Raw genomic sequence first — 64,376 nt, forward strand, 5'->3', positions numbered from 1 at the left:
GACGCGTGTTTGACATTTGGAACCCCTCTTTGGCATGACCTTTGCTGAAGTTCACCAAACATAAAACATATCTTTGTCAATCTCACCATTTGCCTTTGAAATTTTAATTTATGCTCCTGCACAATGGAAGCAGAGCCAGCAACAGCCTTTGGTTTATGTGCTTCTAAGATGTTGCAGCAGAACAAAAGCAAAGTTCCGACTTGTTATCAGGTAAGAAGTTCCATTACAAATATGGCTTGATCTGTTGAGTTTAAACAGTAAGTTTGGGTGGACATCTTCCTAATTTTTTTTGGATTGCTGCCGGACATCTACTAAATTTTAAAAGCAAGCATATGGCAGAAATGAAAAGAATGAGTTTTCTATAATATGAAAATGAAATCTGAAGCATCAGCTGCAGGGGATTCAAAAACCCTCATGACTGACACATTCAATCGAAGTCCAACCTCAGATTACTGATTTTCTCTACAGAATACAGACTTAAACCCAGAAACATGAACATGCAATAGAACATTTTCACTTACTATTAAACATACTGAATAGTATATAAAATACTCTGCTGTTAATGTCAGCCGGGCGTTCCACTGCAGGAAAAACAGTATGAAACCTTGAGCCACAGCTCCACTGTGTGGTGAACTGATCAAACCAAACACTGCCTACATCTGCTGTAGAGCATAAGGACAAACACAAGCAACTTGTGGAGGATGAAAAGATCTTAAGTCCCCATTAATCACAAGATAAAATCGCTTTTACCAATTCAGTCGAAAAGCTCTGGTAAAACTAAACTCCATTTGAACTGATTACATGAAAGAATTACATGAACTTTAGATTTCCAACTAACAATGGCATAAAAATAACAACCCATGACGTTTTATTTTCACTATTTACTCAACATATTGCTTTCTTAGGCAACAGCTTATTTTGGTGTCGTTCCAAACAGGCAACAAAAATAAGAAAGCATCATTGTCTTCATTTCCTCATTCAATCTGACTTGCAGTTGGCTGATGCGCCGCCACCTCCTCTGTCTGCACTTACCGGTACTGTAAGTCTACCTTGTGGCACAGACGATGGTGATGGGCACGTTTTCATTCCACTCTGCTATAAACAAGTTCAAGAAGTGGAATTTTACCTCCTCAACACGTGACGTGCACTAGGAAACTATGTGATGCATGCGCTGCACAGCAGGTGATCACCTGGCCGTGGTTATTACCGGTCGTGATTTCCTGTCTCAGAGTCTCTGTGACTAGTTAAAAATTTTTACCCACCTCTCAGCTCAAAGTGGTTGCATATCACATTTTGTGAGGCAGAATCTCACTTCAAAATCTCACCTTTTCTGTCTTTATTTTCTTAATAGGTTTCCATGGTAACACTTGAGTGGCATAACCTTTTTCACATTATTATGTTTTTTACATCCTTTGTTTTCAACTTGTTCTCTTGGAGGTATACCCATCCACATAGGTGTGCATTAATATGCTATATACATTCTGCACTGCTTTTACATTATTCCATGAAAAAGTTGCTGCTGATGATGTTCCAAGAAATGGAAAATCAACAAAGAAATCTAGCCAGTCAACAAAGCCATTTTACATCTTGTTAGTCAATATCATAAGGATAATGGTTCCCAAACTGGGGGGCAGGTCCCCGAGGGGAGGCCCAGAGTAATAACAGGGGGGCATGCGGTAAGTCTAAATAAAACTTGGGAGTTTTTACACTGGATAAATTTGTAAAAGTACTTATAGGAACTTAAGATAAATCAACAAGAGAGACTTCAAGTAATAACAAAAAAGAACAAACTATGATGGAGCATATCTGCACCTGCTTGACCAATAGTCAAGTCGCAAGCGGCATCCAATGGGTCCGAACCTCATGCCAACTTCCCTACCCCCCCTTATCACAAAGCTTCCTGGTGGGTTTGAAGTCAATGGCATGAATCCCAAACTAATTTGTTCAAAAATTATGTACATACAGTGCTAAATGGGTGTAAATGCCAAGATGGCAGACACCCTGTTGCCACGGTAACATGTGTTTAATTGAGTGTTTTGCTCGTTGTCAGTTGTTATACATGTGTGCCGAAATTCGTAGCCCTAGGTCAAAGTTGACATTCAGGACCTTCAGTAAACCCCCCCAAAGGTGGCCCCCCCACCATACATGTTAACATGTGTTAAGGACCTACCAAGTATGAATGCTAACAAATGTGGTGCAGATCACATGAATTTGTACAAAGATATAAGCAAATCATGTTTCATGGCGAGAAGGCTTTTTTCCAAGATGGCGGACACCCCGTTTTCTTGCAGTGTTACACACGTGTGCCAAATTTTGTTGCCAAGTCAAAGTAGACATTTGGGACCCCCAGGACCTACAACCCACACAAGTGGCTCAGGTAGTGCAGCTCATCCAGGATGGCACATCAATGCGAGCTCTGGCAAGGTTTGCTGTGTCTGTCAGCGTAGTGTCCAAAGCATGGAGACGTTACCAGGAGACAGGCCAGTACATCAGGAGACATGGAGGAGGCTGTGGGAGGGTGACAATCCAGCAGGAGGACCACTACCACCTCGTTTGTGCAAGGAGGAACAGGAGGTGCACTGCCAGAGCCCTGTAAAATGAGCTCCAGCAGGCAAAAATTGTGCATGTGTCTGCTCAAACAGTCAGAAAGAGACTCCATGAAGGTGGAATAAGGGCCCGGCGTCCACCCCCCATGAGAGTGTAAAAACTTTTTAGTGACATTTGAGACTTTTTTTTGTTTTGTTTTGTTTTTTTAATGTATTGGCGTTTCCCTTTTTTTTTTTTTTTTTTGTGATATTTAGTTTTTGCGCAATTCTAGGTGTTATGGAAACATACTAATAGACTATATATAAAAGATGGGTGGAGCCTCCATAATGTCACACATTGGCTTCTAAAGAGCTGAACTGAAGCTCATTGGGCAGTTTCTGCCGCGGCCATCTTAGTATCGTCACACATGGCGTCTCGCCCAGAAAATACAAAAATGGGCAAAGAGTTTAAGCTGGGACGGGGGCTGTGAGCGCATGATTGATATCTATTCAACTCTGACCTGCCTGGAGCTAAGAGCTAACCCAGGTAACCCAGTACTAACAGATCTAACCAAATAACGGAGGTGGGTGGGCTAAAGCTAAATCATGCAGTTAACTGGCTAAAAATCGCATTTATGCTGCATTCTGCCTTCTTGCAGCAGGAAATCGGGTACCTGTCAATCAAAAGGACCCAGCCCTAACAATATCAAATTTCTAGATTAAATTCCCCTTAAACAGAAGAGTCATGAAACAATTAACTCACCCCACAGTTGTCATGAGGATAAACCTGACCCATTAAAACCTAAAATATTTTTATGTACTAAGCTGTAAACGTGTTCATTTCTGCTGTGAAGTTGGCCTTTTTAACATGAGATTCAATGGGGATTTGTTTTAAATCCCCCTAGTGGATGAGGGGGTAACTGCAATTTTTGGCACTTCCACCTAGGCTTCACCCGCCGGTGTTGTTAGCATCGCATGGAAACAAAACATGTTTTTAATATGATAATATGAGTTTTTTGGCTTAGTACCAAGCATCAGCATTAGTATTAGACGCAACTGTAACTCAGATTACTTGAACTTTTCACAAGAGGATCTGCAGCTAAAGAGAATACTGAGCAATGGAAAAACGACCTGTTACAATTCAGGTGCAGTTGGTTTTTGGCTGTTTAATGAAGCTGGTTTTAATGGCCTCTGTCTGGACAATCCTCAGAGATTAGGTAAATTACATAAACAGTTTTGTTGTGTTGTTTGCGCTCGTGTTTGCTGCAAAGCAAGGTTGAGTGCCCCATCTATTGTAACAATAGGAAGCCAAAGGCATCCTGCCAAGACAAGCAAAACATGATTTGTCTGGTAACAGAAAAGCAGTTTTGGTTCTAAAATTAAATACAAAATTTAAAGATGAATTAAATTAGAATTTAAAAAAAAAAAAAAAAAAAAGTTTATATATTTATGTATTTGTTGTGCATTGATATGAAATTTTTTGCTGAAATTAAATATGCATTGAGCAAAGTGATTAAAAAGTTCATTTGAACATTTAGGCATTCTTGGTTTTATTTGTGGATTATATAAACTTACAACTTTAAAAGAAGGTTCTTTCCAAAGAAATTACTTGCTGCAAAAGTACACCTGTGCCAGAGTTCAATTACAGGAATCTTTTGTGAACCTCAGCCTCTTGTTCTCAAACACTATTGAAACAAGTTCTGCATGGTTTTGCTGCACACATATCTTATCTTGTAAATTCCCTGATTGAAGTCCGATTTTAGAAGAACATAAAGAGTTTTGGGTTACACCCTCTTTTTAAAGCAAGCTCATTTTGTTTCTGTCTGATAAGCTTTTGTCGGGCTGCACTTTTGTAGTCTTCTCTATTTTCCACCCATACACGTACATCTGCATTTCAATATCACATCTATATATTGTGACGAATGTCAAACTAATTAATGCATGTTAAAAAGCACAAAACAATGATAGGCCACACCTGAACCAGTTTTGTCTGATGGGAGATAATAGAGAGGCAAGAATTTCTGTATGTACTCATGCAGAAACAGATTAAGTACACTGGTTGCAAGAACCATTTTGCAGAATAGTTACCATGACATGATCTTTTATAAAGCTGCATAGCTGTTATGGAGAATATTTAGATGTAAGGGAATGTAAGGGAAAGACAGGTTACATGTTGTGCATTTACTGCAATAGGTAAGCAAAACAAACCAGCAAAATTTTCTCCATGACAACATCATGAATGTAAGGCAGAACAGAGATATTCATATCCTGAAAATCTGTAAAAAGAGCCTTGGCTTTGGAGTTCCGTGTTTAAAAAAAAAAGTTCTCACAAGTAACTGTGAGCTTTGTTGACAGATTCAGAACTGGACTTGTTTTCTTAACTTTGTTTTTGTTCTTAACAAACCTTGTAAATTTGCGACAAGGAATGAACTTTAGGTACTGCAGCAAAGATTGCATTCAAGGTGCATTTCAGTTGCATCATGCCCTGATGTCGTCCCTCTTTGAGTCTGTAGAATGCTGTCAAACAGGTACTGTTGTCTGGCAACCGCTAAAACCCAGACTAGTCCAGACTTGCATCCAGTGCTTTGCACTTAGCGATGTATGGCTCGGAAGCAGCTGCTCAGCCATAGAAATCCAACCACAAATCGGTCTAAGCACTGTTGGAGAACCACTCTGAAGACCACATGAAGTTTGGAGGTCTGTAGCAGTGAAATTCAGCACTTATATATATATATATATATATATATATATATATATATATATATATAAAAATACGTATGTATATATATAGTGGGTGACAAAAAGACATAAATTATGCATAAAACATACAGTATTTCAAATGAGGGAAATGACTATTTACTTCAAAGTTGATTTGGTTAAGACAGAAGAAAATGATCTAAATTATTTAAACAATGAATAATGACACTAATAATGATAACAATGATTACAAGAATAACAATAAATATAATTGTAACATGAACCAGAGAATGTAACTTAAAAAAGATTGTGGGTAGATTTTTCTTTTAATTGTACTCTTTAATTGCTTTTTTCACAAGTTCCGCTGTGAATAATATAACTAATTCTCATATAAATAATCAAGTTGACTTTTAACAGTAGATTAACAGAGACCAACTTTAAAAAACTGAGGTCACTTTAATAATCAAAATATTATTCGGTCAAATATATTTATTAAATATGAACTTGACTGTGAGTTTAAACTGAATCTCAAAGCCACATGTATACTCCAGTGTTTACACATTTTGTGTTGATTTTTTTTTTTTTTAATCACACATCTGGTCTTAACTAAATCTGCATTTGGATGATTTTTCTACATGTCTTTTACACATTTTCCTGATATTGCATTTTTCTCAGACAATGATTTCTTGGTATGTAACATAAAAGAGTTTTTCTTTTTTCTTTCCTGCTCATGTAGCAAATGTCATAATTACTTCTCAGAAACATTGTGCTGGGGGAACATGTCTAGCAAGTGAGTGGGAGGATGACAGGACAGGTAGAGCAGGGAAGCGGACCAGGAAAGTGCAGGGAAGGTTGTATGAGTTTGAGAAACAGGAATGGTGCAGAGCAAGGTGGTATGGCGTAAGCAGCAGGCCTGAAGTACATGCAGTAGGAATTAAAAATTAAAACAATGCAAAGCTAAGTGAGAGAGGCATCAATGACAAGCTGTGTTACTCAAGATTTCTCAGAATGAGGAAAAGAAAGTTAAGCTTTGTTGTTGCATTCATAAGATGATGAGAGTCCTTGTGTGATACAATATGTTGTTCAATCGTTACAAGTTATAATTCACGGAGCCCAGCAAGTGCCAGTGCGTTGAAAAGAAATGTTAGAATCCTTGTATACAGAAAACTAAGATAAACTCCCTGTTTTGCAATCAGTGTATGCACATTTGCAATATCCATAAAGGGTGATTCCACAGATTTTTTTTTTTTGGGGGGGGGGGGTCCACTTTACACCAGGTCATGAAGAGCAACAGGCCTACTTAGACTTAAGTAGACTTAAGACTGAAATATTATTCACAGGTAATTAAAACAAAGTTTAAGATCTGTAAAACCTTTATCCTCATTGTGAAAATTGAAATTCTGGAAATCTTACATGGTGTTAAAGAAACTTTAACCAACTTCAAAGGCATTTGGCCTTTCTCACTGCCTTCAATCTGGAAAAGAAAGAAAAGCGTGATGTCTCTTCAGACTAAACCAAATTTTTTTTGACAAACATAATAATTGATGTGCACATGATTGCAAAACAAAGAGCACAGTTTAGTAATTCATGTGACTGGATTTTTTTTTTTACCCCCTGGCATTTGCAGATTAACATTTTATCTAAAGACAAAAATAGATTTTTTTTAAAAAAAAAGAGAAAAACACATTTTCCAATTTGTTATTAGAATCCAAAAACAAAATTTCAATGCAAAATCACAATGCCAGTTTCACTAATTAGATGCAGTATGATTGAACTGAATTTTGAAATAATCATAATGAAAAAGAAAAAAAAAACTACACTTGAAAGCAAACTATTACAATTCAATCACATCAGCTGCAGTAAAAGCTCAATTTCAGAACAATTCTGTCGACCGCAGTAATTATATTTATTTAACTTAACATCTCAGAGTTTATGTAACAATGAAAGGAAAAGTGTTTAACTCTGAGGACTGCTGTTTCTTTTTTTTTTTCTTTTTTTTTTTTGTCTTGTCCAGCATTTAGGCAAGCAGAATGATGGTCTGGATGCTGTGTTCTGCTGAGCAACTTTTCTCTGCCAAGGGAAGCTTTATAGATATAATGATCCCCTTGACTTTCTGAATTTTTATTTTATTTCTATATTTTGTATTGTTGTTTGAATTGTAGAGTTTGTACTGCTGGACCAGAGAGGACAGACAAAAGACAGAAAGAGAAAAGAGAAGAAACACCTCATAAGAAAAGGGAAAGAGATAAAGGGAGAGAAAAGGGAGAGAAAAAAACAACAACTAAAAAATAACCCAAAAACAAAAAGAAAGAAAACAACCTACAGATGTATACATACACACATACAGGCACACACATACACACGCATACATACACATACATATACACACACGTATACACACATAATATATATATATACACATATATATACATATGTACACATATACATATACACATACATACATATACACACACACCTCTATGCACACACATACACACACATACATACGTACAAACATATACGCACTTGCCAGTATTAACACATATACATACACATACAAGCCAACTTTAGATCATAGTAACTAAACTATGAATCTAAAAAGTTAAATATAAATGAGAAACAAACAGAACTGAGAAAACTAGCTGCTGTTAGTGAATAAAACTGCGTGACGACTCGGTGACTGTGTCACATGCAGAACATGCAGAGTGGAATGTGTTCCGGAAAAGGTGATCATGCCAGTGTGACCCCTCCCACACAAAGGCAAGAGGCACGCCAGGAGTACCCCCGAGACCAGGGCCATCGGCAGCCATCCCCAGGCGCAGACCCCAACCGCCCCACCCCGGAGCCAGCCATGCACCGACCCAGGAGGAGGCAGAGGGGGGTCCCAGCCAGAGTCCCCCGCACTGTTGTTGACTGCTGTTTCTTTATGAGTGCTGTGAATAACAAGGAAGTGCTGATAAACCACTTCCTTAAGTAAACCAAATATGCCCATAGTCTTTACACCACAAGCTACATATTAATATTGTGACACTTTGTTAAAACTTCTGTATGCATGGTTAAATTCAACTGAAAACACCAATGTTGTTTAGTTAGTTAGTTAGCTTAGTTAGTTGATTTATGTTCATTTCCTAGTTCATTATGTGTCTCTCTTCTTTTTTTTAATAGGTGGATCAGAATGGAGTTATCAAACATTCTTCATGCTTGGTGAATCTTTACAGGCTTGATTATCATAATCGAGCTCCTGAGATATTTACCAGCATAGTAACACCTCTAGAAAAACATTTAGCTTCTCGTTTTGCACAAATACTCATCAGACATTACTCAACTAATTCCTAGATGAACTGGGTGGATATCTTCTGGTTTTCACAGAAAAGAGTGTGGTTTTCATCTAGGAAGAGATGACCCTTTTTGTTTTCCAGTTGTATTCACAGTGACACACAACACATCTTGATTCTGACGCTAGTGCAATCATCTCATGTCATTTTGGAAAGGAATCAGGAAAAACAGCTGTTTTGAAGAAGAGTTGAAATCTTTGTTACAAATTGACTTCATCAGATTGAATTATTTAGCATTAGTTCATCCAAAAGCCAATTCAAGGCACAAGTTTTGTTAATTATTTCATTATCTAATAAATTACGCTCCTATTTACGAAGAAATAAAAGATGAAATAATTTGCAACTTTACTGATAGGATGGTCATGTATTCAGTAAAACATTACTGGTAAATACAAGAATGTGGGGAAAACGGCTATTTCTTTGTTTAATCTCTCAGAAATGACAAAGGATAAAAAAAAAAAAAACTAAATAAAAACATATGGCTTTAAAAGCAACTGCTACAATAGTCTGTTTGTGAATAGCCAAAAAAAAAGTGCTCTTCTTTCATCTCCTTTTGAATGTTTTTCTTACCAGTCACAACTGGCTCCTGATTCACCGCAGTGCTCGGTTTTTGTTGGTGTTGTTCTTTGAGATGCATTTTTTTAAACTGATGCCAACAGAATATTAATAAAGGGATGGTTAAAGCTCTGGTGTGTTTCATCTTTTTCACAAACTTATATTTGCTCCAGTTTTCAAACTTTTTCTGTGAATCTAACATTTTATGGGCTTTTTTTTTTGGTGAGGGGTTGAGAATGGTGGAAGGACAGTTTCACACCTGGACTCTTTCACCGCGGAGTCATGTTGAGGAATGTGGTTTAGTATGATGAAGTAAACTGACTTACAAACCTCAAACTGCCAACTGACGGTGATTGTTCTGCCTGATTTATCTTATCGCAGCATTTATCATAACCTAGTCATTTTGACAGGGCAGAGCTAAAAATTTATAGGTTGTTAGATGTTTATTCATTTTTCACGGCGGGATGGTTATCAGACGTCCAGTTGGGAAATGTGCACCAAATAAAGTACTCTCTGTTCATGTCAAAGGTGAGTAAAAAAAAAGTAAATACATCAAACAACAGATATAAATAACCTAATGTAAAAATTAGAAATGTCACTGTGTTATATTTAGGAATTAACATTACAGTTATTGTGAGAAAAAAATTGCTATTTTACAATGGAACAATCAGCCTGTAACTTTTCATTAACACCTAAATTCTGGTGCTAACACTTCACATTTACAAGGTTAAGGTTGAATTTGTCAAACATTCAACCAACTTCATTGCAGCTGGATTTACACTGAGAGAAAAGGTTTCTTTTGGATCATTTGCTGCTTAACACCAACATAGTGCTGCTTACACAGCTGTAAGACCACTTCCAGTTATATTGTTTGATGGCGGCAACCCGTTTAGTCCGCCGTTCAGGGTCTGGATTTCTGGAAAATTCAATTCAGTCATCGGGAAGCCAATTAAAACATCCAAAGGCAGAACACCATTATTTTTTTGGACACGAAAAGCAAACTGCTGCAGCCGTGACGGCACTTTTGCATCCACAAATGTCCCCCGCATGCAAGTCACATTATCACTAATGAAATCTAAAGTATGGGATTAGAATCCTGCTATAATCTGACACTGAAAAAAAAATATGTTTTCAAACCTTAACAGTCAGTATTTGAAAACTACACATACATATACATGCATATGTATGTACATGTATACTGAAATACATGTATATATATATATATATATATATATATATATATATATATATATATATATATATTTATATTTATATATACATAATATATATTTATAAATGGATATATATTCTCTGCAAGCTAAATTTTGTAGTTGAATTTATTTTTTACAGAAGTGTAACATCCATGATACAAAATTTCAGCCTTACACTTTTATCAATTCAAACCTTTTGTCACAGCTTTGCTGTATTCACGTTGACATTTTCAGAGTTTTATGTATGGCATTGTTGTTCTACCACATCAGTTTGCAAAAAAAAACTTCTGAAAACTTGTATTATGAGATCTGCTGTGTGCATGTCTGCAAAAAAGCTTTTAAAACCTTGAGTTTTAAAACACTAAAATCTTCTGCAAACATATTTTTGTAGGTGAGCTCTGGGCGCAACACAACAAAATGTCTTTTTTTTTTTTTTTTGTAGAGTTTCAAACCTTCAACCTGCTGAACATTTTCAGAATTTTTCCCACACCGCCGTGCGGTTATGGTCATGTGATTTTTGGCAACGTTCTTTCACTGCTTTGAATTAAAACTGAAATATTTGAGGTTTTTCATGCATTATCTTAAGAAGTCATCTATTTTCCTTTTGTGTGTCATCAAATGCGTATTTTGTCTTTATTTTAGTACAATGTATCATTGCTAGTCTTTTGTTATAATATAATCATAAAGAATTCATAGTATTTAGGTATCCCAGCTCCGAGTATGGCCACCAGTTGTCACACCTATGCTCAGTTGTAACAAGACAATCAACAGTGATTCAGCTCAACCTATTTGTTAGCCCTGATGACTGACAAGGCTACAAAGCACATACATTTTACAAAGTACAGTTGCAGCTATCTTTAATGTTTTTACTGATATATTAATTTTTATGCAGCTACACAGACTTATTGCACATTTTATGTTCCGAGTTTACTGTCAGAAACCTGAAGTGTGTCATACTAAGTAAAAAACCATGTGAAGAGACAATCCTCTGTCTGATTAACATTTGTTTTCATATTTGACATGTGGGTGTCAAATTCAGCAGTTGTACCTGGAAAGATCTAAAAAAAAATGTTTTAAGATAACAAAACAAACATGTACAAGAATAAAAATCCCCTTTTAAGACCACGTGTATCAAGGATACAATTGCTCACAAATTCAAATGAATTATGCATGAAACTATTCACACTATTAAGGAAATAGTCTGAATGGAATTATCATAAATGTCAACCGCATTTCCTTTAAAACGCTTTCAATCTGATAGAGGAAGTACATGATGTTCAGCTGAATTTTTTTTTATTTCCATGGAACATGTCTGTGTTTTTTCTCCGAAGTTGCTCCTATGTGTTTATCTTGACTCAAAGACATGAGATGAGACTGTTTTCACCATGGTTTTCAAGAAAACCATGGTGTTGGGGATGTTGTTTGGTTTAGAGGAGAAATCACTTCTGTCTGAGTCAGAAACAAACAGTAGTTGAACTTGTACATGAAAAAATACTCATGTGATATTGATCTGCATTCTTCCTATTCACACAATTATATAATATAAAGTGTATGTAAAGGTATATATATATATATATATATATATATATATATATATATATGTATATTCACAGCTTTTAATAAATAGTACAAGGCCCCTGTACAGATGCATTTTGTTAATCTTGCAAAGCTCCACCTCCTTTACAAATGTCTAGTTTTGAATCATACAGAACATGTACATAACATGTACAGATGTTAATGTGAACTGAAATGGGAAATGTCATAAAGCTACAGATTCTCTAATTCCTGCAGGTTGATTTTGTGATATAACATTCCAAAGTTAAGCTCAATAGGATATGCCTAACCCTTCACTAATTGTCTTTCAACCAATATGCATGTAGGGTTTCTACACTTTTAACACTTTCACAACGGTACAGTGTTATTGTTTTCTTAAGATCAGGGCCACACCTGAAGGACTGTCAATCCGAACACAAAAGACTGCAGACAGATGTCATAATCCTGCAAACACATGGACATGGATCAAAGAATGAATTCTGTGCTGACGGATCATTCAATAGCAATTATTATTTCTTGTTTTCAGGTATTCAGTGTGTATATTTCAAAGCACCACCCTTGAATTAGATGATTCATGTTCACATTTACCAACCAGGGTGCTGGAGAATATTTTAGTGACTGAAGATGACATGTGGTATTTTTGTTCTCAGACGGCTGGTAATACATGGAGTGAAAGAAAAGATTTGTGGATGTTTTGAAAAAAATAGCTTGACATGGTTTAAATTTTATGTAGATCTGCTTGAAATGATGCTGTTCTTTAAACTAAACTTTTAAAATGTATTTTTTAATTCACTAACTAAGCAGACATCTGAAATGACTGATTTTCCTAAAAGTAAGTGAGATATCGACCCAATCTTTAGTAACCAGAGCAGAACTTTTTGTGCGCTTTAGTTATTCAGAGACATGTTCAAACTAAAACAATGGCACATAAAAGAAAGCCTTTTAACTATTACTCTGATTGGTTGTAGCCAAATTGTTTCACCTGTGATAAGATATATTATGATATATAATTTAAAAAAATAACAAAAGCATCCATACTCTTTTTTCCTACAAATTTTTACAATACTTATTTTTATAGTGTGCTGCAATACTCTGATTATGAGCCAGACATAAAATGCCATTTGAAATATATATTTAAATACTATAATATTTTGTTCATCCAACTTACTAGGAGGCAGTGGACACAGCTGTACCATTCCCTTATACAACATTAGAATAGTTTTGTGTGTGTGTGTGTGTGTGTGTGTGTGTGTGTGTGTGTGTGTGTGTGTGTGTGTGTGTGTGTGTGTGTGTGTGTGTGTGTGTGTGTTAAGTAATATTATTGTTTTATTGCTCATATTGTACTATTTCTCTTAGTATATTGTTCATTTCTATTTAATCTAATGTCTTTTAGTTATCAGCACTTTGTTCAGCAACTGCTGTTGTAAAGTGCTTCATAATGTTAATGGCTTGATAATGTTATAATGAAAATAAATCCAAGTCTAAATTTAAAGATGCACTTCTGCTGCACAGTTCTCATTGTAAATGCCATTTGTCAATGAACATGTCACCTGAGGAACAATAGCTAGTGTGTTGTACGGACTTTTTATCACAAGAATCTGATGCACTGGTTTCCTCATTATTCTGCCAATTTCACAGTGGTATTCCAGCACACAGGAACGGAGCAAGTTGAACAGGTCTGACGATAAAAATCTCAGCAAGAAGTCGTTACAATAAACACCACCTCTGTTCGTCTCCCACATTGTGACAGACGCCAGGGACAAGTGCGTGACTGACGTGACAGCAGCTTAATAAGCAGAGGCAGTGATTTCTCCGTTTTCAGTTCAACTCAGTGGAGGGATATACCAACCTCAACGCTCTGTTGGTTTTTCTCTGCGACCATTACAGCAATGATATAACTTTAATTATTCTATCAGTGGAAAAACAGGTGAGAATTATTTCTAGAGTTGAATTGGTCCGCAACTTCATCAACTTCCAATGCATTGTGATGGTGTAACTTACACTAATGTTAACTGCTTAACAACTTTACATGCACGAGTTTCATCTTACTCTTTCTCTGAATTTCTTTTTTTTTTTTAAAAATCATTTTAGTGATGCATTTCTATTGAGAAACACAGTAAAACGGGAATTCAAAGACTGCATTGATGTAACTTTTTAGTCTGGGATTGTCTGAGGATAAGTTCAGACTTTGCTATATGGTGGAAACCAAGATGTGTTTGATAACTGTGAAGTTAATATGATGGGATCTTGTAACTTCACCCAGGTGTAGAAGAATGTTTGGACAGGCTGCTGTGTAAATTCACAGTTCAACTTTAAGAGCTGGGAGAGAAAACTGGACTATAAATAGAAAATATCTACATTCTGGGCATTAGCTGAGAAGTTGTTGCTTGTTTTTTTTTGTTTTTTTTTTACAGGGAAAATGGAACACAGAGAACTTCAAGAAGACAAAAACAAAAACCTGATGGAGGAGATCACAGAGGAGCAATTCCTGAAAAATCTCTACCTTTTTATGAAGAAGCGAGATACACCCATTGAGAGGATCCCCAATCTGGGCTTCAAGCAAAGTACTTCATTCTTTTATTTTGAGTACATCTACTCACGCAGTGGCATGTTATTATTAGATTGCCTTCCTAAAAGTGAAGAGCGCGTACATAACAAATGTCACTGTTGGCTGCTCAAAAGTAAACAGATACAAGGAAGTGATCCAAAGAAATCCTGAGAATTAGAATTATTCACAGCAGACATAAATAGTTTTACAGTGTACCATTAAAAACTATTTTTCCAATTTTCAGCCAGTTTGTAGCTTCATGTTACAGTTTTATGTCAGTGCTAAGCACAGAAACGTGCACAATCTTATAGCTGGACAGATGAAACAAAAAATGAAAAAGGGATACTATTTGTTTGTATTGCTTTTTTGATAAAGACATGCATCTAAAAAATATCTTTTTCCTTTTTTTTTCTCCTCAGTTGATTTATTTGTTATGTACAAGACTGTCAATGACTTGGGTGGCTACCACCAGGTAACCTGATTCTCTTTTTGTTTACAATAAATAATATGACTGTTTTTATTATAAGGTTTTTAAAGGTAGAATTTTGTTAACTACAAGAGCTTTATTTTAAATACATATGTTCCCTTAACTAATAAACTTTTACATGCTACATATTGTTTCTTGTAAAAGCTTATAAATAAATAGGACAGATATTATATACTCTTCATTATTTATACATGAGACATGTTGCAGTATTTGCCAAAGGTTCATGATGAGCACCTGCCTCGACAAAATCAAATATTATATTGTCTTACATTACTTCAGGTGACCTCTCATCAGCTGTGGAAACAAGTTTACAACACGCTAGGAGGAAACCCCCGAAGTACGAGTGCAGCCACCTGCACCCGGAGACACTATGAGAAGTGAGTTAAATGACAGATTGCGTGTGAATTTATCAGGCTATGAATGTGAGTTTTAATTAATTCATCTGTTATTGGCATAGGCTGCTTTTGCCATATGAATGCCACGTGAAGGGCATTTTGATGAGTAGTATACCTCAGCAGCATCTGCCAAAGCCTTACTGCTACAATGGAGATGATGACGGTGGCCAGAGACCATCCAAACGCAGGTTGTTAAGTCTGCAGCTGCACCAGGTTGGTCTTGTTTCAAACTCAAATAAGCTCTGCAAATTATTTACAAAAGCATGTTAATATGTTTTATAAACCATTTAACCCCTGATGAGCCGCTTATGTTTTCCCACAGGGATCTCACAACTTCCATTCAAACCCATGCAAGAATCTGTACCCTTTGCATCTTCACTACCCTCACTACTATCACCCAAATAACCCAGTTCTGCCACCTTACATCCCCATACCACCATCAGGGTCAACACCACATGCCTCCACGGTCGCCAAACCCCAGTTTCCCTTCGAGCCATCGTGTCCAGACTCAACAGACACAGTCAATGAGCCACTTCAGAAACTACGCGACCTGGCAGAGCAGTACAAATCCTCAACTGGACTGGCTGAGCCTCTTAACCTGAGTATGAAAGCATTAACCCGGGAGTCACAAAGTAACCCAGTCTCGTCATTCTCCTCACCTTCATCCACTAAGAATCCAAAGTTTTTGAACAAGCCCTCCACTCTCTACACCCCTCGTCGTGCAGGGGTACTGACAAATGAAGGATGTGAGACACAAGATGGTGAGTCCAGCGAAGAAGCCACTGCCTTTTCATTTCCTGTGAAAACACAAGAGGAACATATCATTGATACCAAAGCCATGACTCCTTCTGCCAGCCCCGTCTATGGCCCTGCTCTAACAATGGAGGTGGATAAAGATGCCTCTGAAACGACACAAAATCTCAGTTCCCCAAAAATAGACGTTGAAATCTGGCCAGCAGGAGACAGAGAGGCAGTTCCAGACAGAAAGTTCAATCTCGGTCACATTCTGCAAAGTCGCCCTCAAGAAAAAGATGGCAACATGGAAATTGAGGTACCACTGTCTGTGTTCTGTAACTGGCTCAAGATGTGCAAGTCCCCTGCCGCGATGCCTGAAGTTAAAGAGCCTACTGGTCACGAGGAGCCCTCGGTACAAAAGAGTCGGTCCGATTTAGATATTCACCCCAGTGACCCAACATTTCATCTGAATCCCCGACAACAGAGCTTAGCTGAAGCTATAAGGCTGAGGAATGAGCCCATGCCAAACACTCAGACCACCATTCTCCAGCACAGTTACAGCCAAAATCATTTCACCAGCAACAGGTCTTTGCCTTCAGGTGAAATTCTGAAAAATGCACCCAAACAGAACTTCTGGATGTTTGATCAGCAGAACACAGATAAGCCAAACAACTTGACATACCCAGGGTTATGGGATGCCCATAAAAACAAGAGCCCTGCTTCCTCCAGTCTGGGGAACTGTGACTCTGGTCCACTCAGACCTCAGCAAGACTTTGCCTCAAAATTTTATGGAGAAAACACATCTCGGGGAGAGGCACAGACAACTGAGACGGTGCCCTCGTATTTGCTGAAGCAGGATTCCAACTCTGCTAACGTGTTGCACCTCACCGCCGCGGAGATCATGAAGCTGAACAGAATCATCTTGAGCTCATCCTGAAGAGCAGATGACACGAAAATACCAACACCATATTAAAGCTCCTGCATTTTATTATTTCTTTTCCCAAAGTTTTGCATCTTGCACTATGAAACATAACAAATCAAATCAATAATTCTGTATAGTGAGAATATAGTTGAACCATGAGTATTAATGCTGAACATAAACACTTTTTTTTTTTTTATTATTCCTCTTACCACATTCTGTAAATATACATGAAAATAAAATATAATTAAAATCATTTGTTTGTAAATTAATCATGTGATTATGATATAGAAATAAATCTGTTTTTTTATGTTCATGTGATTTACTGTAATATGATTTAGAGGTATATGAATAAACATGACTATTTCATTTAACATGTGAATTTACTGGGAAAAATGCAAAAAGTATTGAGACAAAAGCAGCAATTATTGCTATAAAATGAGTTTCCCTCACAAATAATTACTATACAATATGCAGACAGAAATCCAAGACTGCTGAATTTTTTTATTTAGTTAGGATTTATTTTTTTAAATAAAAAAAAAAAAAAAGAAAGAAAAATAAGGTTAAAAGTTTTAGGCATTCCATTTTTTAAAACGAGTACTAATAAAAATAATGATCTTCCTTCAGGAGCTCCAAAAAATGAATATTATCCACAACTTCCCTGTGGCAGCCAATTAATCCAGCATAAAACCATACCATCACCCAAAGACTTATGAACTTTAGTTCACTTCCTATCATGCAATGAAATTAACTTTATTCAACTTTTTTATTTTCAAAAATGGAAGAATGTCTGACCTTTTAGTCAAGTTTTACTGCTGCGTTTTCAGTTTGGCAATAAAATATGGGAAAATATCCAAACATTACTGTAGAAACTGCACGGCTGTACTGTGGCCTCACAGCAAGAAGGCCGCTGGTTCGATCCTTGGCTGGGGCGAGGCTTCAACAGTGGAGTTTGCATGTTCTCCCCGTGTATGCGTGGGTTCTCTCCAGGCCCTGCGAAGGACTGGCGAGCTGTCCAGGGTGTACCCTGCCTTTATCCCAAAGACTGAAACAGTGGGATAGGCTCCAGCTTCCCCGCAACCCTTAATCGGACTAAGCGGTTCATACAATGAATGGATAAATAGTGTAGAAAAATGAAAATAGAACAATAGAAACCCTACATGTGCTTTGGTAAGCATTACTTTCATCATGAACACTATAATACTGTATGTTTTTATTATCATTGGCATAGTTGTGATTAGTTTCAGATTTAATGCCTTTGTGTTGTGGAAATCTGGTGTGACAACATAAAAATAGAACAGACACTCCCCTCGCTTCAAACCTCAGTGACGGAAAGTTGCGTGCAGATTCCTTGTTTACAAAAGAAATATCCTGCAATAATTATCAGAGCTTATTGAACTAAACATAAAAGAAGAAATTAAACTGAATAAGACACTGACGTAAAAGCTAATTCCACTGTTTCCTCGGTTTTTAATCTTGACGTGTTTACTTGCTTGTTATCCTTTTCAATGCACTAAAAAATTTGCTTGCAGCAGCTTGTAACATCTCAAGACTATTCAGTTTTAGAAAAGCATTTGGCAACTATCAAACAGGATGTTGCTTTACTTTACCCTTTCTTGTTCTTGCATATTGCACATATTTCACTTTCAAAGAAAATGTGATCAGGTGCAGAATTTTATGGCCATTCAGGCTTTTACAAGGTCAAGATCTACATATGCAATAAAGAAACTAACAAGTTCAATACAAAACTAAAAAATGAGATTATGTGGGAGTGATTATATAGTAGTATAAGGTTATTAAAACCCTGTCAGATTTTTATTTATTTTTTTATCAGCAGTGAAGTCATACTAGCCTCGAAATTGGATGGGCAGCATATTGATGCCCCAGTTGTCTAAAACTAGTCACAAACTACTTCTTTTCCTGCCAAATGCTGTATGGATGTGTGGCAGACAAGTTTGGATGTCACATATATAATATACAAATATTTCAAGGCGTGTCCATCATCAATGAATCCAGTTGTTGTCTCTGGCTAATGTAATGTTACGGCAATACCAAACAGCACTCCACACCGGGCATGTATTTTTGGTGTAATGTTTATACATTTCAAACTCGTCACATGTCATTTTATAATTACACACCATACATATAGTTTGAGAGTAAAAGTAAAGGGAAAGGTGTAATCCAGCTAAATCCTGCTAAAAAAAATAGCATGAAATGCTACAAAAACATCAACAAAAGGATGTGTGGTAACAACAGACCAGAGTGCAGGGTGTTGTCTTTCCACTAAATGGCATGCCTTGATGAAAAAAAAAGATGGATTTGGGATGTGACTCATTTAGCAATCATGTCAGGCCCCATATATGGTTTCAGTGTGGAAGTTTTAAAATCAAGTAGGCAACAGTAAATCAATTAAACATTACCAAAAGCGTGCATCATGACGCATTTAAGAGCCGCAGGGCATATTGAATACTCTGCATCATAGTGTGTGTTCTGAGAGTTTCTCTCAATCTATATGAAATGTAAACTTTTACTAGACAATTTCATCTGCATTTAAAATTATCATATGTACTAAACAGTAGAAGAGCGCAGAAACTCTGATGTCATTGTAGGTGTTGAACAGCATTTTTCATGTCATATCCATCCCGGCCAGAAGTAGGAACCTCCAATGTGAAGAATAAAGAACAGTGTCTCCCTTCTCTCTGGCAGGGTCATTAATAACTGAAAGAAAGAGGTGAAATGTAGAACAAGGTTAAAAAAAATGAAGTAATTTCCCATAGGAGTAAAAAATAGATAATATATCAGTCAAAACTAATTTCATTTTTCAAAGCTAATGCTTTATGTGAAATCAAGTGCCAGACAGGTGAACCGGCATGGACACACCCTGATTAACAAACTAGTCAAAATGAGACGCATCCAACCCGCCCCCGGCCCTGACAGTTGAAACCATTCACTGAAAAACTTAATTTTTTCTGTCATGGCATCCAGTCGGTATGAGGATGTAAAGCTTTTAATTACAAGAAGCCACACAAAACATTCCTGAACAAACCACTCTTGCAATGATGTGAGGATGTGTTTACTGAGAGTCACTGTCCCCTCCAGTAAATTTCTTTGTTTTTGTTTCTCCCCCTCTCTCCTTTACAACAAGGAAGTTTAGACATTCAACCTATCCATATTCCAACTTTACTCATTGATAAAATCTTAATGTGTCACGATAGGGCAGACTGTAACTTTAAAACTCCATTTCAGCTATTTGATCCCCAATTTCAAAATAAATTCACACCTTGTTTCATCTCAAAATACATTTTACGTCTAATAGATTAACTCATCCCAGATGGCAAAATCTGTTTCTTTTTCTCTGCTATTCAAGGTGTTGACGTCTGAATTGTGACACTTTCTATGCAAATCAGGGACAGAACATCAGCAGTGTCCTTAAAGAGACAGAAAATCTCAGCTAAGTTTAATCACAGCACTGTCCGTCAAGCAGACATGCAGAGCATGCTTATTAATGCAATGCACTTGACCGTCACGTTCCAAGAACTCTGACAGAGGAAATCCCACACGGGTAAAAATGCAATTATTTAATTCAAAACAAAGCGTCGTACAAGCTGTTCTCTTTCACCATCCTCAGTTGATTCCCCACATATATCAACTATCAAACTGCAGTTCAGCCTATTCTGTGTGACATCCTGTGACCAGAGCCCGACCTTTCTCTGTAAACAAACCGTCACACTCCTGAAAAAGATCTGTGGCTTTAGACAAACGGGTGCATTATGTGCAGATTTCAACTTGTAACTTTTATTTGCTAACCAGTGTACAAAGTCAAAGATTAAGTTGATGTTTGATGACATAGCCTACATTGTATAAGATGGCCATTATGTGTTTTAACCCAAGAGGTATTTGTCTTGCTAAGTTGTGATACAATATCATAAGTCATGTCAGTGCTGACCTCAGGATTTGTATGAAAGAGAAGGTTGTGACTTGAGCTATTGTCTATTACTGCCCTATATGGTTGCATGAATAAACAGACTCAACCAGTAACTTAGTCATTTCAGACCAACAGACTAGGAAATATGTACTTTAGTCAATGGAAAAAGGGCTATTTATTTTACATTAATGACTCACAAAACAGAACAAAAGTTTTGTGTTCTTCCACGGTACTTCCATGCAACATGGCTCCCGTCGTGCTCCTCACACTGTTCCCACAACTGTTGCAATGTATTGATGTTGACACAGTATGAAAATTCAGTCTTCCCCTGTTCTTTCACTTTTCCAATTTTTCCAATGGTTATAATAAAAGGAGTTAGCAGAGTCTCACCATAAATAGTAAAATATAGCATTTATCCACATAAACAACAATTCAGTTGCACAATCTAGGCTTCAAAGATGTGAAATGGCAATGTGTTTTGAGAAAATATCATGTGATGGGAGTCCTGCCAGTGTAAAATGTTGTCCATAATATCATAGAATGAATTGAATGAAGAAAAGCCTGAGAAAGATTGGATTCAAACCTACAACCTCTCACTTGAGTCACAAGCTTAATGTCCACTTTTTTACCCAAAATGCCTGCTAATGAGGCAGTTTTTGGGCCGAGTAAAGAAAAGCAATTGTTAATCTAATTACTTTCATACGGAAACATCAGAAGTGTTGCTGTATCACAATAAAAAACTGCAGAACAATGTTGTCCGTGTTTGTCTAGCCTCGGCTTGACAATTGCAATTCATTGTATGCAGAAAACAACTGACTTCCTCCACTTTTTTCATAACACTACAATAGGACTCATTGTTGATACAAAATACTGCTCACCTTCAAACCCTTAAATCACCTCACCCCAACGCACATTTCCGACTTGGTATTTGCCCTCCCCAGCCCCTGAGAGGCACATGTGACGTCACCGGCTTTGTCAACCTACTTGGGGGAACCAAACTTCTGTTTATATTGGCACTTGCAGGTTTTTCCACTTGTAAACTCTGTTAAAAACATGTTTTAACAGGCCTGAACATGATAAACTGACTGGAGGCACAAAGAGCAACTAAGATGCAAAAACAGCAGCAATCAATAACCCAGATCCCAACAAGCTACGGAACCAGAACAAAGTTCAGGTTCGGATGCATTGCCACTATTTTAGACTCCAACATCAGTTTTACACGGGTGGTTTGATGTAACTTCATACACATGTAAAAAATGTGATCATCATTAAATCATTAAATGTGCACCAAGCCCTTTGACAAACCAATAAACGAAAATCTGTTGGGTGCAACTACACTGTCACATTAAATATCGATGTTGATCAAATATTTATTGTCAATACTTTTTTATTGTGAAATCGAATAAATGATCTGTTCATCTGTGTAGATTAAATTATGATAAATTATTGTATTCTGGGATTTGTAAAAGCAAAATACAGACGTCTAAATATACACGATTAAATGATTCATTAAATAAATCTTGTTTAAGCAAAACAAGCTGTAATCATGAACACAAGCAAAAATATTTGGAAGTATATTTATGACGAGAAAACCCAGAAAAAGCACTCGGAAAATGCAGATCTCTGCCAAGCAGCTCATTTTCTGTTATGCTCCGGATCCTTGCCTTTACCCGCACTTCCTGGTCTCACTCAAGTCACCTGCAGCATCACCTGACAAGACTGAAACACACCTGTATTTTATTACGTACACAAATAAAAGCCTGTTGTTCCCATGTGCAGCTACTAAACCAGGGCACTGGAAGGATAAATTAATCTTTGAGTTTTATAAAATGGGTCACAAAATGGACTCTAATCCACTTGGAATTCCTCAGCTTCAGTCTCCAGCACCCTGCTCTGCTTCTCAGCCTCCTGTGCACCATTCTTCAGTGACACAGCTCGTGGGAGGAGGCAATTGAGGAGATGCATCTGGCAACAAAGGCATACTATGTTTGTTTGACAAGACCATACACTATACCATACCAGAGGCCAGCAGCTACAAAAAGCATTGACATGTTAAGGCCAAATTACTGCTCCTTTACCTACATAAATGAGGACATCTGTTTCAAAAATTGTCATACATCACTGCCCTCATACTTCAATGAGTCTTATCTTGCCATAGTTGTTAACTTTGTACATCCAGTGGTTTAAGTTCAGGGTATACATACATATTGACCAGTACAACACTGGTACAATTTTGGATGAAGACACTAAAAATGGCGATTGTGCCTTTTTGTATTGGTAGGGTCCACAGAAATGTGAAATGATTCCATCTGGGGATAGAATAAAGAATAGTTTACTAAATAAAAAAAAAAAAAAAATGCATAGTTGTCTCTCACTTTCAGTTTAGTCATTTCATAACTCTCCTGCTTGAGACCATAGAGCAAAAATTATGTTACAATGAGCAAAATTACAGATGGGTTTTGGGGTAACCTAACCCAAAGCAGCTCTTCAGAGCAACTCCTGTCATCACAGCCCCCCTAGCCATCCTCTAGAGCCCAGTTTCCTGTTATTTTGTTCCCTCCAGTGCATGTCACCTGAACTGCTATAGTAGTATTTTCAAGCCGGTCTTGTGAAAATACTACTTAAGTATCTAAAACCTGTTTTACAATTTTCGGGGAAATTGGATGGATTGTATCAAGTGGTGAACACATCCATTATAGAAAGTAAAATTTTACTTTATAAAAATATTACTGATATCAACTTGTAAGATATTTTGTTGAATTATAGTGAGTATCACCTTAAAAGTTGAATGATAGGAGCTTTGGGTTGTATGTTGAATTTAAACCTTAGATTAGACAATGAAGAAAATGCTGATACCCTAAGGTGTTCTGTTGTATTCAGGTAGATTCCAGTGATTATTATCCTGCTATGTTGCTGCAACTCTGAAGACCAAGAATAGTTTAGTTTTTTTTTTTAGTTTAGAAAGTTTATTTGAACATAATGCAATCTAAAAAACAAAAAGAAAAATAGAAAAAACGTTCAAAAGGAGTGGATAAAAGCACAAGCATATCTATAATGCCACCCCAGTGATGAGCAATACAATATCATTAACAACAATAGTAACCCAATAGCGACACAACAGTAGCAACCCAGTATATTAGTAATACCTGTATAATAATAAGAGGAGATAGATAAAGATATTTTCAGACAGTATTTTTGACACATCAACAGATCCCAGCGCCATCTAAAAATGTGATCTCTTCTAAACATTTTGCAGTCCCAAACCATCACTTTCACGCCTCATGCGTCAATGCAAGAGTGGTGAAGGCTCACAAAGGCAGTCTTTGTCATGGAACCAGTTTGAGCTTAAAGTATGTATAATAATCACTGGAGATGGAATGAGCCACTATTATTCATAAAGCTACTTTTTATGATCATTTCACAAACATTCAGATTTGCACTGATAAATTGAAGTACAAACACGCTGGGGTGCTGAAAAGTGTGTACAATGTAATTGTAATACTAACAAAAACTGATTCTCAATAACAAACTTACAAACATTTTATTTACAATGCAATAGTATCACTGGGTTTCTTTGTTTTTTAAACATTTCTTAACACTGCCCTTTCTACATTACCAATCAATAGTTTGGACACACTTTCCCATTGGATTTAATGGCACAGAGTTTCCAAACTTTGGACTCATACTGTAGTTATTTACGGAAATACTATCAGCTGAAGCTCCAAGTTCTTTCAGAGGCAAGATGGGTCAGTTATTTTGGCTGATAGAAAGTTGTGGAGCATCAGCCTGTTGTCTTTTCTAAACTTTGCTAATAAAAGCTAGCTCACTTGTCTCCCCACATGTGCTAATATTTCTGAAGAAAACTGGATTTTTTCATTTTACTGTTTTAGTCAAATAATGCTAACAATAAACAAGCCGCTCTTCTAAAAAAAAGTTCAGAACAGACAAGAGCAGCTGGATAGCAGGGGATTAACTAGCAACAACCATAAAGCATCACATGTTTACCTCTACAAATCTAATGCCATTACCTGTAAGTCTACAGATATGGAGAAAAATTAGACTTGCATGTGTTGCTGCTTCCCCTACCAAGTAACTCATGTTTTTCTTCTCACCAATATCATACAATGGCTCCTCTATGTATTACAGCATCAACATTTTCAGGGGGGTGGCCTACTTCCGTTTTTTTTTTTTTTTAAGGGGCCCAAAATCCCTGGCAGCGGCCCTGGAAACGTGTATCCTTTTTAGAGCCAAATGCAATTTCTGGTCTAATTTCAGCTAGATGACTACTTTTTCTGAGAGTAATAGTGCTATACTACTATCAGTTCCTGTTTCAGCAGATGTTTAGCTGCTAAATACTCATTTCCACAGAGTCCAGTGGCATTAAACGAATATGTCATTTAGATTTGCAGGTAATTTATGTAACTGTTATAAAATTTTGTGATTCTACTTTGCTCAATCTAATCAAGCTAAATAGAAGTAACAGATTTACACATTTTTTTCCCTTGTCACAAGATTAATAACTTGGCGTCGTTGATGACAACTTTGTTCTGTTTTTGGCACCAAATGTTTAGGTTTTAATCCACATTTTCATTTTATTTAAAGGGGTGCTATTATGGTATTTGGAGTTTTCTGAGCTTTCTACAGTGTTACAGTGTTGAATCCTCATCAGACATGTGAACGGCACTGTTTTTTTATCACCTAAATGCATGTTTGAGTTTGAGTTTGAGTTCCAGCACACTCTGTTCAGTTTCCATGGCGACGAAAAACACGTTTTAGAGAGTTTTTTCTACTTGGAAATCCTTGTGGCGTCCCGGGGGATAAGGTTCGGTGATTGGTTACCTTCTACTGGTTAACAAGGGCATGTACAAATACATCAGGCGGGTGGAAAACGTGGGATAAAGTTATTTCCAACGATGGCTGGTGAGTTTACCAAAGAGAGACATCCTGCTGCATTCGTTGCTGTGGGTTGCTGTTTTCCACTTTGTTTTCAGGGTCTGATTCAGGTTCCAACATGTAGGGCTGTATGCTATGTGTTGACATGGTATTTTGTTTTTTTTATTGAGTTCATATGAGCCTACTCCTTCTGTTTATGAGACGTTACAATGACGGCGAAAGCAGGTGTTCTCGATGTAGCGCAGTGGTGGGAGGCGGGGCTTAATGCGGAAGAGTCTCAATCCACTCGTTTTGCCCGCAGGCTGATCTGACAGCCTACGGAGAGGGTCGGTCTGAAGTAAATAAAGCCATTTGTGACAATAACTTGATCCATCCCAGCCCTTCTGGTCTCAGAAATAAAAATAAATTTGCCTGAAATGCATATAATAGTTCCACTTTAAGGAAATATTTCCTGAAGAGAGTGTTTACTTGTAAACTGAGAAATGCAGTCATTGCGGTCTTAAAATTCCAAATATAGTTTGCAGGAGTGTTGTCACTTCTGCTGGATACTAGACAAGGACAAATATAATTAAGGTTGAAATAATGAATACATAATATTTACCAAATCTGAAATGTAATAAGAGTTAATCCATCTTTTTTTTCCTGTTCACTTATGTTTTCTTTTTAATTAACAAAAAAAAAAAAAAAAAGCATTGCAATCTAAAACTAGGCACTCAATCAACACTGTTTTACCTTGCAGATGGTCAAAATTGGAATAGCACTACTGAGTTAACAGAATATCTTTAGCATTTTGAGCTACGAGAGCAAGCCGTACTGTTGGACTGTCCCAACAAGTGGTTAAGTGTGTCATGTTGAGCATTAGCAGAGGATTTAGTGGTCAGGATCCAGTGCTGAAACCTTACAGTTGTGGCGTGGGTCCTGTCTGCCCGGACCCAGGTGGCCCCCACAGTGACGGCCGGGGGGCCGTGGGTAGCCCTTTGTGTAGATGCACCCTGGGGATATTGTTTCCATATCTGGTACACATGTACCGCCATTCGTCTTCTTTTAACTGTTATAGGGGCTAATAGGGCACAGGTGAGGGTGGGTGTAAGGGGAATATGTTTTATCTATTTGATGTAAATTGTTTTATTATGTGAAGCACTTTGTATTGTTTTTTTAAGCACGAAAAGTGCTGTAGAAATAAAGTTTGATTTGATTTAATACACCATGAGAAAATTAAATAGGTGGATGTATTCAATGCTGAGAAAGACTAATGGTGGAGAGAATGAGCTGCACGTGTGTGTAGAGGGGTTACCTTTCGTTGTAGTAAGAGGAGAGCAGAGAGCGCATCTCATTTGATAAATCTGGAGCGACGGGACCCTTTCTCGGCGATGACGGTGTTACTAAAATAAAAACAGGAAAGAAAGGTATTTTCCAGTTTACTTACGTGATCAAACTCAATCAAATATTCTAAATGTTTGTGTTTATACCTGTAAACATTTTGAGCTAATGAGAAATCAAGAGGAAATCAGATCTATTTCCTTTACAGCATTCTTTTCAGTGTTTTGTTGTCACGTAGTCCGTTTTAATGTTTGGAATGCCTTCTCAAAAGGAACATTTCATAAAACAAACAACATACCTTCACCATGGGCAAACATTTTTTTTCCTGCTATAAATTACAGAGGGATTATGTTTTGATCAGCATGACTGATATTCTTGTCTACAAGTGTTGGCGATAATGCGCCTATTCACTGCGACAGCGTCTGCGTTGTTGTCTTAGGTCATAGTGAAGTATGGTTCTCATGGTTTTTTTTTAATCCTGCTACTCACTTGAACCTGCTTCTCAACTTTCAGGCGAGTTGCAACTGCAGCATGCTGAAGATGAATGCACAACATTTGCAAATTATAATAGAATTCCTGAGATGGATGGAAAGATGGCTTTGAGCGAGAGGTTCATGGCATTTTGATGCACGTATTGATAGGACTGTTTAAAATGTAAATATGGTTTAAATATGATATTTTCACAGTCTCTTTTGTGCAAGGCTTGTTTTTAAAATCTTTATTTACACAATCTGCATAGTACAAAGCAGACTCATCTTACCTGATCCATCTCTGTAGTACAGCTCTTTTTTTTTTTTTTTTTTAAACAATGTATCATACAACGACAGATGATTTGCTGGTTGTGACAAAAGCCACAAATAAATCAAACTTTTCTGTTTGATTTATTGTTACACTCACATTCATGTTGCGTCCAACCTACATAAACTCTCGCTGCCCTTTTTTTTTTCCTTTTTTTATGTGTTCTTTCCTCTCCTTCAGTGCATTGCACATCTCTTTTTCTGCATGCCAAAGATCTAAAATATCAAGGAATCCACCATAAATCAGACCAGTAGGAGTTAGTCCATCCTAGAGATGCCACCTCCAGACCATCTGAAAGGCCATTATTGTAGGAAATAGAAATACAATTAAAAGTACACATATCTGTTGTTACAAAAATACAAATACTTTTGTCATCAGACAAAATGATAATAAAACAGTTGGCTGAAACAAAGCAGTGGTTAGATTATGCAATTATGTGTCACATTTCATATTTTATTCTTGTAACGTCTCTGAATGTTTGTCGCGTCCCTTTTCATTCCTCATTGTGTGTTCCTGCGTCATTTACTCACATTTCTGGTCACTCATTGATGGCTACATTTACACTGCAGGCAAAACTCCCCCCCCCCCCCGAAACAGACCCAGCCACATTCATATCTCAGACCAGATCAAACTAGATTCTTGGATTTTATGACTTGACTGTTTAGTAAGACAGATGTCACAATTGTGCCTTAAGGCAGCAGGGCAGAGCAGTCTCAAATGTTACGTCCATAAACAAAGCACGCTGGTGTGACGACAAGTTCCGCATTGCCCAACAAGGTCACTTAACGACATAGACCGTTTGATGGTGCGTGCACCAAAATGTGAACGACCACAAAAAGTGCCCTGTGACAACATTGTTGTGAAGTGGCGCTATACAAATAAAGTTGAATAAAAATATCAGAAATGTGCATAGACCTGCAGAGTTAATGTAGCCTCAGATATAAGGCAGAGATGAGGATACAAACTAGAAATTGGGATTAGCAGAAAGAAGAGGCATGCTCCAATCCAAAGCAACCCCTGTTAAAACCCTATGACCACTTCCTCTACCATTTTTACTGTTTAGAGACTGTAATGAGTTGTGATAAAACATCTATCGTAGTAAGCCTGCCAGAGTCACCTCTACACTTGGCTTGGGTATGTAAGGCCAAAGGTAAGTGCCTCCTATTTTAGTTGAAAATTTTGACCATTTCACACTTGCCACTAAATCCTTCACAGATATCTCAAATATTTGTTAAAAAAAAAAAAAAAAAAACATGGATTTTTCTCATCAGGCAAATTGAAAGAAAATCTAAAAAATATTTCTTTTACTTTTCTCTTAGTCTGAACATTAAATGGTAAAATATAGAGTGTGAGAATCCACACATGTTTTATCTGTGATCCAGTGCCTTCAGTTGCAGTGATGACTGCACTAAAGGTAACTAGTTCCAAACTGTGTACATGTGTCATGTCAAATGTCTTCTTCTATGGGCCTTACTTTTGCCAAATGGTGCTCTCGTGTTATCAAACAGTTTTACAGCAAAAAGGATTCTGATACCATATTAAAAATCAGACGCAGGAATATGAGTCATGTATGTAGAGGCACGGCAAGGATTAAAATGACTTATTCTAAGAGAATAAAACAGTTACTTTAGGAAAGCTATTAGGTACATGAAAAAGCACAGTTTTTAATGATTTATCTAATCTTTTCATCGTTGACCATTGGATTTCTTACACTCTGCACTTTAGAAGGGGGAGGAAACTGAAATAAATATTTTGGGCAAAATTTGATGATAAACATTACAAAAAAAAGTTTCTTTGCAAACAAGCCCTTTTTCAAATGATCCTGATAATTGTGGTTAGAGTGATCTCTGGAGGATCAGGCTGCTTCCTGGAAGGTAAGCGAAAACAAAATGATACCACTGAAAAGCACACTATAAAAACTCAGTTTGATATACCTAGGGCATCACTTCTGCCTCAGGCATTTAAAACTGGTGCAACAAAGCCCCTATTTGTGGATCTTATCACTGCAAATGATGTTCTGACAGTAAATATCCACAGTCTAGTTCTCACACAAACAGATAGATACTTTCAGCTTTTATTTGTTTTCGCTTATTAAATCTTTGCTCTTCTGACACTTTTCTAAGTGTCTCAGTTCCTAAACCTTTAGCTTAGGAACTGAGTATCTGCTAGCTATAGCTCATCTGTCAGGAAATTTCTGAGAGTTCATAGTGAGAATGCTCTGACTGCTGCACACTTCCCTAAGCAAACTTAAACATTCTGATATATGACATCGCATGTTAAAAACCTCTAAGGTAATTGTATTTGGCAGCTGAAATCCTTGGTATGCACATGTCAGTTCATTTAAGAGATACTACCATACCTATTTCATGGTACAGAGATCCCTGCTTCAGCGCGTTGGATTTTTTGGACCTTTGTGCCTCAATCTTCATGATGTCATCACAACACTGTCTCCACTGACCTGAAATAAAGGAAAATGTCACGAATTATGTTCTTCCACATGTCAGAAGTAGCGTTGTTCCAAAGGTGTGAGCCTATCAAAATGCATGCATACAGTTTGACGACCGATTACGTCTGTTTGTGATCTGTTGCGCTAAATCACGTCTAAGTACCACTAAAATAAAGTTCTGTGTGACGTGGAGCGGTGGTGATGATATGGACCCAGATGCAGGATGGGGAGGCTGAGGAACGATACAGAACTGTCTTTAAATAACTAAGAAACACAAGGAAATACTACAAACAAACAAAATGGCAAATTGGAAGTGAAACTAGGCAGTATCTAGACACACAGACACAGAAAAAGACACAGGTGTATCGAGTGGACTAAATGAAACCAGGTGAACTAATAAACGGCAGGCAAAACAGGAAACAAGGCGCAAAGGAACTAAACGAGGAAACTACAAAATAAAACAGGAAACCAGAACTAAAAAGACAACACAAACTCCACATTATTACACTGTGGACATCTAAGTCAGGGATCCTCAGTCTTCCTCCTCGAGGGCTGGTGTCTTGCAGGTTTTAGATGTTTCCCTGCCCCAACACTCCTGATTCTGACTCAGACTTGTGTAGAGTTTGATGTCAAGCTTGGTGCTTTGCCCAGTGTGTTGCAGCAGAGAAACTTGTAAAACCTGTATAACACCTGCCCTTAAAGACCAGGATTGAGGATCCCTGGTCTAAGGCAACAAATAAATCAAATAAATTTGGTTTATTTACAAGCAAACTCAAATTAAAGAGTACTGATGAATCAGATTCCATCACATAACCCAAAGATACCTTATGGGATGCTAATTGGTCCGAACTTTTGTATTTTGGTCACACACTGAATCTAGCTTTTTCCAAAGGTAAAGTGAAATATAGAATGCATTCAATTAAAGCACAACTTTTTCTAACAATTGTTTCTTTATCTGCTTTGAAGAAGGTCATTTTATTCAGTGTCTCTTATGAGAGTCTGTCTGCTCTTTGCAGACTAAACCATTTATTTCTTAAATAAATGATCGGTGCAGAGACAGACAATATATAAAAAGAGATCACGGCCTTATTCACATCTAGAAGAGGCCCTTTACTTGGTTTTCTTATTCACAGTAATAAACAAATTTTTTATGTATTTGTCAAGTACGAAAAATCAGATAAAGAAACAGATAAACAGATAAAGAAATGACGCAGGATTTGAAGGCTGTATTTAGTTTGATTCTACCAAACATGTACTTTGTATTTGTGTTAAGGTTAACTTATGTCTTACAGGTACTACCGCTGAGACTTGAAGTCTGATTTACAGGAAAGAAAATGCTGAAAAGGTGAAACTATTGGAAAAATAAAACATTCAGTGGACCATTATGGAGCTTGAAACTGGTCCTCATTAAGCAAAAATAGATGCTAAGCTGAGTCAGGACCAGATGGCCACAAATAACAACCGTGTTGATCCAAAACTTACTCAGGTTGAAGATGTGTTGCCTGAGAGCCTTTTTCCAGCTTTGCACCTCTTCAGGAGTGTGTGTGGCAACCGTGTAGGTTGCATCCTCTCCTTGAGCTTGTGTACTAATGTCAATAATTTGGCCATGGACAGGATCTCCTTCAGACACACAGATGGAGGCATCCTAATAAAAAAAAGAAGACAAGTTGAGTTTTTAAAGTCAGATTTCTGAGAGTAGCGTTTCTGGAGACATTTTTACATGGATCACAATAGTTGCCAAGGCTTGTTGAAATATGAAGAATTTACCATCTACTGACAGAATATTGTAGCTCTACAACTATATCCAGTTAATAACTAATCTGCTACAGTCCAAGCAACCTTATTGATACTTTCTGTGTTTAAAATAAATTGTTTCTTACATACAATTATTTCATTAAATAAAACTGACTTTAAACTGTGGGCCAGATGAACATGGTGAACATTTAAGACCATTATATCAAACTGTGAAGATGAAAACCAGAGACCTAATTTAGATTTTGGCAAAGAAATAATCCATGTTTCCATTTTGTACATGAGAAAAATATTGTACGATCTACATTGTTCTTGCAGATTTAACAGTGACGACGCTCAGCTCAGTGCACTTTGGACATCACAGTGCATTATATTTCAAATTTATTGTATTACAGAAAAGGAAAAAAAAAACTGTGGATGAAGTAAAGACAGAAATGTATCTGTTTTATTAAGGCTCATAAACTGGGCTGCTTGTTTAACCTGAGCCCAGAAGAACCGGTTTGGTGAGCGAAACCTCTTCAAGATGGAATGTCCGCGTGAAGGAAAGCGAAAAACTGGAATTGAAATCTGCTTGTGATTGCAACATTAATATGTCTCTCTTTGATTAAACTTTGAATGAATGTTTTTTTTTCTTTAAAAAGGCAAACAAAACAGGAGAATAATGCCAGCATTTGAATGAAATATAATACAATGTGTGTTTTGCATGGTTTTAAATAAATAGTTTTATGTCACAGATCTGTATTTGTTTTACTTTCTTGTCTTGATAAAAAAAAAACAACAGAAAACACATTTATCGCTTCATTAAAGATTAAATTGCACTATATGAGAAGTTTGAAGACAAACTTTAACAAAGGGTCCAAAGAAAATGTTTTTTTGTAATCTTGGTTGGAGGACACAAGCAGAAAGAGTTTTTTGCTATATAGAAAAGAAGAAGCGTTTATGTTTTAAGCTTCAAGTTGGTTTTGCCTTTCTGTAAGTGGGCAGATTTTCTCTGTTGGATGATTATTCCCTGACTCATCGTGATATGGTCTGAACTCATTTGGCATAAATAAAGGAAATTGTCTGACTTGTGAATAGAGCAAGTGTGTTTGCAAAGAAAGAATAAATCAATTATTTAGACTGTATAAAAAAAATTATATGTTATTTACAGTTGAAGTCAATGTCTTATTATACCCTGCAATTACGTATATTTAGAGTGGAAAAAAAAAAACCCTGTATTTTTGTCTTATTGGAAGTCATGATAATTAATCATAATTAATTATTCAAGAGACTGGATGCTCTTTACATATATATATATATATATATATACGTAAATGAGTTGCTGTGTGAAACACAGTCAGATCTGCAGATGGAAATAACTGGTGTTATGATTGTGGAACTTGTGTTTTGTTACCAGAGAACAACCGTCTGAAAGGTGTCATGATTCATCTCCACTCTGCTGCAGTGCACCATCGTGTTTCAACAAACAAACCACTGTTCTGTTTTTCCTTGTTTATTTCTATGCAGAGTTGTGTAGGGAGAATTCAGGTTCACAAGTTATGTAAAAAACAAACAAAACAAAAAACTGACCCATCAGCACATCTTCAACCCCCTCCCACATGTGTAAGAGCTACAGTGTCAATGTTTGTCTTGTCCCTTCTGTGTTGCTGTAGAAACAGCAAGACAAAAGATCAGAGGCCAAGAAGACAATTCTGCATATTTTCAATATTGTCCAAATAACTTTGGAGAAAAGCATCTGCTAAATTACTATATAATAGGATAAAATAGAATTTAATTAAACACATTTTCCTATGAATCTAACATAATAAAATCAGATCCACTCAAACATTGTTATACAATGTCACTTTATCAAGTAAAATGAGAATGACTTAAATGCACACCTGATATGCAAGATGTTCCACTTAAATCAGAAAAATCGAGTCCTAAAGGGCAACTTTTCTGCCTGATTTACATGTGTTCACCTGATTAAAATGTACTGGATCTCTCTTGTTGCTTATTAAGTTCTGCACAAGCCTGTTAATAATCCATTCATTTAATTCAAGTTTGTTAAAGCAGGGAAACATCTTAAACCAGCAGGAGAAAGGCTCCAAAGGACTAGAATCAAATTCCCCTGACTTAAATTGTGTGAAGCACAATAAAAAAAATTAATATATCATAAAAAATAAGTTCACTTAAACACCACAGCTTTAGTAGTATAGTTGTTTTCTCACAGAAGGTGTTTCTAAGTGGTGTAGTGGTCCCTCAAGAAGTGGGTATACACTCAACTATTCGCACTTAAAAAACATATAACGTCTTTATTATGTCTATGGACAGGCTAAAATTATTGGAGCAGCTGGCGAACTGCACCAGTGTGGCATTGGTAAGATTAGCTGAGATGCTAATTGATGTGCGTTCATGGGGATGTTTGTATATGTAAAAGCATCACAGGGACTTTGGAAGTGGGTATACTCAATGCAAACTGAAAAATAAGTGGGTATACTCCCACTATTTTTCCTGGACTACACCTGTGGTGTTTCTCTCAAGAAAAACTGTCTTCATTTATGTTGCATAACGGTGGAGGAATCAGTGTTTACCCACTATCTTATTTGAGGTTAAAATAGTTTAAAATACTCACCGAATACAATTCTGCTTTCCTTTTGTTAATTCACCAGTGCACTCTGGTGGTTTTAACATGTAACTGTAATTAAAATGGACACAACTCAAATTCATCTCTGAATTTATCCCTTTTGTGACTAGAACCAACCTTTTTGATAGGGATGATAAGCAGAGGTTTATCGTCAGACTCCAGGTCTTCTTGACTCTGATAACAAAGCAGAGTTTGCCCCTGGAGAATCCCATAGAAGTTTTCCCAATAATCTAAGTCCTCTTCAAGCTGAGAAAGCAGAATAAAGGAATACTATGGGTTATATTGATGTGTTGTTAAAGAAAATAAAATCCCAAAATGGGGAAATGTGTGGAAATGTGCTCACCTTGACCTTTATTTGGCCACTCATCACTGTCTGAGTCATGCACAGAGGCTGAGCGACTAATCGGCAGCACATGTTTCCGTACAGAGGCAACCAGGAAGGATTATCCTCTAAATAAAAGGAATAAAAAAAACAACAGCTTTCTGGATGAAAGCATACCAGATAAGAAAAAAAAACCCATAAAAAGTAGGAAATTCACCTGTTGCTGAAAGTATCAAATCATGTGTCTTGAAACCTTCCTGGACATGTTGAAGCTTCAGTGTTGTGTGAGCCAGCAGGCTGTACTTAGCCCCCCTTCAGATGGGAAATATTGAGCTCAATGAGTTGCTAAAATGAACAGATAAATTGTTTGTGTGTAAGAGAAGTATTATGCTCACAATGCAGACCAGCCAAGCGATAGAGGTGGTGACATATATCCAGATCTGACATCTCCTCCACCAGAAGCAGATCCACAAACAGTTGCAGACTCAAACGCAGCACGGATTTTTTTGCCCGATGAGCATCCAAGAGAGCCTCCCAGGAAGCTCATCCTTCTGGACGTTAGCGCCCCCAGGGTGACATCGTCGACCACACAACTGCTGTACAACTCAACCCGCAGCTGGAATTCTGGGCCTACTTTGTTGCTGCACACACAAAAATTCCTCACAGAGATGCACGACATGTACAAAATACCCAGAATTGAACCTCTTGAGATGCGTCAACTCACAATATGATTGTGTCTTCGAAACAGATGTCGGTTAAAGTCCTGTCTACCATCACTATGTCTGTGTCATGGATCTCTGCGCCACACTGAAGCAGGCAGAATACAGCGCAGCGATGCAGCTCTAAAAACAGCACAGCAACAAAAGGTCTTACAGTAAATGTAGGATGCTTTTTAAATTCAGTCAAGATAGTCAGACTTTTAGTGAACAAGCTGTTTCTAGGTTTTCCTTTTGATTCCCCCACATTAGCAGTCATCACTTTCATCCCTCCATACTGGCCTACCTCCTTTGTTCTTGAAGTACTCGGAGTCCTTCCACATGAGCGGGATTCGTAGATCTGTAGAGTACAAATCATGGAATTAAGAAAGTAAAGGCTAGCTTCAAGCCAACTTTTTTTTTCTTAATTTGCAGAAAAATCTTCAACACAAACCAGAAAGAGCTACTTTTCCAGCACATGGAAATAGATTTTCAGATGGCCTATAGGGAGAGGAAGCACGTTATATATTTGTTTAACAATAATTTACGTTATCATACATGGAGCTTCTACTTTGAATTTTCTATATGCATTAGGTGCATTACAAAATCATAAGATAAGCTTATGACATCTAATGGCTACAAATGACAAAGCAATGTCTGCGTAAAGAATTTGACTTTGATTTAAAGCTCTTAATTCCTCCTCTACATGTCCCTTACTGATTAAGCAACTGTTCATTGTCTCAAATGTTCAGTACATTCATGCACGTCATCTGACCTGCGCCCCTCTCTCTCTAAGATTTGTGCATTCCTCATCTTCTGCAACTGGCTGAGCAGAGCCAGAATGCGAGCATTGCAGGTTAGCAAACTCTTCGAGGCCTCCAGGGCCTGGTCTCTCTGGGAGCAAGCAGCCAGGAGCTTACTGGCCCCCTCCCGCATTCGCACCTCCCTCTCAATCTGCTGCAGCACATTTTCATCCTGGAAAAAAAAAAACACTGTTTCAGCCAAAGTTATAAATATCTTCGCACAAGCACCAAATATACAAGCTTTCACTCAAGGATCACTTTGAAACACTTAAATGCTTCTTCTGAGACGCAGCTTTAAACATGCAAACATGTTGTATAAGAGCCCCATGGTGTGACTGCTGAACTGCTGCATGACTTAAATCCCTGGACATCGTCCAGGTGGACATCGTCCAGGGTGTCAGGTCCTTTGCAATAAACTGGTTCCAGGTAAGTTGGTTAAAAAAAAAGAAGAAAAAAAAGACAATAAATAGCAGTTCAACTCATATGACTGAAACAAATGGTTTTATAATGTTATCCTCAAGTGGATTAAACTATTAATTAACTTTTTAGAATGAATTATTTTGAATTAACATCAAAAATTGTGTTCAAAAGTATAATTAAAACAGTTTCATTAAACAGATATTATGAAAAATATGAAAACTAAATTACGTCCAATGTTGTAAGATAAGATTAAAAATGAGTTATATAACTGGAAGTCACAAGAAAATAGCGGGGAAAAAACAAAAAACGATTTAGTTGGTGGGATGTCTTGTACCTGATTAAGTTCTGTAGATTTATTTTCTTTTTGGATAAATGTTTTGTTTTTGGTCTGTATATTTACTGCACTGATGTTTGGGTGAAAAGGGGCAGATAATATAAGACTTTACTTCTGCCGCTCCTTATTTCATTCAACTTTAAACTTGAAAATATGTTCATATTTTAAAATATGTTTTGATCTATTGAATGAAATGAATGAATAAATAAAACTATTTAGAGCTGGTTAAATGAGCCTAATAATTCACAGGAGTTTATTACATATAAAAACTAAATTCAGTTTTACAGTCCATCTTTTTATTTATTAATTGAATGGTTGTGATAATCCATGCAACCGTTTCATAACACACTCAAGCTTTACCATAATTAACAAGTTATGCACTTTAGGAGAAAGACAGCTTTAGGGATAAGAACAGTGTTACATAATTAAGTCATGTTTCTTGGTCCTATAAGCCTGATTGGTATGTTTGACTTATATATGAATAGATGTAAGATAATGAATTAACCCGTATTTACCTCAAATTTTTTTTAGAGGAAATGTTTTATATCATTTTTTTTTTAAATAATCTTAAGGAAACAGACAAAGTGAGTGATGAACTTACATAGCAAATGCAAAACAGATTTTTTTTTTTTAACCACAAACAAATTAAAATGAGCACTCATAAGTATTTATGATTGTTGCTGCACATTTATTCCCTTTACAATAACTAAAAATGATCTTTAAAAACAAATTTTATAAAAAATAAAAAAAATTTTAAAAAAAAAAGCTATAAACCTAACCAAAATGTCATGAAAACATAACAATAAATAAAAAACACACCTCAGTATCAAACGCAAACATCTGCTGTATTTTCTAATGCAGTCAAAAGAGAAATCTCTCTGCTTTCACCAACCTGAGTTTTATCATTCATGGTCCTTTTCGGCAGTACTTCAGAGGTCTGTTCTGGTCTCAGCACAGTCAGGCTGCACACTGTGAGCAAGCTAATCTCACAGCTGACTGAAACAGCATTTAGAGCGCTCCTGCAGACCGAGCACTTAGTTACTCAACAGAGAGATCAAAACAGTCTTAAGCCTCCATACAAGAGGTTGCTGCAGAGGGATTACAGTCTCAGATATAAGTCTCTCATTCAAGCCTCTTTATCACACGCACTAATGAATGTCCAAATGCAATAAAGTTACAATTTACCATATTTCATATGGTATGTATAAAACTCATCTTGTCATACATGAACATTAAAGTTTAAATTTGTTTACTGAAATAAATCAACTGCTCCTTTTTTTTTTTTTTCTTTTTTTTTTTCGGAAATTAGGACCACAAATAAAAATGCATACATCACCTGCAAATAAATGCTGGGTCTTCATTCATGGTTATTTTTAATAAGCATTTCAATGCAATTCAATCAAATCATCTCGGTAAAAACCGGTTTCCATGGATACTTGTCAGAGGAGTGGCTACGCTAATCTGGTGAAATTAGGTGACTTTAACTAATCAACCAGCGTTTTTTGCAGGTGTAATATTGAAATGATTTACAACTATTAAAGGTTAATCTAAGATCTCTACAATTGTGTGTTCAGTACTGACAGTGAAGTAATTTACTAACTCAGTAAAGGAGATTTGGAGTATCATTAAAAGAAAGAAATCAAATGACATTCTTTGTGTATTGATGCCCAAATAAATGGGCTTTTTCTCAGTTTTTATCCTTCAAAATGGGGCATCCTTAACCCAAAGTGGTATATTTTCAAAAATGTATAGTAATATCATGGTTCAGTTCAATTCTCGTACCTCTAACATATTCAGGGTATACACAGATTTTTTTTTCCTTCAAATGATTGAAGGAGTGCATCAGAAGTGACTTGATCCAAACGTTTATATTAGGAGCTACTGAGCATGTGCAGAGGTAGGAGCTGCAAAAGCCATTCAAGACATGAAATTCAAAGAAACTTCCACAAACATGTGTTTTGGTATTTTAAAGAAGTCTATATTGGGAAGCAGGCCCGTTAAACACAAGCCTGTCACAAACTTTGCTCACAAACACAATTAGAGTAATCTGGAAAATGCTAAACTTTCTAAATAAAAAAACATGTCAAGCATCTTTTTAATGTAGAACTGTTTTAAAATAATAATGGCTGTGCTTACACGACATCAGAACAAATCTTATCAGGTGGGATCTCTCGTTCTTAACATACTACCATGTAGCCCAGCAGGCAAAAACCAGACAGGTGCGACAGCAGGGCTGTACAGCTCGGTCACATGAAGGCCGCAGTCCTACACATTTTCTACGTATCCCTGCTTGAATATGTCTAATCCAAACTAAACGATCCAACACCCAATGAACAAGAGATAAGATAGCATTTATTGTCATCATGTCAGTACAATGAAGTTTTAAAAGGATTCACTGGAGTCAGGTGTGATGTTGCAGGTATATGTTGAAAACCTGCAGGGCTGTGGTCCTAGGACTGAGTTGAACGACCCTGTTCTACAGCTGAAATTTGTACTTCATACCACTAGATGTCACTACATCTTACACACTGGACCTGTACAGGTTAGTATAGTGTGCAATTTTCCACTCATGTAATAAACATAATAATCTGCTACACAGCTGTACAAGGTGTTTGCTTTAATACTCAACAGGTCTACAATATACAGAACAACAAAACGTCTCAACTTTAAATAGTCACTTTGCCAATAAACAGAAGAGACATATAAAACTGTACATGATGGTGAGTTTATGAGTTATACATTTGTTCAGAGGCCAATGTTATCTGATGAACTATAACAATTCGACAGGAAAAAAAGAAAATATAATCAAAAGCATTTAAACCTTTAGAAATATTTACATTTTCACAGCTGCTTAATGAAAGTTGAGGCTTGAAGCGTTATGAAATATTTAGCTGCCACCTCTTGAGTTTAAATAGTATGCTTTACTATTCATTTTTACATTGCTTCAATATTCATTTGCTCAACTCATTTTTAAAAACAGATTTTTGCTAAATAAACCTACTGTACAAATTCAAAGTGCTTGTGAAAGTGGTAATATATCCAATAATACACAAAGTATCACGGCTTACTTCTTTAAGAGCTAACTTAAGACAATATTCTATAAAAAGGAAGCTTGTAGCTTTTATCCCTCTTCCACTTCTGTGAAAATGTCACTTAAGAAGTACTGGGACACGATGGTAGGTTCCTCTTCTAAGGAGGTGGTCTCAGCAGAGTCCCCTTCCTGCGAAGCCTGAAAACAACAAAAGATCACTTTAATAAACTCAGTCAGGGTGTATTAAAATCCCTGAGCTTATGCAGCTGCATCCATGTGTATCTTCATTACCTGTTTACTGTCTGAAGTGCTGGGAGTCGGATCTGAGCAGATGTGTCTGTGGTCAGATGCCTGGTCGATGTTCAGTGACTGTGCTGGCAATGTCGTAGATGTTGAACGGGATTCATTTGGTGTGAGACTTTGTGTGGGAGCAACATCATGCATCTCTGAAGATAGTTTTCCTGCTGCAGATGCAGTTTTCACCTTCGCTCTCTGAGATGCAGCTTTTCCAGATGAAGTGACTTTTGTTTCAGAAACGTAGGAGGGGAATTCTCTGGCTTTTCTTTTGGGAAGAAAAATATGATCCATTTATATGCAAACATTGCAGCTGGTTAAATTCTTGAGATTTTAAGGATTTTTATTGTCCTAACCTGTTCTGACAACTTCTCCCAACACTTTGTGCAGTTTGTAAACTAGTGTCAGGCTCCTTCCCATGAGCCACAGTCGCCTTGTCACCACCGACAGTTCTGACTAAAGTCTCAGGATGATTGGAGTCCTGGGTGGTGCTTGTTTGGGAGGTGGGCGACTTCGCTTCAGAGGCTGCAGGGGCCATTTGTTTCTTCTTTCTAGTACCAGACTTAACTGGCATTTTGGCTGATTAAAGAAGAGACAGCATCAGGATAAAACAGATGTGTCCAATCTGCTGTGAACATGCTGCGTACATATTGATCTGCTTCATACCTTTTCTGCCACTGTCAGGATCAGACTCTTTACCGTCTACAAGCTCTGGATGAACTGGAGCATTTCATGTTCCATTAAAACAAAATCATAAATAACTCTCCATCATAAATTGTTACCTGTTAGCCTAAAAATTCAGATTACCTTGTAAATCCTTTTGTAGGCTCAAACTGTTCCTTTCAGCTTCACTTATGGATACGGCTGGACCTGAACCGGCGTCTTTAACATTAAATATGCCTTCTGTATCACTCTCTTTTGTGGACACATGCACAGGGACATTAGAGACCAACCCACCTCCTGGTGAAGAACTCTCTCCAGAATCACTGCAAATGGTGAAGAAGGTTGCAGAATCAGACACCAAACAACACCACCCCCATGCCCACTTTGATGGCTGGCAACGCAACAGACACTAACATTGGTTGCTGTTTTGATGCATCTGTAACACGGGGATAAGAGAGATGCTCAGCTGGACTGTTCAGCACGTCCCCTGCTGAGGAGACTGGGATCTCTGTCAGCGAGAGGATGAAGAATGGTTCATCTGGATCTGAAGGCACCTGCTCTGGCAGGACTGAGAGAAAGGAAGAGGGGGGCAGGATTTATTCCAAGCTGAACATTTAAAACACAGTGATGTGAAATGAGTACATTTTAAAGCAGACTTACTCTGTGATAAGAGTGGATAACTTTGGATTCCCTCTATGCCTGATGTTAATGTGTTCTAGGATTGAAAAAAATCAAAGGGAGAAATTGAAGGATAAGTAGCGCTTAGTAGCTTCTAGACCGGCATTACTCTCCTTCCTTGATCAAAGCGTTGACTTAGAATAGTGTTTACTTTGTACAAGACCGCAGTTCTTGCCAACCTTTTTAATTAGATCTTTTATTACATTCCAGCGTAAAGAGCTGGGTACTAGGTGTTTTTTTAATCTACAATTAATTGATCTAATTATTTAAATTCATATTATTCTTATGAAACTGAATTATAATACAGTTGTAAGATAATATTTACAGTTTCTATTCATAGAAAAAAATTATTAAAACAAACAAGACCATAAATAAATTAGCTTTATTCCCATATAAGTAGTTCAAACTTAGACCCCAGCATCTTCATACGGCAGGCCAGAGAGGACAAATCTAACACTCCCTCTAGAGACCCTTCTGCTACCCATGGTTTTTCTACTAACTTGACAGAGCTGCTGCATAATACATCTTGGTGTAGAAAACAGTAAAAAAAATTCTGACACATAGTTAGAAGACCTATATTTATGTACTTTCAAACAAATATGTAAATAAAGAGCACAAAAGTTTTCACATGATTAATGCACATCTTACCTGAGAAGAAGTTAATTGTGTCTCACAACCTTCAGTCACCTGAGCATCATTTGAACTGGAGTCTACGACGCAGAGTTTATCTATAAATTCCTTTACTGACTCCTGATGGTCAGGTCTGAGGTCAGATTCACGTTTCTCATCAACCTGGGAGCAACTGTCAGAATCTGCAGGAAAAAAGAAAACTGTTTATCAACCATATTTATGAATGACAGCAACCTGGTTCAGCGCTGCCTAAAGTAAAGGACTTTTATTTTAGTGTCGAACCTGCTTTTCTTGAGTCTGTGCTCTGTGCTTGTGGCGGCTGCTGAGGACGACTACTGCACCGCAGGTTGGGTTTGGGTTTAACAAGTCGGCCTCTACGAGTCTGAGGAGGTTTGTTTGCTGTCTTAGGAGAATCAGTCAACTCTGTATGACCCATGCTGTAAGAGAAATAACAGAATTGTCACTGAAATAAACTGTATTCATGTTTCTTTTATAACATCCAGCTGTGTAAATAAAATCAAGGTTCAATGCAGCCATTCTTTTTTGGGACAGCATAATAATGCATGTCTTACCCTTGGACAGACGAGTCTTGTTGAGAACATGTGTGGCTGGCAGCAGAGGTTAACAGAGGATTTACTCTGGACTCACAGGAATCATCTTGGGTTGAAGCCTGAACATCTGAAGCTGCAGTTTGATTAATTATTGGTTGGTTATTTGATGATGCAACATCAGTGGAGACGTCCATCTTAAAATCCTCATGAGAAACAGAACTCATTTCTGCTTCTTGATCATTTGAAACTTTGTCCAAAGCAGACTTCTTTTCCACTGTAATGTCTGTGCCACTTCTATTGCCTCCAGACTCTTCAAGTGCTGTAGAAGAGGCCTCCGTCTGCTGGTCTTCTGAAGGTTTACAACCATCATCTGCCTTTGGTTTTCTGACTGTAATTCTACTGGGTGAGGCTAAATTGGGTTTGGGTTTGAGCTTGGGGATGCGCTGCCTTCTTTGAGGTACATTCTGTTCTGTGCAATCAGAAGTCAAGACTTGTCCAACTCCAACATTTGTCTTCAGCTTCTCATCAGCTGAGGATAACTCCCCTGTGCATGAAGGAGCTGAAGCCAGGTCCAGCAATGGAACTGAGTCTGAAGCACAGCCTGCGGTCGATGTTTCCAGAGGACTGATAATACTACTACAAGCTGGCTGTGCTTCTACTTCCGTTACTGTGTCCTCAGTGGACTCAGGTCTCAAAGTTGGACTTTGAGCTTTGACAAGCTGTATGTGTGAGACAGGGTCTTCTGTGACTTCAAACACAGACTGTGCAAAGCTTGATGCCACAAGGTTCAAACTACTCTCTGTTGTTTGAACACAGTGTGTCAAGTTTTCTTCTGTGAACTCATGAGTGTTCTTTGTCTCTCTGCCAGCCGGCTCCAAAACAGGTTCTGGCTGGACTTCAAATGGGTTCTGTTTCACTGAGGCACCCTGATCCGATGTTGGCATACCAAAGTCTACTTTACCAGCAAGTTCAGCATCAGTGTTTTGACTCTGTTTTTCAGGCAAAGTAGAGCATGATGGCTGTGGTTTAATCTCTGCTGACTCTTTAGCAGTCTGTGATTTAGACCTTGCGGCTCTTGATGTCTGTGGTAGGTTTGGTTTGGGTTTAAGTTTTTGTAACCGACTTCTCCTCAACAGACAAGCAGATGCAGCTGGACTTTTATCTTGAGCAGCCTGAAAATGCTCTGCAGGTGTATTAGCTGTGGCAGGATTGCTGCTAGCTTCTCTGACTGCAGCTGAATCTGTACTTGACTCTCGTCTAGCTTGTGATTCTGTGACTCTTTGGTCAGGAATTCTCTCAGTTACTTCATCATGTGATGCAGAGCTTTCATCCATGACCTCAGAAGCTGATCCTTTATTTCTGGCGGTCTGCTGGCTAGTGGGCTCTAGCTGGACTGGAGGAAGGTTCAGGTTCTCTGACATACTTTGATCTGATGTTGGAGCATCAACATCTGTCTGATCAGTAAGTCCAACCATGTACCCTGCATGATGAGACGGTTTTAATATGGAAGCAGAATCAGAGCTTTCACTCTGCTTTTCCAGAGAGGATGTGCATGCTTGTCGTTCTTCCACATCTGCTGTTGTCTTTTTATGCAAATCAGAATCTGGACTTAATTCCTTCTCCACTGGCTCTTCTGCAGCTTGAGGTTTAGACCTTCCAGCTCTTGATGTCTGTGGTAGGTTTGGTTTAGGTTTAAGTTTTTGTAATCGACTTCTCTTCAACTGACTAGCAGATGCAGCTCCAACATCTTGTTTACTGACTGGCAGCACCACAGGACTGTCATTTTGTTCTTGGACCGAGGCTGATTCTCCATGGGACATCTGACCAACTTGTGATGCTTCTTTTTCTGAGTCAAATGTAACAGTTTTACTACAACAACTCTCACTAGTTTCAGTATGGGTAATCAGGTCTTTGTTTAGAAACTCAGAAACTGTCCCTTTGTGGTCAGTGGTCTGCTCCCTGCTGGGCTCAAGCTGGACTTCAGAGGATTTCTGAATCTCCGCAGCACTTGGATCTGATGTGGTTGCCTCCATCTCTGTCTGATCAATTAGCTCAGTATGCACTTGTTTCTCCTCATCCACAGGTAGTTCATCTGTGGTTGTAAATGTAGAGTCTGAAGTCTGTAATTCACCAACTGAAGCATGATCTGCACTTTCACTCAGTCTCTCAGAGGGGAGTATTCTTGCTTGTTGTTGAGTTGTACTTGGACTTGAGTGCTCTTCTGCTGGCTCTTCAATGATTTCTGATTTAGACCTTGCGGCTCTTGATGTCTGTGGTAGGTTTGGTTTGGGTTTAAGTTTTTGTAACCGACTTCTCCTCAACAGACAAGCAGATGCAGCTGGACTTTTATCTTGAGCAGCCTGAAAATGCTCTGCAGGTGTATTAGCTGTGGCAGGATTGCTGCTAGCTTCTCTGACTGCAGCTGAATCTGTACTTGACTCTCGTCTAGCTTGTGATTCTGTGACTCTTTGGTCAGGAATTCTCTCAGTTACTTCATCATGTGATGCAGAGCTTTCATCCATGACCTCAGAAGCTGATCCTTTATTTCTGGCGGTCTGCTGGCTAGTGGGCTCTAGCTGGACTGGAGGAAGGTTCAGGTTCTCTGACATACTTTGATCTGATGTTGGAGCATCAACATCTGTCTGATCAGTAAGTCCAACCATGTACCCTGCATGATGAGACGGTTTTAATATGGAAGCAGAATCAGAGCTTTCACTCTGCTTTTCCAGAGAGGATGTGCATGCTTGTTGTTCTTCTACATCTGCTGTTGTCTTTTTATGCAAATCAGAATCTGGACTTGATTCCTTCTCCACTGGCTCTTCTGCAGCTTGAGGTTTAGACCTTCCAGCTCTTGATGTCTGTGGTAGGTTTGGTTTAGGTTTAACTCTTTGTATTCGGCTCCTCCTTGACTGAGACGTAGATAAAACCTGACAGCCTTCTTGACTTACTATGAGCTCTTTTACAGATGTACAGACTTCAGCAGGATTGCCATCCCCTTCGTGAGCCAGAGCTGAATCTACAGTCAGTTTTTGTCCAAGTGGTGGTTTAAGCAATTTAAGGTCGATTAACGCCACATTTTCACTACTCTCAGTTGTTCCAATATGAGATGTCAGGTTTTCTTCAGTGAAGGAAGAGGCTGACTTTGCATCTCTGGAGGTCTCCCCAATTGGCTCAAGTTGGACTTTGGAAAAGTTCTGGACTTCTGTGACAGTCAGATTTGATTTTTCTACATCTAATACTGTCTGACCATCAGTTCCAACACACATCTTTACCTCCAGGCTTGCAGGGAGCTCCTCTGTGGACTGAGAAGTTAGAGATGGGGTGCAAGTTGCTTGTGACTCTATTTCTGCCGTTTTGTGAAATTCTGGGTTTGGAGTTGGATCCAAGTCTTTCTCAACAATCTCTTGCGTGGTTTGAGGTTTAGACCTTGTAGTTTTTGATGTCTGTGGAAGGTTTGGTTTGGGTTTGACTTTTGGCAATCTACTCCTTTTGGACTGGTATGAAGTAACAGTTTTACTCTCTTCTTCTTGACAAACAGGTGCATTTTCTGCAGATGGCGTGGGGCATTCACCACTGCTTTCATGGACCACGACAGATTCCATATAAGATTCTTGCACGACTTCTGTCATAGTAGAGTCTGAAACTGAAGGCTTGTTTAAACCAGTTTCAGCTGTTGTATCAGACGCTGACTCAGCATCTCTGGTGGCCGAATCCTTCCTGGGTTCAGAATGGGATTCAGAAGAATGGATTACAGAAGAATTCTGGTCTGATGTCCCTGCAACTGAGTCAACCTGATCATCAAACATTTCCTTTATGTCAGATGACTCTTCCATTAGTTTAACTTCAGTCATGGAAATGTCATGTTTCAAAGATACTTGAGCAGAGTCTGACATCTTTGAGGCAGTTTCTTGAGTAGCAGATGGCTGCTCGCTGACTTGAGAAAGGTTGGAAGCAACAGTGTGGGTCTCCTCTGGTTTTCTTTCTTTTGAGATCTCTGTTTGCACTGCTGGATGTGAAGTCCTTGAATTTCGGCTAATGTTTGGTTTGGGTTTTACCTTAGAAAAACGTCCTGTAGTGGTTAATGGAGGATTTTTATTTGACTTGTCTGGATTTGACTGTAACTGAGGGTCAGGTTCCAGATCACAAGTAGCCTTGAGCTCACTGGCTGTAATATAAGGCTTTTCAGCACCGTCTGCTACGTTGCTTTGTAAATCCAGAGAGGAAACTGTCCCCGTTGCTTCCATTCCTTCTTGACCAAATGCTGCAGACACTGTGGTGACGTTCTGTTTAAGCTCAGGAGACAGAATCCCTTCCTCAAGATTGCTTGACTCTTTCACATCAGCTGATGTTGTCCCTGTAATTAAATATAATACATCATAATCCATTCGAAAACAAACCAAGTCCCATAACAATATAAGGGATTTTTGGCTTTGGCATTTCCAACCTGTTGCACAATCTTGTACGTCTGTCTCACTCGCTGAATGAGAGACGTGAGCCAAGCTGCCGATGGTCAAAAGGGTTTGAGCAGCTTCATTGTAGCTCTCATCCTGAGATACTGAAATAAACCTTATATTAATACAGTCTTAAAATATGGGATTCACCAGAGGCTTTTAGGAATAAACATAACTTACCTTCCGAATGTTCAGTAGAAAGGAAGTCTATAACATCCTATAAGGACAAAACAGAAAATGCAAGTCATGTCAAAATCTTCCCATACAAGGCCAACAAAACACAGTTACCCAGTTACACATTGTCATTTTGGTTTTATGTTTTCAGCTGATAAAACAAAAGGCTTCACTGGTTTCCACTGGCTCAGCATCAAAACAAATGACAGCAGGATAAAGCAAGATATGTATGTCTTCGAAGTTTACTTTGACAAGCACTTCAAGAGTCACAGTTGTGCAATTAAGTACAGTAGGAGATAAAATGCCAGGTTTGAATTGATTTTGATTTGTAATTTTCAGCTACACTTTCATGTCACCTACATAGGCAGCATTTATGGAAAATTGGAAACAGCTTCTCAACCTGTCAGACTAGGCCTATCGGAATATGTCAATTCATTGCACAATAAGTAAAAATGCATGCAACAAGTTTGCCAGACACAATAATTTTCATTTTTCTTTCTTTTCTGCCACATTTGTTTTAAAAACAATATTAACTAAACACGGTAATACAACAAGCTTCCATCTGCACTTAAGACCTTAACAAACAGGCTTGCTCCATCTTCCCGACAGTCCACAATCACTGTGGTGTTTAACCAACAGTTTAACTACCAACAGGACAATGCAACATGGTGTGCACTCAGACAGCGTGGTTGGTAAAAAGCTGTCCAGGGTGTATCCTGCCTTTCGCCCATAGACTGATGGGAGAGGATCTAGCTTCTCCGCGATCGCTTAATTGGATTAAGTGGTTAGCATAATGAATGAATGAATGACCTCTAGTCAAGTCCAAACATGTCTCCTTATATGAGCTTAACCATAGACCATGTAACTGTGTTACTTGGTGTTTGGAGACCATATGTTGCAGATAACCACATTATCAAAACCCCAGGAGAAATCCTGATCTGTTTTAGCAGACTGGGGGCTGGATGAGTCTAGTCTGCACATCGCACAAAAGGTTCTTTAAAAATTAAAGTATGCTGATCTCTGAAAGGGTGTACTTGCATTTTTATAGCATTATTATTTTAGTTGAAAATGGTCTCAAAACGACAACAATAATTGCTAAGTGCAATAATTTTGTCTATCGCAATAATTTCTGCGACAATTAATCGCATGGGAAAGTTTGTTACGGTGACAGGCCTACAGTAGACACATCAGCTCTGGTTTTCTGACAGACATGCATCAATCAGTGAGTGTATCCCTCTCACTGCCACACTTTCACAACTTGTCTGCAAGTGATAGTAATCTAGCAAAACAAACTATGGCAGCAACATGAAATACACAGACTGCATTAATCACCGTTTATAGTCTAACATTTTGCATTTTCAACACTTTGCATGACTAAAAATGATTCAAAGTCAAAGCAGGAGTCGAGCCATTTGATTAAAAAACAAATGCATGCACTAAAAGAGGAAATGAAAAACCAAAACATAAGGATGTACTTCATCAACATGGGTTCTTTAGAAAGTGTTTTAAACTAGCAGGTGTAACTGGGATCATGATTTATATTTGGCTGGTACTACATTTTACGCATCGGTCACTTACAACCAGCAGGTCCAACTGATGTTCACATGGCTCAGCAGTGCCTGCCTCATGTTGTGCCTGCTGACAAGAGGAATCAGGCCACATTGCATCTTGGGAGATGCCCAGCACATCAGGCATACTGGCCAAAATGTCAAGCTAAGCGTGGGATGGAAGGAGTCAAAAGTGGAAGGTTTAAAATATGTGATGTAAAACCATGCAATAAAGAAACAAACTACAGAACACAAAAATGTTTGTAACAAAAGATGCAGAAATAAAATGAATTCATGGTGCGTTTCTGTGCCACACATCTCTGCCACACACACTCTTCTTACCTCAACCATACTGTCATCCACTTCTGAAATCTCAGGATTTGAGGCATGTAGGCTGACAGGCACAAACACAGAGGCATCCCTGTCTTTACTGGAGCATGCAAGTGGGATATGTACTTGCACATCTCCATCCTCCCACTGATTTTCATCCTCATCATCACTAAAGTCTGATTTGGAGGACCTGAGGGTGACAAGCTTGGGTTTTTTGGACTTCTGAGCTGATTGTGGCTTTGATGATTTTCCCCTCTTGGCTGTGCGTTTGGGTTTAGATTTTGAGGCAGACGGTGAGGCGGGAGTAGTTTCAGATGCAGATGAGGGATGATCCTCTTTCTGTGGATAGTTCAAGGGCTGGGTGGGTTTGGGAACTCTGCCATATCTATAAAGCACATTTGCACAAGGACAAAAGTGAGTGACATAAAGAAAACTGCACCTTACAAAATAAGTGATGGAGATTTTGCTGTGTGTAGCATTAGATGGCAAACTTCCATTATGGGCATAAAATCTGATACCTGGTTGGTTTCTGAGGTTTAACTGTTGTGTCGTCTTCTTCAGAAGAAACGGGATCACAAGGAGATTTCCGCTGACTGCCTTGGCTCAGAGGTAATTCATCTTTATTTTCCTAAAATATCAGCAAAGCTCACAGTGAGACAGAGTCAGAAGATGTAGAAAAATGTTATAAATCTAAAATGAAAAAGCAATAACCTGTTCTTTAGATGCTCCATCGCTTTCACACTTTTCCCCTTTCTCAGACACCGTTTCTTTGGACTTTGTTGGAGGCACAGACTTTTTACCCCTTTTCAAACCCAGAGGCACCAGTGGTTTTGGAGCTCGGCCTCGTGAGAGCTTGGCTGGCTTGATAGCTGCGTCCTTGGCTGTGTTCACATTTGGAGTCTTTTCAGTCCTGAATATTATGACAAGACAAAGATTCTCGATTCAACTGAAACATACAATTAAAAAAAAAAAAAAAAGACTTCATTTAAAACAAGTTGATGTTTTACATGTCTGCATTTGTGAGGTCCTCTGGAAGTGTTGCCTCAGAGTCTTCAGGTGTTCCAGCTTCACCTCAGAAGATAAAATGAAAACTGAAGTTAGCAGCAATCAACATGTCAAATTTATAAGAAAAACCTGGCTTATCTGGATGAAAGAAAACCCATGAGGCATATGAGATATCTCTCCCCAGTCAAACAAAAAAATAGTGTTTGCATACTGACATAATAACATTTTAAAGCTGGGGTAGGTAATGTTGGGGAGTTAGCAAGATATGAAAGTGGCACCCTGTCTTGGCTCCTCCCCCTCTGGTTTTACTCCTTAAGTGATCCAAGGTTTTTTTTATTCGCAGCTTTTCCACCAACGATTTTCTCTTTCTCGGCTGTTTATCGGGAGGAGGCAAATAAACCGAGCCGGGTCGGAAAAATCCTTCCTGCATTTTTCAGCCATGTTTGCTTTTTGAGTTTCTTCTTCACTACTTTGTATTTTCATCCTAACACGCTATTTATATGCAGAGTGTGGAAATCAGGTATGTGCTGCAGGAAGGGGAGAAGGGGAGTCGGGAGAAGAAGCTTACAAAATATAAGAAATGATGTCCATGATGAACTCCATTTTGGTCCGAACGTTTGGATTGTTCAGAGCTTTTACAGATTTACAGTAAACTGAGGTGTCTAACTACATTTCTTAATGTTCAAGGTTACAAAATGTGTAAACTACTATCAAGATGAGGAACCACTTCACCTAGAGTAAAAAAAAAAAAAAAAAAAAGAAGTCTCTGAGCAAGATTACCTACCCCAGCTTTAATTAAAAATATATATATACATTTTATATATATATATATATATAAATAAATATAAAAGTTCTGGTACTTTGCTCATTGCTCTTTAAATCCGATTTGTTTTTCTTGCCACTTGGCTCCTCGGTCAAAGCATCAGTTTTTTTCTTCCTTTTGCGTTTCTTCTTGGGCTCAGCATCAGGGCTTCCACCTTCCTCGTTCTTTTTCTGTGCTCCTTCCTCCAAATCCGGAACTTGATTCTCATCTTCCTCCTCTACATCACTCAGCTTCCTGTCAGCTTTTTTGCCTTTGGCGATAAAAGGACAGAACTGAGATCGAATAAGGCAAGACTGTACCTGTCACCTAAATGTATGAAGCAATAACACACCACAACATGATATAAAGCACAGATCGTTACCTTTTGCCTTAGTTTTGCTCGTCTTGGTGGTGTTTTTCTTACAAAGTGACTTGAGTTTCTTCCTGTCTTTCTGAACCTCCAAAACTTTCTCTAGCAGCTTGGAAAAGTACTCAATGTCTAGTTTACGCCTCTCTCCTGTCAAACAATAATCAGTCAGCAACAAAACATCAAAATGCAAACATTCAATTAGAAATGGTTTGTTACATTTACCAGCTGACTTACTGAAAGCCTTGTCAATCCTCCACGAATTCTGCCGCTCCTCTTTTTTAAATTTGTTCTGAAAGTAAAAAAAAATATGTACATTCAGAAAAACTTTATCATGCTTTTTAAATTAAATTAATCTGCAGCAGTATCACTGACCTTTATCTCTGATCGAGCTCTGTGTGGAAACAGCTGACAAATCATGGAGAAGTCAGTCCCCACCATACTAACTGCCAGGAAGAACATATCCGTCTCTAATGGAAATCAAATAAAAACAATAGTGAAAAAAGGTTTGTGCAGAAATTGATCTCATCTTCTGTAGGTATGTGATGTAAATGAGATTAACCTTCTATGGACCATGGTTTTGTGTAGGTCCCTTTCCTGAAACTTGAATAAGTTGTGGTGGAACCGCGTTCAAAGATGGGCTCTCTGTCCTGAGCTGGGTTTGGCCCTTTGGCCCGCTGGACTTCCACTGTTAAGCTGAAATGCAGGTTATATATTTATAATAAAGGAAAACAAACTCTTTACTTTTTTCCACAACCATAATCACGTCGAAATATAAAAGTAAAATACTTTGGTTCACAAAAATGCACTGACCTATCTTCATCGATGATCAGTGAACCGTCTTCGGCTACTTTAACCTGAGGAACCATTAGTGCTTCTTCGTCCACTTCTTCCTCTGCTGCCACTTCCTCCTCACGTGCTTCCTCTTCCCCTGAACTCACCTTGGTAGGCTGAACTTCAGGCTCTTGTGCGCGCTCTGGAGACCTTTAAAATTCAAGAAATGGAAGCATTTTAAACCAGCAACATATACATTTAATTAAAAACACTACGATAATATTGAAGTCATAGTCTACACAATGAAATTAAGAATTGTTTTTTAAACTTAAGTAGATTAGAGGGATTGTTTTGATTGTCAAAATTGTTCAACAACAGTGCAGCTCTGGTATAATTACAATTAGATTAACTTACTCTTCTCTTCCTGGTGAGGGTGGGACCACAGTCTCGTTCTCTTGAGCAGAGTCTTCTAAACTAGACCTGCAAAATCAGAAAATGTATTTTGCTTTTTTATTTATCAGGCACCATACCTGACAATCAATAGGAAACAAGCTCAAATGTCACAGTGGCATACTTACAGCATGGGGTTTGATGTTGGCAGATAATGAATCAAGTCTCTCATGGTCATTTTTGTGGGATCTAAAGTAAATTCCCTTGTACGGATTTTAGCTTTCTTGAGTTTCTGCAATAAACATTTATTATATGTGAATTATAATATTGTTAATAAATAACATCCAAAAATAAACAGAAAACTGTGACGGTGTGGAGAACATTTTACCAAATTCAGAGAACTGACCTTTTCTTTGCATCGCTCCTGTCTGAGCAGTTCTCTCAGCTTCTGGGCCTTGACCAGCCTCTGTAAGTCTGACGGGCTGTTCAGGAGTCGACTTAAGGAAAGTGCTGAAGGAGACAGTGAAAGCACATTTTTGGATGACACCAGAGTCTTAGCTTTCTCTGAGATTTCAGAAGCTTCTTTATCTGGAAGAGAGGGTGGCACTTTATCTGGTAGTCTGGCAGGAATGTCTTTAACTTGACTGCATGAAACCTGTTCTGCTTCTTTGTTTCCGTCTGCTGACATGGGAGTTTGTTCAGGGGAGTCTTCTGCTGTTTCAACAGGTGAGGGACCTGAATGCTCAGGAGAAATGAGAGCGAGTTTAGGCTGCATTTTGTGCTGCTTGTTGTCTTCTGAGTGTCTTCGCCGTCTTGGGGACTGGAGTCCATGAAGTACTGCTGAAGTCCCAGCTTGGCTGGATGTTGATGGCTTGGAAATGTCTGTGCTGGGGACTTCAACAGATGTTGCAGAGACTGGTTTGACAGGAGAGTTTGGTGTCCGGGACAGGGCGGGTGTGCGACCAGGGGCCACTTTGGGCTTGACTGAAAATCGCTTCCTTCTCTGGAGTGCTGCTGATGAGTTGGTTCCTTCCCCATTCTGCTCATTTCCTTCTCTAAACAATTGTAGGGAATTTAGTGAAATATTTTTGTTAAACTCACAAAAAAAGGTTGTTGTTTCTAAATAAACTAAAGAAGAAACACTTTGAAACTCACCCTTTTTCTGACAAAATCCCATCAGATTTGTCTGTCACATCAATTGCACTCTTGTTTTCACCAGATTCTTTGGGGATCTCACTGGGCTCCTGGCTTGCTGCGGGAGTTTCCTGAGGTGTTGCTGTTCTTCCAGCATTACCAACCTTAGGACGAACACTAAATCTTGAACGACGAAACATTGTGACCTGGATACAGGACATGGAGGTAGCTTAGAATTTCAGCAGGAAACGGTGGGTTGCTATGGACAATAATAAACTAACTTGACAAATGTGTCATTATGAGACAATGAAAAAAAAAACTGATATCCTCAATTTTCTCTTCTCAATACAAAACGTTGCACAACATTTTGTAGTATAAAATCAAAATTATAGGCAAAATCTTGTCCCTGGAGACAATGCAGCATTAATTTACAAATGCACAAATTTTCACATTACATGAATTACACTCTCTTCTAAATGCAAACCAATAAAATTATTTGTTAACTTATTGTATTAACAAATCCTGAAAGATGCTAAATTACATGTTCATTTGTTACAGTATCAATCAAAGAATCATTGCATCATATAAAATATAGATAACACAGTATCACAATAGCCGATCATATCACATTTACCTTATCAAAGTGGGGGGGAAAAAAACTACAATTTCTTTCATTTTTTTTTAACATCTTTTTTTTTTCTTTTTTTTTTTACAAATAAACAATCTTTTGACATGCATATTTTCTGAGTTTATAGTGTTTAATGCCTTAAACAGAAAACATCTGCACTAGAATACAAATTATAAATAAAGAAAATAATGGCCTGAGACACTAACTTTGCCTTGCATGGTCTGATAATTCTGCTGTGGTTTACGTTTATGGTTTTACAACATATAAATTTTATATTTTAGAGCTATCTCAGCAACATTTTCAAGAACTCAATACTTTCCAACAATGCATACTAAATAAACAAAGCTAAGCTGACATAAAAGACATATATATAATTGTATGAACTAATTATGACCTAAGGTCATACTGCATTTATAGTATATTTGTTTTGTTTGTTTCAATTGTACGATGTAAGGTAACTCATTTGATGTAAATATATACTTATATAGGCAGACAAGCGTTTTGCTGTTGCTTGTTTTGGTTTTCTTAACTATTAACTGCCTTATTTAGGAAGAAATGTATTATATGCGACTGATACATAATGAACATCACTCCAACACTTTCAAAATGTTCTATTTGTTTGTTTGTTTTTATATAACCATTCATTATTTACATGCAGGTAATTTTGAAAAACTAAATGCTAGACATGGAGGGGGAATATAAAAATATATCCATTTATGTGCTGTTCGCTCTGCTGTCATGTAAAAAGTGTAGAGAAAGGACGCTGCAATCCGCTTTACAATCAAGTACACCGTTAATATAACAATATAATAGGTCTATTTTACTGCAAAGGTCGGATCTTCTGCTGTTTGGGCTGGTCACGTTGACAGCCAAAAGGCATTTTAGCACACATATAAATAAGAAGGTCACAAGGAATTCATATGAAAGTTCAATAAACTATCAAAGCTTATTAAATCAACAGCAAATCACAAAAAAACCGCGAATGATGAACAAAACAAGTAAAAACTCTACAACGCTAAGCACAAACTCAGACATTTCAAGTCATACGTTACTTCATTTTTAGGAAAACACGACTACATTGAAACATTAAACTACGTCAAGATGTATTGAATACATGACGTAACAACATACCTCCTCAAAAACACATTTTATGTTCAGAAATGACTATTAAATATCGACGAAGTGAGGTAGGTAGCGGATCCCATGCACACACCAATCCGCCATGTTTTTTATGACGCGATGTTTTCAGAGGTGAAAGGGATTGTGGGAAATGTAGTCACACTGTAAAGGGAAGATCAGATAAACTCATGCAATCTGGAAGCAATATGTAAGTTGTCATTCAATGCAGTCTGTTTAAGAAGCCCAATACGTCACAGCAAAATATAACAAAGACTTAAGGTGTACTTATGTTAACAAAATAATTGTTTAAAAAATCTCTAAAGTTGGATATTTTGTTTTGGTTTAACACACAGTTCATTGACGAATTTATGAGCACTATAACGCTTCTTTACAAAAAAAAAAAAAATAGACAAGATCTGAAGATATATAAATAGCAAATGACAGTTATGTACATGACCTCAACTTGTAATCAAAATTATATTACTTTGTCATGGATCTGAACCATAGACCGTATATGAAATCTTTTTATATACAGTCTATGATCTGAACCAAAAGACTACACACAATGTAGTAATAGTTGCTTGTTGGATGATGAAATACGGGGGGGAAAAAAATAGTTTCCCGACAAAACAGGGTACTCGACAGCTTTGGACCGAATTGAGACAATTTACTTCAATTATAGCAGCCACGTTTTCATTTGTACTTTGTCATTACTGTTTGGTACCACCAGAGGACACTGTGGTGCAAGCACAGGCTTTGTTAATTATTTTCGAAGAAGCCATCTCCAGACAAAAGTGAATCACAATTAAAAACATAGATGTTAATAAAAGTCTTTAGAGAAAATAGATAAACAAGGAAAAAAAAAAAAAAAAAAGGTCAATTGCTCTCTCACTACTCTGCCAGCACAATATTGTTTTTTCTGTCAATTGTCTTGTTTTTCTTTAAGTTCACCCAACATTTTTAGCACCATTTATTTATACATTATACTGTGAAGGTTCAATCAGAAAGTTTACACTTTTCTAGAAATTCATCTTAAGATAAAATTTGATAGGAAAAACATTTTGCAGAGGTGTGACATGGACAGAAAATGTTGTTTTCTTTGGTAGAAAGTTGTCTACCAACAGAAGTGCTCTGTGTGTGCATAAGTGTGTGTCTTATTGGGTAACATGTAGTGTTAAAGTGCTTACATTTAAAACAATTCATTTTTTGTTAAAAAACAAAAAATGAATACATTTTTAAACCTCCTTAAGTCCACATTGTCACTGTGAGCATATCTTCAGTTTAAACTGTTCATCCTCCAGCAGAGTGCAGAGGAAAGTCAAGTTTTCCCTTCCTAGAACTTACCTGTACAAACAGCTAAACGGACAAGTGAATATGATATTCAATGTTTAGAATACCAGAAACATGCATCACATTTACAGCACTTTCCTGGTTTGTTGCATTGGCTGTGGAATATGCAGGTCTGAGTAAGCACATTTTACAAGAAAACCCCAAACAGAACAGGAATGTCTTTGTGTACTCTTTTTAACAATATGATTCATTTCTTCCTTTAGAAAACCATATTAAGGCAGAGATTGTATTTTTAGAAATGAAACCCACAAAAAAATGTTTTCATTGTTGCACTAAACACCCAATAAATTGTTAACTTAAAATCCTTGCAACATGTTTTTTAAATGAGTTGTATGGGTTGCAAGTTATAATAGGCTCAAGTGTTCTTTGTGCAAAATTAGTGCAACATCAGTTTCACCAAGGTGGCATCCTCACAAACTCAAAAGCTGAGCTGTGAAATGTGTGAAATGCTCTGTGTTGATGGAGCATTTGCAGTTGGACGTGCCCGTCTAGTGTTGTTTCCAAAGTGTAAGGTCTGTAGTGCCACTGCAGCAACCACGAAAGGCAAAAAGTCACAAGCATTTGCTAAATATAATTTTATCCTGACTTACAGTCAAGCCACAGTCATGAATTTTATTTAACTTATTTTGAAACAATGACATTTCTAAACTTCTCCGTGTCTATGTTGTGACTGTGGTCATGTTCAAAGCTGTCAGTAAAGAAATGCAAACGAACCAGACTGCTGATTGTGAAGGATTGCATTCAAAGATGTTGTTGTTTATTTGGATTTTTATTTGTTTGTTTTGTTTCTTTGTCATTTGAACATGACCAAGATGTTAACTTGCAAACAGACATTGTTTCAGCAGGCCCCACAACTTGGTATTGCACTAAAAGGGGATAGGAAATGGATGGATGTTTCTGGACTCCACTCAAGACGTTTGTCTCTTTAGAGGAAGTATAAACTGTGAGATGTGTGAACGCTACACCCACAGCAAAGTTTAGTTTTCTACTCTTCCTTAAAATACACTCACTATCTTTTGTAGCTCAGTCATGGGGAAACCTGAAAAAAGCCTCCACTATTTTTTGGTCATTGGTGAGATATTTTACATATAAACTGCTAAAATTGTTTACAAGCTTGGCTAAATATTTTAAACATCCTTGTCATTGTTTATCTTTTAATGATTAAGTTCAGAAACCAGTAACGACAAGTGAACAGTGAGAGTAATTGATTTTTCTTCTTTACAGTTGTTCATGTGACTGTCTCGGTTTCTACTATTACAGGTCAGTCGTGTTTTGGAAGTTTACCGTTGTTTTATAAAGTTAAGGTAGATAATTCAAAGTAATACTGTTATATCTGTGTTTTGTCAGATATCAAATTAACTGGATTTTCAACTAAGTGTGCTGGAAGAGTTGAAATCCAGGACAACAACAACTGGACGTTAGTCTGCAGTAACAACTGGGACATGAACGATGCTGAGGTGGTTTGCAGGGAGCTGAAATGTGGAAAAGCACTCAGTGTCAACCACTCAGCACATTTAGGTTTAGAAACTGGACATTTTTATAGTTATAATTTTTCCTGCTCAGGCAGTGAAAGCCGTTTGACTGATTGTCATCAAAATTGGACACAGAACTGTGACTACAGGAAAGCTGCAGGTGTCATCTGTTCAGGTAAGACAGATTACAAATTGGTGCATTGTGTTTGGGTTAATGGTGTCACTTTTTCTGTCTGAGATCAGTGCAGACCCTGGATTTAACTCTACCGATAACTTTTTGAAAACTCCTGCGGTTTAGACAACCCATCAACTCTAAGTTGCAAAGAAAATCATAGTGTGTACAAAACTGTGTAAGTGTGTGTACCTGCATGTGTGTGATAAATGCAGAATTTATTTTATTTTATTTTTTTTTGTATATTATGACAAGATTTTAAAACTTCACATACACTGAAGCTTGAACAAATCTTGATCAAACTTCATAAGACTTAACAAGGACCATCCAGTTGCAGCAGCGGTGGTACCAGTAGAATAATCTGTTATGGAGATGCACATGTTAAGTTAATTTGAACACTTCCTGTAAAAACAAAGACATCTCTGTGGAATAGAAGTTGAAGTGTTTAAGCTATTTTGGTATGATTCAATTGATATTTCCCTAAAAATCTTACATCGCTAGGAGAAACAGGTGATTTTTATGGATTTTTTCCAAATTATGAAGCCGAGCAAGCTTCATTCCTTCAATAGGACACTTTCACCAATCATCAACATATTACAGAGCTCGCTTCAGGTTGACAAGAAGGGTATGCATATAGATGCATATTCATGCAGCCATTTTTCCTAAATAAATTAATCAACTTTTCAGTGCCCCTTATATTGCCAGTTTTCCTGCCTTGAGACAGTCTTCAGTCAGAGTTCTGTACTTGGTCCATGCATTTCCCGTCGTTACCGTTTGTCGTTGTCAACTTATTGACCATTCATTTGACTAGCTTCCTCTAAAAGTATATAGCTTCATAACAGAGCAAAACTTAAAAAATATGCTAAATTCTATATATTTTTGCTAATGAGCAAAATTTTACAATAACCTGGCCAAACCCCGACATGTTAATAATCATAGGTTTTGGTATTTTTGCCAAATTACCACAAAAATTTTCAATCTGTCATTTTGAGCCGTTTGGCCTGATTCATTAATATTGAGGAAACAAGCTGAAATCAAATTTCTGTCACTGTGACATACTGTGTTCTAATTAAAATCAAAAACATACTTTTTAATGCCATAGAGCAATGTTTTTCAACCACTGTGCCGTGGCACACTAGTGTGCCATGAGAGATTATCAGGTTTTTCCTGAGAAATTACCCAATTTCACCTAATCGGTCTAAAAAGCAGCTTTGTGTTCATCCAAACATGTCCTAGTGAAAGATAAATAAATTCCTTCTTCTTGTGTTTATTTGATTTCTATTCAAGAGGCTTTGATGAGATGAACTTTACAATAATAATATGGACTTTTAAAAAGAAAAAAACATTTTAGTTTGTGGTGTGCCTTATGATATGAAAGGTTGCCTTGGCTCAAACACGGATGAAAAACATTGCCATAGAGTCACTTTGTGGCAGACAAATCTAAAATTTTCTGACTGTGATGCCATCTGCAATTTATTTTCTCAAAGGTTTTTCAGCGTGGACTGCCTATTAACTTTTTTGGGGGATAGAAAAATAATGAAAAAATTACCAGAGCAAAATCAAAGGACTTCACGACACCAGAGTACTTCCCCGTCCTGACATTCTTAGATATTTGAGCAGTATCTATTCTCCGTGTTTCCCGATATGTCAACATTATTTTGTCTGAGCCATCATTTAATTTCCCTGTCATACCCAATTTAGACAAATACAGATTATGTTTTCTGTTCAGGAGAGTGAATATTACTTATAAATACATTTTAAGATTTGGGAAGGGAAACTTTTTAGAGACCTATAATTATTGAAAATGGAAAATCCCTGTTTTGATTTTGTTTTATCTTTTGTTTTCTTGAGAAATAACTATAAATTTAACATTTTTAACTTGACAATACTGAGTCACAGCCACAAAAATACAAAAGTATAACACCCATGCCGTACCTATTTCATAGCAGTTTAGAAAATACAGAATAAGCCTCAGCAGTAATACTACGTAATACTACTCTAACAAGGTTTCTTGACAGCAGCATAACCTGAGTGAAATTGGCTGACTTGATTTATAACTGAAGAGAAAATGGTGAATCAACAATTTAGCAAATATTTAAATACGCAAGAAAGAGCACAACATGTTTGTAGGACTTTTTTTGTCCCATCTTTACCCTTCCCTCCTTCAGGCGAGAAGTGTAAAGACACACTCTGTGGCTGCTGCCTCAGTCCACCTCCTCTTTATGTCACATTTTGTCTACTCTATGGCGGGTTGTACAGGAATTATTTTGTTGTGCCAGAACGCTGGCTCAGTGACAAACAAAACCAATTCTTCTGTACGAGTAACCAAACAATTGAGTGTTTTGTAACTTACTCCTGTGAGCTGGCACAGCTAGACTCAGATAAATGCTAGTTGGCTAGCTATGATTTGTTTGTTCAATGAAAGACTGAAAAGTCTCTCTGTAAACGTGACTTTAAGGTAATGTATGACAAATTTATTAAGCTGGTGTGTTTTATAGGCCTCCAATTAGAGGTGTTGTACTTCTAAATAAAAAAAATAATTTCATTTTCGGCCTGTTGATTATTTTGGAAATCTATGGCAGTGGATGATTCCTTTCAGTATAGCCTGTTTACCTTGTGAAGCGCAATAGATGATAGCATGTTTGTAGATCATCATGGAGATTTGATTTCTTGCCAATGTAGTTGAGCAAACCAGGGGTCCCCAAACAGTGTCTTGCAAAGATCCCGCACATATCACATTGCTAGAAACTAGCCTGGTGTTTTTAGAACTGAATATCTTGCAACTAAACTGTCTGGAAGCAAAGTTCAATGAAAAATTATAGGCAACGATAAACCTCCTCCATAGTAAGATTCAGGGATGTTGGAAATCTGTAAAGGGTAATACTGAAGATCCAGAAATTCAGCCTCAAGGTGGAAACATTTTAACAGAAAAAGATTTATTGAAAGTGAGAGGTTGAAAATGAGAGCTTGGAGCCGACTGGTGGCATGGGCCAGAACTGCAGTCCAAGGCAACGTTACTCTGGAATCTGTGCACTCCACTAAGCAGGCCACAAGTCTAATATCCCATAGTGTAGTCAAGGAGAAAGGCAATGATCATACACAGAGGCAAAGATCAAGCAACTTATCCCAGAAGGGCAGGCGAGAATCCGTGGTCATTCAGAGTCGTTGTCCAAGTAAACGCAAGGCGAGAAGAAGGCAAGGTAGGGATAATTCAGGGACACGACTTGGTCAATAACTAGAAAACAGGAACATAGAAAGATGCTGGATATCAGCTATACAAGCGCTGTTGACTATCTGGCAGGGAAACAGAGACTGAAGAGGGTTTAAGTAAATCAAATGTGAGGAGAGGTAGCAATAAGGGAAGTTTGGTGGAACAAATGAACTTGATTAAGAGGCCTTACAGAGCATGGATCATGGCACTGTCATGAAGGGGTTGTGTATGGGCAATGAGACATTATCCCAATCCTTTCCCTTTCAGTCAACACTCACATGGCAACAATGTCCTGTTAATATGTGACACAAAGATGATTAACACCAGGAAATTAGTTCAAGCTATTTTCCAGTGAAATATAACATTTTATTCTATTTTTCTTTGTTGTACAGAATTGCTGCAGCAGCCAAACATCTCCTTGACTTCTCCTGATGGGGGGTTGGTTTGGATTGACAGAGGTGCAGAAGTCACCACTGGTTACAGCTTTGTCATCACCTGCTCCACTAACTTCAACATTCCAGGACGTTTCATACTCATCGGCCCTGTCTCTAACGAATCCAAGGAACTGGTCAACCAGTCAGCCTCCTTTAACATCCCTGTAGCTGATTATAAACACCAAGGCAACTACAGCTGTGTATATGAGCTGCAGCTGTCCCCAGGAAAATTTATGTATACTGAATCTGAACCAATCCACGTCATCGTTACATGTGAGTAGTTTGCAAAAGTCACCATAACTGTCATGCCCAATGGGCCACTAATGGCGGAAGAAACAAGACACAGAAACCTTTTAATGAACTTTAAAGGGGATCGTGAGGGCAGAGTTTATTGTGGAGCTGTTGGCTCACCTGTCTGCAACAATGCAACACAAATCAATGCAATGCAACAAAAAAGATATTGTGTTTTAAATAATTTTCACCATTTCTGTTGGCATATTGGTTTGCTATATGGATAAACTGGTCAACCTTTATCTCACCGCTAAACTCCCTCTGCAATCAGACATGTGAAGGTCCCCATTATGTGTGAGATCCAAGTGGTTGCTTCTTTTAATGTTCAAAGTTGCGCAAATACCACCTATTGATGTGTCTTGGGTCATTTTTGCCTTGGTATATTCTGTCACATGACCTATCAATAAGTGTTCTAAAATCAATTCTCAGTAACTGAATTAGAAATTAAGAACGAGGATAAACTTAAAAGTCAAAATCTAGCTTCAGTTCTCAGTTATGTAAAACAATAAAAAGCTGTGATTAACATTAATTCTATTTAATTAAATGTGTTTTTTCTTACTGTAGCAACAGCATGAAAAAGGTTGCAGCTACACACATACAAATTAGTGTCAACATGCCAATTTCAGCTACGTACAGCAGACATATGTGAAAGGATCGCTGTTACTGTTAATAAAGAGGTTAAAATTTGCCATGTGAAAATCAAATCCAGTCTCCGATGTCACAGGAAAACACCAAGATAAGAAATAAAGCCTTCTATGCAAATATAATGAAAATACATGGTCTTAAAACACTTAATCCTTTTATTTATATAGTTATTGGATTTGCAATCAGTTAATTGCAGCCAATAGAACAATGCAAACAATAAGCAGCAACGGCTCTTGCAACAACTCATTGTTAGGCTCTTTGCTTAACATTATTGTACACCTTTTTCATTTTTGCAGTGCCCTGGTTGTTGTTGATTACTTCCGTAGTTGCTGGGAGTGTGCTGCTCTTCCTGCTGGTCTTGCTGGTGGTCTGTCTCCTCCTGAAGAGAAGAAAACAGTGCAAGTTGTCTGCAACTGGGGTTGAAACTCAAAGTCTGAACTCACCACAACACATATTTACATGGCTTCTTGTTTTGAATATATGTTTTTATATTTGAGTTTCATTTTTATGAAAAATATGTTGGTCTGTGTTTCAGTGACACACATAAACTCTGCAGATAATTCAGAGGGTGAGGAGGGGGACTATGTGAACATCGACGAGGAGGAGGGGGACTATGTGAATGTTCAGCCAGGGGAAGCCACCAAACAGACGGCACCGGCAGAAGAAGGGGAGGATTCTGATTCTCATGATTATGAAAGAATGGACAACAATATGAACTGTGCCACAGCCAATGTAATTTATATTTCTGCAACAAACTGCAAGGAGGAAGAGGACGATGAAAATGACTATGTTAACTTAGCAGAATCAATTCCTGAAGAATGTGTGGACATTTATGGGGATGATGTGTATCAAAACTTTTAGGTTTCAAATAATTCTACTCTGAATATGAACCTGGATTTACAAATTAAACACTTCCATATAAATTGAATTATACTGCA

At 37.7% G+C, this 64,376-nt stretch overlaps 2 protein-coding genes across 2 annotated transcripts; both read right to left on the reverse strand.

The window, feature by feature from the left end:
• Positions 1 to 29,732: 29,732 nt before the first annotated feature.
• Positions 29,733 to 36,710, reverse strand: LOC306768601 (rhotekin-like; the record flags this gene model as incomplete). Its single annotated transcript, XM_079257009.1, has 11 exons — positions 36,514 to 36,710; positions 36,193 to 36,239; positions 36,046 to 36,099; positions 35,768 to 35,885; positions 35,439 to 35,684; positions 35,261 to 35,355; positions 35,065 to 35,171; positions 34,839 to 34,967; positions 31,826 to 31,988; positions 30,257 to 30,355; positions 29,733 to 29,764 (listed from the first exon to the last, which is right to left on the reverse strand). Exons 1-11 carry the CDS (start codon positions 36,672 to 36,674, stop codon positions 29,733 to 29,735), a joined length of 1,251 nt encoding a protein of 416 aa, XP_079113135.1. The 5' UTR covers positions 36,675 to 36,710.
• Positions 36,711 to 40,047: 3,337 nt separating this feature from the next.
• Positions 40,048 to 55,966, reverse strand: LOC306768602 (uncharacterized protein). The gene is made up of 28 exons (XM_079257010.1): positions 55,876 to 55,966; positions 54,138 to 54,322; positions 53,389 to 54,037; positions 53,171 to 53,274; positions 53,007 to 53,072; positions 52,632 to 52,802; positions 52,381 to 52,514; positions 52,194 to 52,288; positions 52,056 to 52,110; positions 51,834 to 51,968; positions 51,510 to 51,722; positions 50,652 to 50,715; positions 50,356 to 50,554; positions 50,163 to 50,272; positions 49,657 to 50,029; positions 49,346 to 49,480; positions 47,774 to 47,810; positions 47,587 to 47,697; positions 43,164 to 47,496; positions 42,874 to 43,028; positions 42,610 to 42,773; positions 41,944 to 41,998; positions 41,698 to 41,851; positions 41,428 to 41,606; positions 41,287 to 41,340; positions 40,977 to 41,199; positions 40,618 to 40,888; positions 40,048 to 40,524 (listed from the first exon to the last, which is right to left on the reverse strand). The coding sequence occupies exons 2-28, from the start codon at positions 54,314 to 54,316 to the stop codon at positions 40,417 to 40,419; spliced, it is 8,526 nt and encodes a 2,841-aa protein (XP_079113136.1). The 5' UTR covers positions 54,317 to 54,322; positions 55,876 to 55,966; the 3' UTR covers positions 40,048 to 40,416.
• Between the last annotated feature and the right edge of the window lie 8,410 nt (positions 55,967 to 64,376).

The sequence above is a fragment of the Telmatherina bonti genome (assembly GCF_933228915.1).
Source record: "Telmatherina bonti genome assembly, chromosome: 17".
NCBI classification, from domain to species: Eukaryota; Metazoa; Chordata; class Actinopteri; order Atheriniformes; family Telmatherinidae; genus Telmatherina; species Telmatherina bonti.

Coding starts and splice junctions, on each gene's coding strand:
- LOC306768602 (XM_079257010.1), bottom strand. CDS start 54,316: ATGTTTCGTCGTTCAAGATTTAGTGTTCGTCCTAAGGTTGGTAATGCT. Junction 51,723..51,833: donor GAGCAAAACTAAGGCAAAAG/GTAACGATCTGT, acceptor TTATCGCCAAAG/GCAAAAAAGCTGACAGGAAG. Junction 43,029..43,163: donor CAAGACTCGTCTGTCCAAGG/GTAAGACATGCA, acceptor TTTCTCTTACAG/CATGGGTCATACAGAGTTGA.